Source organism: Miniopterus natalensis, chromosome 7 (genome assembly GCF_054644295.1).
Source record: "Miniopterus natalensis isolate mMinNat1 chromosome 7, mMinNat1.hap1, whole genome shotgun sequence".
NCBI lineage: Eukaryota > Metazoa > Chordata > Mammalia > Chiroptera > Miniopteridae > Miniopterus > Miniopterus natalensis.
In genome coordinates this window covers 19841171-19908174 of record NC_142087.1, presented here as the reverse complement: position 1 = coordinate 19908174, position 67004 = coordinate 19841171, and the positions used below count along the sequence as shown (strand labels likewise).

The 67004-nt window shown below is 43.3% G+C and overlaps 1 protein-coding gene across 1 annotated transcript; it reads left to right on the top strand.

Annotated features, from left to right (window-relative positions):
• Window positions 1-7251: 7251 nt before the first annotated feature.
• Window positions 7252-53708, top strand: HAO1 (hydroxyacid oxidase 1). Its single transcript, XM_016212034.2, has 8 exons — window positions 7252-7388; window positions 13359-13510; window positions 29610-29865; window positions 37230-37405; window positions 45277-45368; window positions 50735-50893; window positions 51009-51078; window positions 52976-53708. Exons 1-8 carry the CDS (start codon window positions 7252-7254, stop codon window positions 53044-53046), a joined length of 1113 nt encoding a protein of 370 aa, XP_016067520.2. The 3' UTR covers window positions 53047-53708.
• Window positions 53709-67004: the final 13296 nt, after the last annotated feature.

Here is a 67004-nt window from a genome sequence, read left to right as displayed (position 1 = left end):
GTGTATGCAGACCCTGGAGGGGAGTCACTCGTTCTGCTGTTGCGGCGTCAGAAGCTCCAGCCGCGCACTGTGGGTTTTCTCGTAGTGTCTGCCCTCACCCTTGACAGTGTTTGATCCTCTTGAAAAATTTCAGTCGATAAGAATCAAAACAGAATCTTCAAATCAAAATTTTTGTTTTAATGCCGAGTGTCAAAATCACAGAACACACACACGCACGCATGCGCACACAGACCCGTGCTCATCCCCATAAATTCGTAGAAAATAAAACAAAAACTAACACTTTAATGTTACGTGGTTATGTGTTTCCGACGATGCTATCTTTCCCGTCAAGCTTCAGATTATTCACCTGAAGAATTGCATCTCGTTTTAAATGTCAAGAGCTTTTCCTCCTGGCAGGAGACTAGAGTCTAAACAAAACTGCGCTGTTTGAGGTCATTTCGATTCTGATCCTTAATCTCTAAAATCAGAGAGCGTGACATCTCATTATAGGCCAATGTACTCTTGCCTGCGTGTTCCCAGGGCGGCTGTGTTTTAGTCCCCTGTGGAAGTTACTGGTATACCTGTGAGTACACTGCTTAGAGCGTAACTTCTGGCATTTAGTATCCATCTTTTTTCATCATTATTTTGGGAATATCTTTATGTCTACATGGGAAATACTGTGGCATAAAGTTCGTTTTTTGTTAATCAAAAGAACAAGTTTTAGGTTCTTTTAGTTATATGCACAGTATTGATAGAGCAGACAGGTGGACAGACATGAGCAGAGCAGGAATGACAGGCCAGGTTCAGCAGGTCACCAGGTTGGAAAGGCCCTGATGCCTAGCAACAGGCACGACTGGGAAAACAAGTATTGCAGGGTCGGACCTCTCCGGCCAGGGTGACCTTTCCTCCCCTAGCATATTGCTGGTCATGCAGTTTAGACCCCCGACCTTTCCTATCGCTGCTTCTGTGGTTCAGATCCTCCCCTGACCTTTCCTCTCTCGGCTTGTGGCTAGTCACGTGCTAGACCCCCTTAGAGGAGGAACTAGGTGGGCAGAGAATAGCCCCATAGGCTCCCATACAAGCCCCGGCATTACCACTTCCTTAAACATTAAGCCCTCCGGACACAGCCAGTGATCTTAGGAACAAAGCCTCAGGTCTGTTGATCACAGAGACAGAGTTTTGGTCAAACTAGAGATAACATCTCGGCCTCAGTTGTATTTCAGCTCCAGGCCCCGAAAAGCAGCAAAAAACAAAGTGATGTCATGGCTGACATCAGGACCAGCTGCAATGACAAATGGCCCCCTACCCTAGCACTGACCAATCAGTAGAGACCTCGATCCTGAAAGGACACACCTGGAATGCTGCTGAATATTCTATTGAGGTCCTCCCCTGATACCGCCCCTGAAGCTCCTGCATTTGAAAACCAGATAAAATACCTTAAGACGAAGGACCCAGCCTCTCCTCTCTCTTCTCGCCCTCCCCTCTCCCACGCCTGCACCTTTCCCCCTCCAGTGGGGAGGACTTAGTATCACATTCTTATTTGGGTTCTGCTTGGAAATGGCTCACTTTACGCAGCTGTGTTAACAAGGAGTGTGAGTGCTGTGCCCTAGTTTTGATCCTTGCATAGAACTGAGTTTGAAATGTCCTTTGTCATTTAAACACCTTTTAAAATTTACATTTTATTGATAGGGTTTGAGAACCGGTAGTCTGTAAACGTTTCAAGTCCTCAAATTTCCGGACTTTCTCTTTGGAGAATCTTTTTTTCCTGTCTACAAACCAGCCAAGTCTTTATAACCTTATATGTTTTTCTTGTAATAACTCACCCAATGCAGCTAATAGTAGCCAACTCTTGCTACATGCTTTGCTTTCAAGTTTCTTCTCTTAGGAGTACATGTTCATTAAGTACACGACCTGCCTTCCAAGTTACTGCAAGTGATGAGAATGGCAATGGTTTTGCTGCTACAAGGCATGAATTTGTGTTCTTCTTGCCTTTGACAAAAGTTTTCCTACCACTCACCCCCTAATAAAAACACCCAACATCTTTTCCTTCTGTAATACAATTTTTTATATGAGTCAGGGTGGGTTGGATTATTCTGCAGTAATACAATCTTCAAAATTTCAGTGTCTTAAAATGACAAAAGTTTATTCTTGCTTACACTACTGAGCCATTTTGAACTGGCTAGCGGCTCATGTTCCATGATGCCCAAGTTTGGGAACTCAGGCTGATGGAGGAGCCACTATTTGGAATATTGCTAGTTATTGTTGGAGAGGAAGAGACAGCCCCAGACAGTCTCCGTCTGCAATGAAGTTCTCTGTCCCAGAAGTGACACACTATACTTCCACCCATGATTCTTTGGCCAGAACAGGTCTCATGCCACAGTCTTACCACAAGCAAATCGGGGCACACAATCCTAAGGCGGGTCTGGAACACAAAGAGACCTCTTTGCTGAAGAGCTGTAATGACTACCACAGGGCCCAAAGATCAGTTCCAGATGGAGAATGCCTCTATGGCCTGTGGAGGATTTTTCTAAATAAGACTAAAGAGCTCAAGCCATCACTAAAACTACTGATAAATTTGACTACATTATAAAATTTAATTTCCGTGTGATAGAAGACCCATAATTAAAGAAAAACCATAGACTTCAGTTTTTGAAAATACTGTGGAGTAGGTTTACTAAAATATGTCACAAAACACCTACAGATGCGGAATAAAATTTGAAAAGCATATTTTATAATGTGTTGCTGAAATGGCAAGGAAGTAATAGATATTCTCAAGAAGCCAAACAGGTAAATAAACACACACACACACACACACACACACACACACACACACACACCACAAAAAACTTAAAAACCAGGCAAAAGCCCAACAGGCTAGTAAATGATCCTGAAGCCGAAACGTTGTTCAAATGACATCTACTAAGCCCTGTCCCCAAGAGTTTGGGTGTTTATAGCTACATGGGCTGAGGAGACAAAAGCCACGGAGACTCCTGCATAAAGATGGGAACCTGAAGGACCCCATGACAGTGAAAGGAGAGTGGGAGGAAATATTCCTTCCTGCAAGGAAAATGCCCTGTTGCCACATGCCGGCTTTGGGATAGTAGGATAAAGCAAATCTGAATCAGCAGTTCATGCCCCGTAGTTAGTGGTCCAAGGATTTGTCACCCATATTCATACTGAGTGATCTAAAATACATCAATTCAAATGACCCCAGTGAAGTAATTTATAGTTATTTTAAATATAACAAACACATTTCTAAAGGCATCAAGATGTTTGTAAAACAGCATGGAATAAACAGCCCAAATACGGGGGAGAGCAGGAGAGCGGAGAAGCAAGCAGAGTCCCGAAGCCCCTCTCCGCCCTGGGGGCAGGTGCCGCCCCGTCCTGGAGCTCTATTTTAGTAGCCTCGGGGGCCTTGGGGGACAGAAGACAGAGCAGATCCCTTTCACGGTGGATCCTCCAAAGGGGTTAACGCAGGGCGGTGGAGAAGTACAACTAAACTCCCTGCACCCCCAAGAGACTGCTCGCAAAATCCAGCCCTGTCCCGCAGCGTGACGGGGGGACTTTCCTGAAATGTGACCGTTGCCTGCCTTCCCTCCCAGCGTAAAGCCCAGAGCTCAGGCAGAAGCAAGCACGCTCAGTGGGTGAGCCCCAAAGATCCACTGGCTGCAGGCACTTGCCGGTCTAGGCCTTGGCTCTCCTTAGAACAAGGCGGGGGGGGGGGGGAAAGGAGGGGGAGAGGAGATGGTGAAGGCAGTTAAGTTAGAGATGAAAACAGAAAGGACGGGAGAGAGGGAAAGAAGAAAGAGAGGAAGGAAGGGGAGGAAAGTGGAGACTAACCACATGATTTAATCATGCAGCTTTGAGGCTGACTTTGGCATGATTTGTATGTGAAAAAAGTCAAGAAGTTAGTAAAAATGTACCTTACACATGTGTAATCAGAATATCTATGTCCAAAGTACAAAAAAAAAAATTCTAGCCCGGCCGACGTGGCTCAGCGGTTGAGCATCGACTTACGATCAGGGAGATCTTGGTTCAGTTCCCGGTCAGCGCACATGCCCGGGTCATGGGCTCGATCCCCAGCAGGGGGCGTGCAGGAGGCAGCCGATCAATGGCTCTCTCATCTTTGATGTTTCTCTCTCTCCCTCTCCATTCCTCTCTCTGAAATCAATAAAATATATTAAGTAAATTAAAAAAATTTCTACCAGTCAGTAACAATAAGCCTAATATAAAAACTGGCCAAGGACATGAGCAAGCATTTCACAAAGTGGAAAAACGAAAGGCCACTAAACATATTAAAAGGTGACCAAAGTCATTAGTAATCAGGAGAACTACAAGTAAAGCCACGTGAGAGAAGGCTCACCCTGTAAGAGGCACTCTCGGGCTGCCTGGGAGATGCTGGCCTTCCAGGTCCATGCCTTCGATGTCGCAAACAGCCCCTCTACTGCCTGGATGATGGAGGTGACCAAGATTCTACCAACCCTACGCCTCACGGAAAATGAAAAGCCTCTGAGGGGGCTAAAAACCAGAAAACAAGGCGTTCTCCAAGCGATACTCTGAATTACATCTTAAGACAAATGAGAGTGAAGACCTGTTGAGGACTCGGCGTTCTCCGTGCCTCATTCCAGCTCACACTTGGGCTTCCCCTGGGATGAAGGCAGGAGAAGAGTGACTTGCTTTGGAAAATATGGGAAGGCTGTGGAGATGGTGAGCCATTTTACTGGGACATTAGGGAGGGCTGGATGTGAATTAGGATTTTTTTAAGCCTAGTGTAAAAGAATCCCTATTTTGGCCACGGTGAGGGAGAGCGCTCATCTCTAGCAGATGCCATGGCACTGCATTTACCACCCTGCTGCCCAGCCGGGCGGATGGGGGGTGTGGGCTGGGGGGACTGGCAAGCGTGGACTTCAGCAGCTTGAATGAGGCCTGATCTTGTTTTCACTCTGTTACTGGACGGAACCGACCAGAATGAGGGTCTGCCCACCCAATGCACAGCAAAGCCAAATGCCGAACATCAGGTTTGCAGTGGAAACGAAAACTGTTTTATTTGCAGGGCACCAAGCGAGGAGAACTCCCCGATGTCTCTGCATCAAGGGTTCTTGAGGGTCTCTCCATCAGGAGATTGAGGGTTAGGGGCTGGGGCACAGGCTGGCAGGCAGAGGTGCTGGCGGTGTAGGTTTGATTGAAGGCTGGAACTTGGTAAGATATGGTGAGGGCTTCAGCCCCGGCCCTTCCTGCACAAGGGACCCTTTCCTTCTGAAAGGGCTCCAGAGTTCAAGTTCAGGTCGCGTCCTGCTCGTTTGGTTCCGGGGAGGGGGAGGCGCACTTTTGGCTCCAAGTGCAGCCGGAGGTCAAAGTTCCCTCCCCTGCGCTTGCTTTGGTTGCATGAGTGGCGGTTTTGGTCTGTGGTCTCTGAAAGGCAACTCAGCATCTCGCTAGAAACAGGATAGGACCATTTTGAGCTGGTTCTGCGGTTTCAACTTCACTGAGGCCTAGAGAGGAGTTTCGCAGAAGGTATTGTCTCCGAAATAGTGAGGGATTTCAATGATGTAATTAACAGAAACTGTTCTAAATTCCAACCACTTCTTTTAGTTCCCTGGGCCAAGAGATTAATTAAGCAATGTGGGGAGTGTGTGTCACGTATCCTCTAAGGTGGCACTCCAAATCGGCTGTTGGGCTGCAATAAACACAATGAGAGTGGAATTTATTTCTTTTTAAAATTCAGGCCTCTTTAAAAAGAAATAAAACAAACCTCCTCTTCTCTCCATCTTGCCAAAGTGTAACAGGACTAAAGGGGTGTGGATGTAAAGGGGCCACATACTAAACCCGACCAGCTCAGGGGAGGCGGGCATGGGGGGGCCCTACAAACTCGGAGACCCAAAGTAACCACGTAGGATGGTCTGAAATGAAAACCTCCTAACTAAAAGCCAGTCGTGGCGGGTGGTCCTGTCCTAGGCCGGTGTCTTCCCTGATAAAGGTCAGTCTTTACCTTCACTGAGTGTGTCTATTGTCTTTTTTCCATTGAAGGTAACACACCTTGGAATGTCTGAGTAACCCCCTTTTCCCAGACCCCTCAGGGCACAATCTCCCACCAGAGGGTAAGACCACAGAACCTTCCTTTGGGATCTTGTTACCCGCATACCATCTGTATGTGCTGTAAACGTTAACTGTCAACTACCCTGTGCCCACCAAGGTAAAAGAAATATGTGTCCACCCTTTTTACTTTTTACCCAGTCCCAGAGCTGTCCCTGCTTTGCTTTCTCCCTCCTTCCTACTCCATCACCAGTGAATTTCATGTCACCCCCTTATGCCTCCCCTTTGATTGTAATGTATAAAATAAGGTGCAAAACTACCATTTTCTGGAGCATTTTCTCAGTCCGTTGAGATTTTGCTTCTTGGCAACTGTCATCAGTTTGGCTCAGTTAAACGGAAAAAGTCTCTACAGGTTGGAACGTTTGTTACATTGACAGGGGCCAGTTTACCTACAAGATGGACTTCAGCTGCTGAACAGCTAGTTTAAGTGGAGGCTCCTGGATCGAAACCCAGGACTGACTGATGGCAAAGCCCTTGCTTTCTGAATCATGACTAATGCGAGGTGTTCCCCGACTAACGGAAATTCTAGACTGAAAGCCCAAGGCCCTTTGGAATGGCACCTCCTTACATCTTCTCCAGAGTGAGGTAAGACCATTTAAGAATTAGCTTCCCATTTGGCCTTAATGTTCCTTCTTAAAGCCAATGTTTATAATCAGCTAAATTTCGTATTGTGTAGATATCTGTGTTTACTGGATGCCCCACTCACTCCATAAACTCTTTTTCACATGATACGTGCATGATCCGAATGGGAAGGAAAATGGAGGGCCGCCTATTCTGGGTACCAAATAGGTAGCAAAGGCACACACTGGGTGGAGAAAGCGGCCTTTGGCAGAAAGGAGCCAAGAGTGGCTTCATGCAAGTACTTCTCTAAGTTGTTCATTTTTAACTCAATCCTCTCCCTTTTTAATGTGATGGTCATTGCTGCCCGAGGCCCACCCCCCCCCCCCCCCCCCCCCCCCGCCAAGCCCAGTCCGTATGGCTTAGGTGTTGCTGTTCTCTGGCCAAGAGCTGCAAATGAAATTTCAAAGCCTAAGCATGTTTGCTCACTTAATGTAACACCAGAGAACTAAATCTGAACTTCAGCAAAAGCCTATTAATAATTGACAACAGAATTGTCAAGATGTAGAAGGCAACACGGGAAAAAATAAAAACAGCCTGGGGTTGCAATAACCTGTGAAAATGTTCACCCGGCTAGTTTGTATCAGCGATTATGAACAACACGCTAAATCAATACTTCAGAAGTCTATATATGACTATTATAGGTCTGGGGCAAATGATCAGGAAACCTTGGCTGATAATATGGCAGCATTTTCCAGGTAAGAAAACTTAATTATTTTTAAATCATGTTTTAAAATTACAAAAAGACATTCTGCCAAAATAAGTTCCCCTAGTTTCAGTGTCGATGATGTGGAACTATTTGTCTAGATATATGCTTAGATGGAAAGGGAAAATTCTTGGGATTGTGAGAAAGCTTGGGCTTTTAAATTGTTTTTAAAATATTCCTAGCCTGGGAATATTGAACAATTTACTGAAAAAGCCAACCCTAAATTTCCTCACTTGGAATTATGTGGATAACTAGTTTAACCTTGTGTAAAAATAGTGGTAAATTCTGATAACCCCTTTGTCTTTTTCTCTGAGTGTGACAGTGAGAGTCTGTTCACAGTGTAGGAAAGAGCATTTAAATGCGAGATAATCATCTCTGGTTGAACCAGAACAGATTGTTGCCTCAAATGTTCCCATCCTTCTGGCTTTTCCCCTTATCATTCATTTTGATTACTGTTGTCTAAACTTTCACTTTAGATTTCAATTTGTCTAGAACATTAATCTTTCAACTTTGCTGTTTCATCTCTGCTCCAAAGAGCTTCATCTCTCTTCCCAAGTTCGTTTTCCTTTGACTTTCATATTTCAAAGCACAAGATGGTGGGTGTCATGGTTTATGTTTTCTGCTTGTAATAAAAACAAAAAAGCAAAATAACTTTAAAGGAGTATTTTATCTCTCATCAGTTACAACAATATTTGCTTAAGTTTATTTGCTCAAGTAGGGAAAAGAGTGCTCAATACGTGACACTCTTTCAGGCTCATCCGTTTTACATTGTGGCCTTAGTAAAGCCAACAAATGACATGGGTGCTCAATGATGGCAATAAGTTAAAGAGAAAAAGGCAGAAAATATCCAGGGGAAAGAATCTGCCTTCCCTCTTGTATTTTTTCTTTAGTCCAGAGCAAAATCACTCAAAATCACTTTTCCATGTGCAAATTAGGAGAAATGAAACCATCCTAACCAAGTGTTCTCTGACAAGCAGCACAGGTTCACCTGCAAATCCGTGCAGGGGCCTGAGAATGGGATGAAGTTTGGGGCCTCCCCCAAAACCCTGTCAGCCTCAACTTTGCCTCAGATCTTCCCTGGAAACCAAATGAGCTGAAAAAAATGCTGGAAGAGCTATGGGAAGGGAAAAGTTGCCAAAGAGTAGAGGAGGCCTTAAAATTCGGCATCTTTTCCAATCTTCAGTACTTTGGGCCCTTTCAGTTTTCTGCTCTTGGAAGATGCCCCTTCTTGGGCCCATCCAACTCTATTCACCAAGTAATGTGGTTTGCTTACTAGTTGTTTCCTTAAGACAACACCTTAACCCAAAGGGGTCATTTTAACCAAGGCAATTTCAGGTCCTTGATAGGAGTATGCAGTTGGTGTCTCTTAGCATTCTTGAAGGCATAATGTCAGGAGACCACCTATTCCATTTATGTACAGCCTTCCTCTCCCCTTAACTCCCCTCTACCCACACTGGTTAATTAATTTACCAACACTTATTAGGAATCTCTATGGGCTAGACTGCACTACATGCTGCGGACAGAGTGTGAGCCAGGCAGAGAAAGCTCCTGCCCACAGAGCTTACTTTCTAATGGACACTCCACTCATGGAACCGCCTCCATGATGCTGGTGGGCGCCCTGATGCAAAGGGGACTGGAAACAGCTGGCCCGGTGGAGGCCTCCCGGGGCAGCCAAGGTGTGTGGCAAAGCAGACGGACCACCTCTGAGCCCTAGAAATCCCAGAGACTCTGTGAAACATAAAAAGCTGTGTGTGGTGCTTCCGAGCTGTGAGCTGGACCTCACGGCCTGTGTGCCCCACACGGTGCTCCTTTCCCATGAGCCTTCCCAGCCCCTGCATGCGCCCCTGCGAGTGGCTCAGGGACAGGACACAGGTCCTGAGGATGAGTGTGCACTGCTACCTTTCAAACCTTGAGCACCCTCTTTTGCTCAGCTTTAAAGGGGAAAATGGATATATTAACCCACTTTCCCTGGAGGGTGGCTCATGCTATTTTATTATCAACCATTTGAGGAGTTTTTACTGCCACAAACGTCAGGGACCATTGCCTGTCCGTCGCAGCTCCTCTTTTGCTTGGTTACTGGCTGGGCGACCCTTCACCCCTCACCCTGTATCGAGCTGATCACGTGGAGCTAAGAATAGATTTTCTGTGGGGGTTGTGGTGGCTTTGGGTTAACGGGTTGGAGGGAATCAATTTGAAATCTCTCATTCCAACTTAAATGAAGACTGCAGATCAACCGGACCTCACCTAGCCTGTTGTGACACAATGACAGGGTATTTTAAAGACATTTATGAAATTTATAGACCTCCCTCTCCCACAAGGACAGCAAAAGGTCATTCTCAGTGACAGCTTTTGTGTCTCTGCACTTAGCTCTGACAACCACATTTTGGAGTCCTGGGGACACGGGCCACTTATGTGAGCCAGCAGTTGCGTGGAGACATTTCTGGGTAAGATTTGGGACCCTAATATTGTTGCTTCCTCCCCCCTCCCAGCAAAAGGGCAATGAAGTCAAATAGATGGAGCCACCCAGAAGAACAGAGGTTTCTATTGCAAACGGGACAAGAACAGAGCAAACGTCAGCTTGCTACATGTTCCATGGCCTGTCCCCTCTGGGGCTAATTCTAAAAAGAACAGTAATTGGATTCTCACACACATTAACTCACGGCATCCTTCTCGACTGTGGTCTGCTCGTATTTTGTGGCTTCTTGTGAAGACATCATTGGTGGAAAATAATTCTATAATTTGGGCATTTAGAAGTTTCACGATATTAGGAAAGGAAGCTATTCTCATTCCTGTTGCATCACTTATGGACACTTTCACATAACAGATGGTAAAAGGGATATCATTCTGTCTCCTTAACATTTGGGAAGCAACATAAACTTACCTGTGGCATTCTCAGTATTTTTCCCCATAAGGTAAATGTCACAGAACCATTTAGGTAGTTTGCAAAGTGGGTTTGTTGCGTTCTGCTCTTGCATTATGAAAAGCAGCCAATTGTCTCTCGTTTTTGAGGCTTCACATGGAAGGAGATTTCATATCCCAGCTCTCTCTTCTCTTTATCTGCCCTCCTTCCTCCCCCTTCCCTCCCTACTCTTCCTCTACCCCCCAAAAAGCTGTGGTTTCTTTATCCAGGCGACACACACACACACACACACACACACGATCATGCACCATTTCAGGAGGTTGAAGGGGCTTCAGAAACCATTAAACAATGAATGATAAATAATAAGATTGTAAAAATCGTGGTATGCTTTATATATATATTTTATGTGTTCAATGCTTAGGGTAAAAAATAATCAGGAGCAATTAGAGTGCAATAGGATCATCTTACAGGATTTATTAAACATTAATCCACTCTGTTCAGTTGGTGGGATTCGGTAACAGCACACAGCTGGCTGTCTTCCTTACTAGAGAAGCCCCTTTTGGGGGTGGTGGGGGTGGTATGTCACTTGATGTCTTTATAAATTAAATTTGAGGTCCTTGTTAGATGTGAAGTGTGGGTCAAAAGCCCTGTTAAAGGATCCCCCTTTACCCCACTTCCTTTATTCAGGCGTCTTATTTTCCACCCTTTAAAAAAGGTTTATTATTCTACTTGCTCAATTGTTTGATCAATCTTCCTACCCTTCTTTCCCAAAGTGAAGGTCTCAGATGAGCACAGTCAGGGTTATAGTCAGCTCCTGCTTCATGTAAGATTTGGCGGAAAAAAATCACTTCAGTTGGGGGTGGGTGTGGGTGTGGGTGGGGCTTGGAAACTTACTGAAACTACCTGACAAGGTTCGTTGTAATTGCTCTTTGGGAAATATCAAAATGCGGGGGACTTTTTTGAGAGCATACGTTTTTCACTCTATTGATTTTCATCTAACTTTGTCTAGGAATTGCATTTTGTGCATGGGTTGACAAGTCTCTCTAATGTCATCCTTAGAACGAAATATAATGTGTAGGGAAGCGGGAACACACGGTTAGTAAAGTGACTGCGCCACCATGTGGACCGGTGGAGAGCTTCTGCCTGAGAGAGAACTAAATCTTGCCTTACAAGTGGGAATTGGACATTTACGAATGCCCCTCGGCCTGTACACACACGCACGCGCACACACACACACACACACACACACACACACACACACACACACACGATGCCCTGCAGCTGTGTGCCCTTCATGAAAGCTCCCACTCTTTCCTGGGCTCCGAGTACATACTAATCCCTTGCAAGGCCTGTGCCCATGGCTGCTGTTAAACCCTCTGCTCTCGCTCTAACACTGCCGCAGAGATGACTGCTGATAGATGCTCTCTTCAAGGCTTCTGCCCCCCCAACAGGAGATCAGAGTCAGGGTGAGAGGTCCGTGGGGGAAAGGAGCCGGGGTGGGCGGGGAGCAATGCAGGGCGACGGGCAAAGGGGTGGCAGGGGACTCGCACAGTGCGCCCCGTCTATTCTGCGCTGCGGGGCTGGACCTGTCACCTGGCTGTGGGAGCCAGGGCTGCGCTGGGCCCTCAGCTATTTCTCAGCGCAGCGGGAAGGCAGGATTTCTCCTGCTGCGGGAAGCCGGCTCCACTTAAGACCGGGGAGGCTCCATTTATTTTGGTTCCTCCGTTAGTAACTCGCCCTGCACGGTACTGGCTCAAAGCCTCGCTCTCCTGGCAGCAGGGTTCGATCTGGGCAACGAAAAGCACGCGCCGGACAGGTAGGTGTGCAGCGTGTGCACCCGCAGGCTTACCGGCTGGGTGCTCCGTGGAACCAGGCTGTGTTTTCCTCCGTTTAGATCAGTTACTAATGGGGAGTGAAACAATTCGGAACAAATAGGAGATGTACATTTGGCCGAGAGGAGAGAGAAGTAGTTACCCTGTAAATTTTACTAGCGAAACTTTGGCTCTTGGTTTTTGGTATTTTTATTGCAACACAAAACAATCGTAGAAAAAGGCATTTAAGATAATGCTCAGCAGCCAAAAATTCTTTAAGTCCAGAACTCCAGTCTCTGCCACATAACACTTTTGAAGAAAATACTCAATTTTAAAATGAAAAAAAATTATCTTCCTTAATCATCATACTTCAGTGGATACAGAATTCAGCTTAAGGGTTTGGAAAGAAATAAAACATATTATAATTTTTAAAGTAACGGTCTAAAGCTGGACTATTATATATATAGTATAAACATATATATATATATATATATGGAGAGAGAGAGAGAGAGAGAGAGAGAGAGAGAGAGAGAAAAGTAGCCAGGACACACCCTCCTAAGCTGTCATCTGGCTTCCCTGCCTTTGCGTACCATCTTCAGAACACAGTGAAAGCTGTGTTCACACAGAAAACTTTAAGTGAATATTGAAAGTGCACCAACTGCACCAAATTGGAAACATCCTAAATGTCTCCTACCCGGGAAATGAATAAACAAACTGTGCTACCTTCTTAGCTCGGAAGGTTACTAACCGACCGAAAGGAACAATGCACTGCTCAGCAGCACTGCCGAATCTCAGATGCTTCATGCCAAGTCAAAGCAGCCGGCTCGCAAGCCTGCACGCTATGAGATTTCATTTGTATGATTTTCTTGCAAAGCAACACTCTAGGGACAAAAACCAAAGGAAAAAAAAACACCCCTGGTGGTGGTTAGGGGATGAGCACGGGGAGAGTTTCACTACAAAAGGAAATGGGGACATTTTCCAGGATGCCAAGCTGCTGTAGATCTTGATTGTTTTGGTAGTTACACGACTGTGCATTTGTCAAAGCTCACAAAGATTTACACTCAAACAGGCGAGTTCTCCTGTGTGTTACACACACCTCGCTGCAAACAGTGGCTTCGGAAATTCATTTAGTCTTATTGCTGACTTTCCATCTTAACAAGCGTTCAGATTGCCCCTTTCCCTTTACCTCTGCAATTTGCTTAAGTAGAAGAAAATGTTCTCTTTTTAACTATAACCTAAAGGCTCTAGTTGTGCTTTTGAAATTCTCAGCCTTTTTTCCTTTGAATCCTAGGTGGAAGCTGTACCCACGGATGCTCCGGAACGTGGCTGAGATAGACCTGTCCACGTCTGTCCTGGGGCAGAGGGTCAGCATGCCCATATGCGCCGGGGCTACGGCCATGCAGTGCATGGCTCACGCGGATGGGGAGCTCGCAACGGTGCGAGGTAGGGGGCTCCTCGCCCAGAGGGGCGGAAGGGGGCTCACGTTCAGTGACTCTTTTCTCTGGATGCAGCGAGCAAACACTTCCCTGATGTTTTTACAGTCACAAGAATGAAGCTCATCAAAAGGCCTGATCCTGCACCTGGTGCTCCTCTCCTCTCTAACTGCATGACTCTGGGCAAAATGCTCTCTGTGCCTTGGTTTTATCAGGTGTAAAATGGGGATAAAAATAGTACCTACCTCCTTGGGCTACACATATAAAGTGCTTAAAGCAGTGACAGGCACAGAACAGAGGCTCAATAACTCTTAGTTATATTATGAGTATTAGAGTCAACATCTCAGAAAATGGGGGTCTGAGAAGTTGACTCACCCTGGGTCATAAGGCAGGTGGTGGCAGAGACGGGATTCAACCTCCTGACTACTTTATTCCAAAGCCCGGCCTGCTTTCCCCAAACCCACGAGATTCTCACAATGAAAGAGCAAATGCAATGACCTGACTGGCTGTGTTTTCTGCCATGATTTTGGACCATTATTATTATTATTTTTTTACCAATGGATTATCTTCCCGATAGAGCATTTCCAACTGTCTTAGAAGGAGATTCAAATACGATATAAAGAAATTTCTTACTAGGGCTAATTTATTAACTCCAGCAACTCTGAGCATTTGAGAAGGTATGCACAATGACTACTCTCCCCACATTCTGCTTCAGAAACTCATAGAACGTTGGTAATGAGTTCTGTCTGACTTCTTTTGATGCTGAACAGGGCAGGTAATTCAGGTCCAAAGAGCAGGAACTAAATACTATTTTAAAGCATTTTAGTTCTAGAATTAAGGATCTTGTGGATCCATTTTTCCCTCCTTGAAATGTCTTCTATAGGGTTCTGCCAGGGACACCGGCACGACACAGTGAGGTTGTAGTGGACACACTTAGGTGGGAGCCTGGAGCTTTTTTTGATTCAAGGACCACACACAGATAAGTGGGCCCAGCCATTTGTCTATGGTAATCCTGAAATATGGGCAGGGAGAAGGGAAAAAGGGAGGGGGGATACTAAGTGGGTATATGTCTATTTAAAGTTGGGACAGTAGAGGCCTTCCCAAGCATGCCATAAAATCAAAGCAACAAACCCACATAAAAAACTGAACCTTCCATGCTCTAAAATTTCTATAAAAATGAAAACAAATGGCAAACAAAAAAAATTACAAAATATGACACTGCAAAGGATTACTGTCTTTTCTGTGAAAAGAGCCCTTATATTTGAAAAGTAAAGTAACAAATAGCACAAAAAGAAAAAAAAAGATGTAAGTAGAAAGAGACATAATAGGAAATTCACAAATGAAGACATAAAAATGGCCAATAAACATATGAAAATTATTTAATTTCACAAATAAATAAATGTAAGTTATAACCATATATTTTATTTTCTGAATATCAACTTACTAAAGATTATACATTTTTGATGAGGTTAGAAGGAAAATGTGTGTTTTCAAGTACTGTTGAAAAGAGAGTAAAGTGAAATAATTGTTCTAGAAGATAATTTGTCGCTGTGTACCAAAGTTGTAAAAATGTGAATTCTGTGAGATGTTGTAAATTCTCTTCTAAGAGCTCCAAGGAAATACTAATGACTTTGAGGAAAGACATTTCTCCAAGGATGTCCATGCCTCTGTAATTTTTAAAAGGAGGAAATTTAGGGAGAAACAGCCAAATGTCCCATAATTGGAAATAGGATGCAAAAAAAGAGGGTGCATTAAAAATGGGATACATTTAAAAAAAATCATATTATAAGAAGAATGTAGTGGCATTAAAAAGACGTGACAATATAAGACATTTTAAAAATCAGTTACAGACAATAGTAAGGGCCTAAAATACATTTATTTTAAAGACTGAGAAGGCAGATGACTCTTTACAAGTGTTTATGTATGACTGATAGGATTACTCCTGACTTATAGTCCTCTTATTTTTTCGCCCTTACTTATAATATTTACTTTGAATTATTTTGAAAGAGGGGAGCAATAAAAACTAAATTTAAAAGAGGAAAGAACATGGAGAAGGGACCCTGAAGAGAATGGAAAGGATGCATAGGTGCCTTGGAAGGAAAGGGTATATGCCAGGGGCAGATGCTCTTGGTGCCTGGGATACATTCCCTTGTTACTTACCATCTGTATCAGAACCTGTGACTTTTTGCCGGCCATCTTCTCTGGCAGCAGAATGACAAATGTCAGAATGGGTGGGTGGGGAGTGGGTGAGCGGAGGGAGTGGGAGTGGGTGAGCAATGCAGAGGAGTTGTAGAAACACCCCATCTTTCTCTGACCAGAGGAGCTGACACATGTTCTAATACTAGTGTCCAGGGCTCCCCAGTGGGGCTGAGCCCCAGTTGCCCTCGGAAGTTACTTGCTCGTTCCCCTTCACTCGCTTTCCAACTCCATCAACTCACTTGCGACCATTCCCAGATGAAAGACCTGCTCTCCCATATTTGTCTCATTGTTGGCTTCTGGAAGGATGCAGACCAAGGCAGGGGCTCACTGAAGATCATATGTAGCCACAAGCACATCTAAGTAAGAGCTTAAGAGCATTCATATTTGGTAGATATTAATTTCTTTTCTAAAAACTCAGAAAATCGACATGGAATTAAGCAGCTGCTATTTGATTTGCTTGATTGTTTCAAAATACAGAGATCCTCTCAAGCAAGCCTGCCCCTCAGGGAGACTGTGACATCTATGGGAGTTGTTTAGAGGGCTTCTTTTTCCCGCCACCCCGTTAACTACCTGGCCCCAAATCAAGGTTTCCTGTTTCCAGGGGCTTGGCCCTGAGCTAGAAGATGTTGGAGCCAAGTTTGAGGGACAGGGGCTAGTGAGCTGTTTTCTCTGGAGAAAGTCCCCTTTAGCATGGTCAGTAAGTGTAGGTGAGATTCATTCAAATCCCCAGAAAATGGTCTGGCCTGAATAATTAAAATGGGCTTTTAGAAAGTTCTGGAAGTTGCTGTGGGACCACAGACTCATCTTCCCAGTTGGTTCTCCAGTCTTCACAGGGCCCTGCTTCAAGGGCTTTTGCCCTTTCTTCTCACCACTGTGGGGCACATCTCAGTAGAGCTGGGCATAGGAACAGAGCTGCACTTTCTTACATGGCTGTGTGCTTGTAGACTGACCAATGAAGCTACTCTTTTTTATTTATTTTTTGTCATTTTCAAAATAGCAACACCCGTGAATTTCAGATAAACAATACACCATGTATGATTGGGTGACCTGTATGCTTATTTGCTGTATTTGGCCACCCAGGTTGAATAGCAGCTCTTACCTTTAGGGACTCTTGTGAAGACTGCATGAGATAAATGCCAGGGAAAGCTGCCCAAAATGCAGTGCACTTTTTATGTTATTTGCCCCTCAGAGTTCAGAGTCCCCCAAATCTTTCTCTTCTACACATGAAAAACACACTCAGAAAAAGTACACTCTGTTTCTGCCTTAGTGGGAATGAAAATGGCTCTTTTCATTTAGCTAAAGATATTTTTGTTTGTTAAGTTTCATGCAGGAACCTCAAAAAGTGGCTTCAAGGGCCACGCTGGTAGTGTAAATATTCAAAGAGGGGCCCCATTAAGAAAACGACCGTGCAAGCTCAGTGTGGAGACCAGCGAACCTGAGCTTGCAGGTTCCATCAAAAGGGGGCAGCCCTGGCTCAGTGCTGGCCAACTGTCGCCCCGAGGGAGTGAGGATGTGGGGCTGCCAATCTTCAAAAATTTTAAGAGAAGCCAGAAACCTTGATTTTTATGTGCAATCTCCTGGTTTTTAAATGTTGGCAGATAAATCAAAATTCTCTAAAACACTGTTTGGGGCAACAATGTGTGGGCCAAAGCAAATACTTTTGTGGGCTACAACTGTCCCTTGGGCTGTCCGGCCGGGGCATCTGATTTATGTGGAAATTCACCGCTAACTAGTTTCACTTCTTGTGGCAGGTCCTTTTCACTCTCTAGGATTACGTTTCCTCGGTGATAAAGTGAGCTGCTTAAGCAAGATCAGTGGTTGCTTATGTGTCTGCAGGAGGCTGGGGTTGTGCACAGGGACCAGAGGGAAGCTAGGTGTGTCCTGAGCCACTGATGTTGCATGTTGCAGTTGAAAAGAACAATTCTTTAAAGAAGTTCTGCTGCTAAGATAAAAACAAACGACAAAACCTCCACAATGAGAAAACTAAAAACAAACAAACAAAAAAATCCAGAAAATTCCCAACAGTAGGTGATCTTTATAATTTTTTTCTCTATATAGTAGTTTTGTGCCCATTTAAAATTTTATCAACTACAAAAAGAGAGACCATTCAAAGTAGAGAACTGACCTTCCTTATGTTTCTGAAACCCCACCTCTGCCCTCTGCCTTCCACGCCAGCCTGGAGGAAAGGGCCTGGGGGGAGAGAGCCCTTGCGCGCCTCTGATTTTCATTTCTCATAGCAGCATTCTTGGACTAGAAGGAAGCAAGCAGATAGGCATTTATCCCTAGATCTTCCTGAAGACACAAGTAGGTGTTTAATAAGTGCTACGTAAGTATAGAAAAGGGTACTTCAGAGGCTCGTGGGAAACGATGATAGCGATGAATGTGAGCCAGGCAATTTGAACTTATTAACTCATCTCTCCCTGACCACCATCTGAAAACCTGTGAGCCCAGCGCCGTAAGGATCTTTCTCCAGCGCCTGTGGATGTGGAAACTGAGGCTTTCAAAGTTTAAATACTCTGCTCAAGGTTATCGATCACATATGCAGTGCTGCCAATAATATCCTGGTCAGTTACTGATATTTTCAAATGTTGTTAACTGCAGCAAGAACCCTAAGGCAAGCTCTGTGCCATAGTCTATAGTCTTTATAGACTATAAAGACGGTCTGTTTTTACAGTTTGATCCCTTTGGTTTTGAAAGGATGGAATAAGCCAAAGAATATGAAACTCATGAGAAAATATGAGCCTTGTGCAAAATTCAGAGACATAAATAAAGGGGCTTGAATCTTAAACAAATACAAATTTAAACTCTTAAGGTAGAAGGAACAGAGCTGGGAAACACTGAGTGGAGAGGAGTTTGCCATGCATCGTGTTATGATGAGATTTATTGCAGTAGATGATTTAGTCAACATTTTGATAATTGACAATCGCTCTATTTAAGCAGTCATAGAAATGCTTCCACTCATAATGCCACATTCGTTTGAAACTCTATTAGGCTGGATTTTTATTTTTTAAGTTTTATTCATATAAACTCCAGGGATGATTATAAAACCATTACAAGTATTTAATATATTGAAGGAAAGAGCAGCAATAAGTGTAAATGCTAGTAGCATGTAAGAGAGGTGGCCTCATTAGGTTACATTTCCATCTGGCAAGATAACCGGAGCATCTCTGACTTCTCCAGGGGCCACTTAATATAATGCTTACTGGTCACTGAGGCTTTTAGGACATTGTCATGGAAATCTCTCTGGTGTTATGCATAGTGGCCGCCATAAATTTTATTTCACCCTTTATGGGGAGACATTTAAACAGGTAAAGTCAGAAAGAAAGAGAGAGAGGGGCTTAAACATTCCTGTATCTGTTTGCCTCTGACTTGTTATATGGATGAGGACCACATGAGGGAGCGCTGGGACCTCAAATAGAGAAAAATCAGACCCACCAAGGGTGTTCCAGGAATGCTCAGCATATTAGCAAATTCTTATTAAACTGTCAAAAGAAGAGAGAAAAAAAAGATTTTAAAAAAAATGTCTGCCCCTGGATGCAATTACAGGCTACCACACAGGATTCGATGGGCCATAAAACCATTAAACCTAAACACTTTCTTTTTGAGCCTAAAAGGCCAGAACATTCCAAAGTGAAGTTTCGAGACTCAGCTCTGACTTGACCACCTATTAAGGTGCAGGTGGAACAGATTGGGAGGAACACAAAGAGCCATAGAGACCCCAGCGCGCTGAATTAGGGTGTAGGTGAGAGCTTTAGCTGTTGAATTTTCTGGATTTTTCCGAGATTAAGTGATCAACCCTAACATTGAGTGAAAGACCATTCAGCAAGAAAAATTGTCATTTCCTTTGCTCCAGACCCAAACGATGTACTTTTGAAAGCTTTAGTGATTTATATATTTATGTGTTGTACTAGGTGACCGAGCAGATATACATTTCAGTGTAACTACGAGGAAAATGTCCTTGTTGTTCTCGATTTTTACCTAAACCCAGGAAAAGCACCAGGTCGGCTTTAAATGAAACTTTTACTCTTTCTGAAGTGAGTGTCTTTTATGCACCAGAAGCTTGGACTTTACGTTCCTATCATTAATCCTCAAAATAGACTGCGAGGCGATTATCATTTATCATCCTCACTGGGTGTGGAGGAAAAGCACGCCCTTGACCACGGCCTAGAGCTGGTCAGTGTTGAGACGGGTTTGATCTGTTTGACTCCAGAGTCTCACCCAGTTCTTTGTCTTTCTTCATTATTTTATCAGTTCTTACGAGGGAGGAACAAAAGTAGGAAGGACTCATGGAGAAAGGACAGTTCATTCGAACTTTGTCCAAATTACATCAGTTACACATTTGGAAGGGAATCTCTGCATCATTATAGTAAAAAAAAAACCCCAAGTCATGCCCTTTCTCACTTTTATTTTTAATCTAATTTAGCTGATTTATATTTTGAACCTTTTGTGCTAACAATCAAAAGTCACTGTACCTGCTCTTTCTACATACACACATTACATACACATATGTACGTACATATACATATACATGCATATATACTAAAAGATTATGGACCTATTTTCATATATACACATAGTTTATATATTATGTGTAAAGCATATAATATAATTCATACCTAAAATGTTTCAAAAGTGATAGATCCAGCTTTTAAATAGCTATTAGAAAATAGACTTTAGCTATGTTAAAGATCAATGTCAAATACTATGATTTCTAGGATTTTGCAGCATAATTTAAGCTATTGGGCAGCTTTCTTGAAAAGATAAAATTGCTTCTTCTTGAATTATTAGTGTGCCTGACGACAAAGTGTGGCAGTGAGAAGCCAGAGGCTCACCTGTGTACCCCGACCCTGAGGTTGTCAAACTAAGAGGGGCTGATGGAACTTGATATTCGTGCCCCAACTTGATGTTCCTTGAAACCGTTTTCAAAGGCATCTCACTGTGGAGTGGGCTCCACGCGATCTGCCGGGCAGGCCCAGACCGCACAGCTCAGTGCAATGCCCAGTACCTGGGAATCACTGCAGCACAGCTAATGCTTTAAGCCTGTTGCAGGCTTCTGCCCCAGGGGTACAGTGGAAGCAAGGAAGGGAGGGCTAAGATGTTGCTGGGACTATCTGTTCCTCAAAAACATTTCCAAACAGTAAAAAAGAGTTCTCGAGGTGTGGTGACAGGGCGATCCCTCATGATGTTCCTGCCCAGATTCAGACAATGGGCCATCATGAAATCACAGGAAAGATGAAGTCTGGTTTCCTGGCCTTTCTTAGCAGTGTTTAAATGGATTAAATTTCCTGAAGAGTAGATTAAGATTTGTTTGACCACTTCTGAGTATTTTAAGCGTAATTGTAGTGGAACTTTTATTCTCTTCTTAGATTTAGAATGTTCTTGACTTTAGAATGTTCTTTTCCTGAGTGATCGCAATGGCAATTTTAGACCTCCATAGAACATTGTTAATCGTCTCTTTAGCAAACCTGTGTAATGGTGCTTCCTGCGCAAAGAAAGGTTGACACACGCGGTGGGTGTGAGGGTGCACATGACTGCAAACCATGTATGCAAACACTTCAGTGTGTCAGACCCTGAGTTCAGAACCACACAACTGCTTGTTGCTCTGTCACTGCCTATTTTCCCCGTTACATAGTGGCTTCCTGTGCAGATGGCAAAATGTGTTCCCGTAACAAAATTTCAGCACAGCTGTTTTGATGACTAACTTTTGCAGGAGCTTTTTAATCAAAGGTACCTAAAAAAAAAAAAAAAAAAAGACTTTAGGCCTTTTGAACGTATTACCCCTTTTCCTTCAAACACATAATTTTGGAAACCAACTCATCTTTCCCATAAAGGAGAGCTATTTTCAAAGAAATCATTTGGGCCCAAAGTAGCACATTACTTCATTGTTGTGCTCCAACCTGGGCATGGGATTGTCCCACATGAATCAATGTTCCACATGACAGACATTCACTCCTGCTGATAACTAGCATTTTATATTTTCCTCTGTTGGTTGTCTTAGGGGCTCTGGATGCCCATCATTCCCCAATGTATTATAACCCCCTTCCTTCTCGGTCCTAGCACGATGAACTTTAGTTTTACTTGGTGATTCAGCATCTTACTTATATGTGTAAGACTTGGACCTGGCATTAAACATTTGGAAGCAATTTTACAATGGGTAAATTGTGCCTTCTCAGCTGTGAGTAACTTCTCTGTCGTCTTCATCTTCTGTCATTTTACTTTTATTTTGTCCTTTGTATTTTTTGCTTCTAATCTGAAAACTAGGAAACTGGGCAAATCCTAGATCAACCAGCTTATGAAATACATGCCTGATGATGGGTAAGTGTGCTGAAGGGCTGTTCCTGTAATGCAATTTAATCCCTTCACTTTAAAACTAGTACGAGGTGAATGCAGGAGAAAATGTGGCAACTGTGCCTGTGCCTCTCTCCAGCTGGACATCAGTGGGGAGGAAAGGCAGATTCATCGTCAGAACGTGGCTGGCCGTTGGGAAGCCGGGCACTGGCCACCACCCAGGCTACTGGCACCTGCACGTTTCTCCCTCCCATTTTCTATATGGTCCTCAGTTTACTTAGGCCATAAGGTATCTCCCATTAGCTTAGGTGAGTCCTTGTGAACGAAAACGTCTACCTTGTTCTCACGGACAAAAGCATTAGTGTCCCTGGCAAACTCGTTAGAAATGCAGAACCTCAAGTCCCATCCCAGACCCACTGGGTCAGAATCTGAATTTTGCCAACATCCCCACGTGATTCCTGTGCACATCAAAGCCTGAGAAATACCAGAAAGAGTCTGGAATGGGAGACCCTGGTGCTTGCCAACCAAAGGCATAGTTCAGATCCTCAACGATGAAACAGTGTTAGATGTAGCACGGTTGGCACTCCCATCTAAAGGCCCCCTCGGGTCTTCTGAGAGCCGCTGATTTGAGGAAAACTCCCTGAAATGCAGCCGGAAGTAAGAAAGTGACTCTAGGTAAATGAGAGGTGTGTACAAAGTAGTTTTCAATCGAAGAACCGGGACAGGTGGGCTTAGTGTCCAGTCTCCTAAAATTTAAGTCTGTGATTGGTTTCCTATCTTCTCGCCACCACATCCAGATGACCTGGATCGGAAATAAACATTTTTATTAAGGCCGAGGTAAAGCAAAACCCTGCAGAAATCTAGAAGCACATTGCATTTCTCAGCCACGGGGAGGATTCCGCCAGTTCATGCTGTTTTGCAGAGCTCTAGCCCATTTAAATCACTGTATGTTGGAGTTTGGGATTTGCATCAACCCTAGAGGTGGCTGCATTTATGTCTAATATGAGTCGATATAAACCTTTGTAGTGGATCACAGGTCCCATAGTGTAGGAAATTGAGTTACCTCTACTGAATGGTGGTTTGGGGATGCTGACCTACACTCAGTCTTATGCCAGCTCATTGCAGACCCCTGTGGCACCACCCCCCCCGGGCATGTGATGTAACTCTAATAAGAAACTTCATTGTGAGTGGGTCTGAGGATGACTTTTATTCTGTGAAACAGAATTCACCAATATTTTCCACTAGCTCACAGCCCATTTCAGGGTGGTGGGGGGTAGGGCTTATGGGTGATAGTTAAGGATGACATTAATCACATTTATTTCCATATAATTATACTTACAGTTGTACTACAAATGAAAGAGTGTGTGTTATGTGCTACTGAGTCGGCTCCGACTCCTGGAGACCCTGTGAATGAGTGATGTCCGCAGCGTCCTGTCCTCAGCAGCCCCGCTCGGCTCCTGTGGACTCCTGCCTATGGCTCATCTATTCTCTGCTCATCCCCAGGAACCGTTTAAATCCTTTCTGACCGGGGGTTCTCGCTTTTCAGCACTCTCTCTTGTTTCATCTTGGACTCTCTTCATAGAGTTTTCAAAAGAAAATGAAAGAAAAAAATAAAAGAAAGTGCAGCCGTGGGGTAGCCTTTGATTTTTGGGGCACTGCGCTTGGGCCTGTGGCGTCGCCAGCACCCAGCACCTGCAGAATGTAAGTGCCCCAGCAGGGAAGTGGACAAGTAGAGAAACAGAAGAATGTAGTGAAAATTAAAAAAAATAATTTCTTCCAGGTATTACTGTTCGATGGCTGGACTAAGCAAATACTGACAGGCCTTTAGCTCCCTGGGCCGTTCCCGCCACCGAAGTCTGCAGGCAGATAGGCGGCAGGGCTGGGCTGGGGAAAGGCCCGGTGCTGCCCCTCCTGGGTTGTCCGCTGTTGCTCTGTCCCTGGATTTTCAAGGTGATTTGTACCCTGGGAATGTCCGACTTGGCCCCTTTGATATTCTTTCCCTCCAGAGGACTGAGCAGGGAGCTCCCTGGCCTGGAGAAGACCCCTGTCCCTTAAGAGCTTTCTTCCCCAGGGTAGCGAGCGTTTGACACCATATGTGCGAGAGGAAAAGGGGGAGGCTGTCCTGAGCATCGAAACCGTCGCAGAGGAGAGCTGAGCGCCGAGATGGTGAACGGTGGTGTGGAGAAATCAGGCCCTTGGCGAAATGGAAGGCTTTCAAAAGCCATGTAGGACTCCTTGTCCCAAATAGTGTTGGACATTCTCTCGCTGACCCTTAACAGCTGCGCGGCTTCAGAGTGTACGCAGAAAACGTCCGCAGACATTGTCTCGGTGGACTGTCCGGCAATCCAAGGACAGGGCAGCAGCTGCCGCATAGCTATTGCAGATGCACGGTGCCTTGTGGTGTCGAGGCTGGGACTGTGCCCAGGCCTCTGACTCCCCACCCACTGTGTCCTGTTGCCTTTCTGGAATACAGGTGTTATTTCCTAGGTCATCTATCATCTATCTATATCTATCTATCATCTATCTATCTATCATCTATCTATCATCATCTATCTCTATCATCTATGTATCTATCTATCATCTATCTATCTGTCATCTATCTATCTATCATCTATCTATCTACCTATATCTATCTATCATCTATCTATCTATCTATCTATCTATCTATCTATCTATCTATCTATCTATCTATCTATCTATCTATCATCTATCTATCTATCATCTATCTATCTATCTATCATCTATCTATCTACCTATATCTACCTATATCTATCTATCATCTATCTATCATCTATCTATCTATCTATCTATCTATCATCTATCTATCTATCATCTATCTATCTATCTATCTATCTATCTATCTATCTATCTATCATCTATCTATCTATCTATCTATCTATCTATCTATCTATCTATCTATCTATCTATCATCTATCTATCATCTATCTATCATCATCTATCTCTATCATCTATCTATCTATCTATCTATCTATCTATCTATCTATCATCTATCTATCTGTCATCTATCTATCTGTCATCTATCTATCTATCATCTATCTATCTACCTATATCTATCTATCATCTATCTATCTATCTATCTATCTATCTATCTATCTATCTATCTATCTATCTATCTATCATCTATCTATCTATCTATCTATCTATCTATCTATCTATCTATCATCTATCTATCATCTATCTATCTATCTATCTATCATCTATCTATCTATCTATCTATCTATCATCTATCTATCTATATCTCTATCATCTATCTATCTCATCTATCATCTATCTATCATCTATCTATCTATCTATCTATCTATCTATCTATCTATCTATCTATCTATCATCTATCATCATCATCATCATCTATTTTTGTCTTTGATGCCTCAGTGCCTGAAAACTTACTAGTGTCTCTTTTAGTGAGTGTGTGTTAAAGCATTTTCCTATAGCAATGGCATAACGTATTACTGTTACCTCTAAATAAAGAAGAGAAAGAAATGCCAAGTATGAACCGTCTGAAAATATCCTCAAGAGCAGTGATTTTCAACCGTGTGCCGCAAAAAATTTTAAAACGTGCACTACCTATTTAGTCAGGGGCACTGATCTCTTTCCCCCTAGACTGTCAAATTAAAAAATGACAATAGGCACCAGAACAACAGCTGTCTGGTGTGACTGAATCAAAATTATACCTCTTTTTTTTTGGTCAGATTGGCAAAAATTTTTTTTTTGGTGTGCTGCAGAATTTTAGTAATTAGTTTATGTGTGCCATGAGATGAAAAAGGTTGAAAATCACTGATCTAAAGCATGAACATTTTAGGTGTCTATCCTTGAAGATATATCTGAGCAATGATGGGGGGGGGAGTGGAATTAAGGAAAGCAAGGAACTAGAGTCCTGTCACGTGGGCTCAATGTTTACTTAATGGGGTAGCCTCCCGGATATGTTAGGGATATGTTAGCCAAGATACTTAGACTTGGGTCAACACTAGAGATCCCCATCATGAGCAAGAGCCTGGCCTTGCCTTTAGAGTAGTATCACCTCGGAGGGGTCTCCATTTTGCCAGGAGTTGCAAAAATGCAACTCGTATTGGAGTCTTCTGATCCTGCCTCTCAAGTTGGGAACAGGACTCTATGCAAGCTGACCCCTGCCCTCTGTAAAATGAAATCTGACCATTGCTGCTTTTCAGAGCAGCAGGTCAAAGTTTCATTGTGGAAAATGAATTGGGAGAAAAAACAGACTTCAAAAACATTTGTGCTTCCAAGTACTGGGTTATTGTAGCTCTAATTAGAGTTTCTTAACAAAGCCTGACTATGCGAGGTCATTTATAAAATTGAAAAGCTTGTAATTTTTGTCCCCAGTAGAGCGATGTGAGCTAGAGGGGTATATTTGTATGTCTCAGACAAAGGTGACATTAGAAATTATTTAGCAACCAGTATAGCCAAGGACTTTGACCAGTAAGAAGAGAACCTCAGATGCTTCTCTAGTGCTCCAACAGGGCTTTGGATGACCCAGCTCTCCAGGCATTAACCTTTACATTGCTCAATTGGAGGAGGGGGCAGGGATTCCTTGGGCAGAGGCTGGAGTGATGGTACATTGAAGGGTCTCTGGAGGAAGGATTATTTACCTTAGAGCCATGGTTATTTACCAATTGGAATGGAAGTATTGCAATATTTTAACAAGCAGAATTGTTATTCCGGTATGTACCAACTTAATCTGAGATCTATCCTTAGTGGAACCAGGCAGATTTATAATAGTCTCTCTGAATGGTCCTTACAAAATCCTAGGCTCCCTTATCTCATTCTAACATACGACTATGTTGAAAACAATGGATGTAATTCATCAATAATTTTATTTTATCACAGCAAATAATCACAAAGTGAATGGAGATCATAGTAATTAGGAATACGTGTTCCAAGGAGCATGGACCCTTCTCAGTTTCACTGCTGTTCTCTTCTGGGAGTAATATCTTAGCCTCAGCTCATAATGTGTCAGCACAGACTCTGATATTCCCTCTGCATCCAGGAAGAGAGTCTCACTAAATTAATCAATTCACCAAATAGTTACTGACTGCCTACAACTGGAAACAATGGTAACTTAGAATTTCAGGGAGGCCCTGATTCCAACTTTCAGCTCCTATGATTTAACCAGTGGAAAATAAACACTTAGCACCAATAACATCAGGAGCCATTGGTACTGGAGCCGAGAGACTCAGGTGGCATGAACTGGCCTTGCTTTCCTCTGGACATATATACCAAGGGATTTTAGACAAAACGTTTGTGAGCGCTGACGTGCAAGTTTGATGGTGTAGGTGATGTAAATATTTTTGATGGATTGGTTTGTAGGATTTTAATGATCTGTATGGAATGTCTGTAGATATTTCTTATCTTTTTGAGGGTTTTTCATTCTTGTTGGCTTTGTGTAAACTGCAAGAAGGTGCCCTATCATTGGATGGTCCTTTTCGCTGGACCATCTTGTGTAGCCACACTCTGCTCTTACAGCGTGTGGCAGGCCTTACCCATTGTTTTCCGAGGCTCCAGGCCTTCCCAGAGCTGGCAGCATGTGGCAAACCTGCTTCCCTGGTTGCCCATGGCCCTGAAGGACCGGGGGAGTGCATTTATCTGTGCTTGATTCCAAGGGAGTCTTTTGGGCACCTGGGAATTCTAGAAAGATCTTTGCCTTGGGGGAGTGGTTAGACGTGCTGTGTTCTTCTCCCACTCTGCTGTCCCTCTCTGGGCGACCTTTGTTAGGTTACATTCTCTTCAGGACATAACTTCTTTATGGGAAACTGACGGTTAGGGGATTCTGGCCCAAGCAATCAATGTCCCCTGGGGTTCCTTCCAAACAACAGTGGATGGCCTGAGCTATTTCCATACTTACAAATCTTAATAAAGCTCAGACAGTGGTCCAGATGTTCATATGTGCTATTACTCAATAAAATGTGGTTTGTCAGACAACATTTTGTGCTCCATTAATCCCTATGGGAGAAATGATCAAAGGGCCACTTGTAAGGAACAGCTTAGTGGTATATGGACACTATAATCTGCAGCTCGGATCTTCTTTATCTGGCCTGTGGCCTGAAGAATGGGGATTAGAAACACCCTCAAAGGCATAGGAAAAATAAAATGTATCAAAAACAAAATCCATTTTATTATCATTTGAACTTAGCATTTTACTACCAAATGATAACTCTACTATTTAAATGTCAAAATGTGGTCCCGGACCAGCAGCACCAGCACCAGCACCAGCATCACCTGGAGCTGGTTACAAAGGCCAGTTCTCGGGCCCCATCTCAGACCAACCGAATCAGAAACTCTGGGGGTGGGTTTTACAATCTGTGGTTTTGCAAACACTCCGGGGGATTTGTCTGTCCGCTAAAGTTTTAGAAGCATGGAAGCTTTATATCCTCTTAAAGTTGCTTTCTAAGGAGCATGTCACTGGCTTCCCACCATCTCCCTGTGTGTCGCTTGGACAACTACTTTTACTCTCATTTGGTATATGGTGGGCACATGGATAAGCCGAATGTCCCAGGGTCATATTGTCAGTTTTATATGTTCATTTCTTGTCTCGTGGCATGTTTGGTATATGCTATATAAACATTAGATAAGTTTGTCCTCCACTAAAGATGACCCCAATTTTGCTGCCTATTTTTGGAGGAAAGATTATTACCTACATTCTTTCAAGTTCTCTAAGACAAGTGGTTAGAGTAGTCTATCTAATTTTTCATTTGTTTGTTCATTTATTTTTGATACTTTGCTCAAAAGGATACAAGGAAACTGCTTCTATTTAGGATGTCTAGTATATTATAAAGTTTTAAAATACAACATAAATGGTAGAATACACCTTAAACAATATTTTTAAAGATAAAATTTAAAAGTTTAGAAGTTAAAAATATTATATATAATATTTTCTATCTATCTATCTGGCTATCTATCTATATAGAGAGAAAGGAATATCTATCTATCTAATCTATCTATCTGGTTATTTAAGGAATTGGCTCATACAATTGTGGAGGCTGGTGAGTCCAAAATCTATAGGGTAAGCTGGCAGGATGGAGACCCAGAGACAAGGTGATGTTGCAATTTGAGTCTCAAGAAAGACAGCTGGTAGAATTCCCTCTTCCTTAGGGAAGGTCAGTCTTCTTTTATAAGCCTTTTGATGGACTGGATGAGGCCCATCCACCTATGGAGAGTAATCTGCTTACTCAAAGTCTACTGATTTCAATGTTAATCTCATCTAAAAAATACCTTCACAGCAACATCCAGACACTTTTGAGCCAATATCTGGCTACCATGGTGTAGCTAAGTTGACACAAATTAACCATCGCAGAAATATTACCTTTCATGGAGTGTACATCTCGTTTTATATATAAACTGTACTTTATCCAGTCCCCTAAGGTTGGATGTTCAGATTGTTCCCAGGATTTTTTGCCTTTGGCTAATTGACTCATTTTTGTCTTCCAGATCAATTCACAGAGTGTGGAAAAAATGCACATTTCTAACTTTTTAAAGATTTGACCTCTTTTTGCCAAATTGCCCTTGTAGATTCTTTAACCCTTAACCTAAGACCCTAGTGTTTGGAGTGGGAGAATGCCAGGCTTGCCTTGATCTCCTCTCTCTCTCAGCCTGCAGGTCCCTGGGGACTGGCATGATGCTGAGCTCCTGGGCCACCTCCTCAATCGAAGAGGTGGCGGAGGCCGGCCGAGAGGCGCTCCGCTGGCTGCAGCTGTACATCTACAAGGACCGTGAAGTCACCAAGCAGCTCGTGCGGCGGGCTGAGCGGATGGGCTACAAGGCCATATTTGTGACAGTGGACACGCCTTACCTGGGCAACCGCTTTGACGATGTGCGTAACAGGTTCAAGCTCCCACCCCAGCTCAGGTAACCACGGGTCTCTGATCTCCTGGGCCCCTCAGATGGTTTTCTAGCTCTCTTTGCTCTTGTCATGAGCCAGCTCCAAAGGTTTTCTCCAGTTTCTAAGCGAGTGGTCTGGGGAATTAGTTCTTCATAGAACATTGGTTCCAAAGTATGGTTGAAAGGGCTCTTGTCTGGGAATGGTAGGGTCTGGATTCTAGAGATAGTGTCATTGCAAATATCCCCATAATTTCCAGCAAATCACACTCCTTTTATGGGTGTCACATACTCGAGCTATAAAAGAGATATAAATTATACCTATAAAAGCCAAATAAATTTATGTACCAGAGTGTATAAAGGGCTTTGGGAAGCATAAATAGCCATATAAATAGAAGACACTTAATATAGTCCAGGCAACAGGTTTATTGTGATCCCAATACCCTAGTTCTTTGTCTGTTGAAGTCACAGAGCCACCTATTAACTTCTATTTTTCATTGTATTTGAGAAACTATGGCTAGGAAGCTTGAAAAAAGCTTAAAGAGTGGAGACAAATGAAGCCACGTGCCTGATTCCTCATCAATGACTTCTTTGAGCAATATCCCTCTTTTTTGATTTGAGAAAGAGAGAGATTGGGGGGAAGAGAGAGAGAGAGAGGGAGAGAGAGGGAAACATCAATTTGTTCTACCCATTTATGCATCATTGGTTGATTCCTGTATGGCCCTGACCAGGGATCAAACCTCCAACCTTGGCGCGTCGGGATGACGCTCTAAGTTACCCAGCCACACTATCCCTCTATAATTGTAGATGAAGATTAATTCATTTATTCACTGGCTCATTCACTCACTCATCTTAGCATAAACAATATGTCTAATAATCTATAATTGAGCAAGGATGGTTTCATTAGGTCAGTCAGCTTGTCCATTAGCAGGGGATGGTCCTTTTTCCTATAAGAATTGAGACTTAGAATCATCTTTAGTAAAGCTGAGAATTTAGTGGAGTGTATAAGAAAGACCCCAACGTCCCTAAGCGACAGGCCCCTTTCCCCTTTGTTTTTTCCTTCCCCCCAGTTCCCACCAAAATCTGCTCTAAGGATTTTTCATACAGTGTGTGACCGATAACCTTCAGGGCTCAATGCATTCCAGCAGGAATCAAAATCTTAGTGTTTACGGAGGACATTTGATGATGGGCTTTCAGAGCCTGCTTGGGAGTCTGGGAAACAGCGAGGCTGCCTTCCTTGGGCCCGGGGCCTCATTTCACATTGGCCACTGCTTACTCTGTCTACGTTTAAAGTTAACCCTTCTGAAAGATCCCAAATCTGGAAGATTCAACATCAAACCAGCATTCCACATGAGGACAAGAAGACTGCTGGGAGCCGGGAACTCTCCGTATGCTATAGAACAGGATGCACGGCAACCGGCGCCTGAGTCCATACACAGCCCTGTGCGCCACACACCTGCCACTGAGCGCTGCCGAGTACGCCCTATTTGGGTATAAACTGTTGTGTGTAAACTTGCTGCTGGGCCATTTGTAAATGAGCTGTGTGATGTGGCCTCCCTCCAGGCGGGTTGAGGGTGCTGTTCCCGAATGTGGCACCTTCTGTGGCCAAAGGCAGAAAGAAGTGCTCTGCCCAGGTCAGACCTGCCTCCCTGCCCTGTCCCAGGCGCTGGGGTACCCAAACAGCCCCGTCTTCCTAAGAAAGCAAAAGCAAAACGTCCCTGCCCTGTTCCCACCTTTAGCCAAATTCTAAGGGAAGAGGATGCCTTCAGCTTTCCCCGTGTGAGATCTGTCTTCACACCGCTTCTCTGCGTTGGTGGCTTGACTTTCTAGACTTTCTAAAAGCGGTGCCCCCCCCCCCCCCAGGCTTCTGGCAGGACACGTCCTCGTGATTTTCCTCCGGCCATTTCAACAGGAGCTCGCGATCCCGCCCCACGGGCACCGGCCACAGTGCTGGTCGCAGGGGCGGTTCCGCAGCCGAGCGGCCCCTCGCGCGGACCGAAGGCGCGCAGGGGAGGCGCTCAGATGGGGGGCGGGGGGCGCGGGGATGGCACGGCGCTCCTTCGGGCCCTGCGTCTCGCTCCTGCGCGGCTCCTGCGCCAGGGCCCCGGGGTCAGCACGGGCTTCGCGTCCCCCCCTCCCTGGGCTCCCGGGCCCCGCCCGGATGACCCGCAGGACCGGAGACAAAGGGCCCTTTGTCCCGCGGGAGCGCCGGGCTCCGCAGCCGCCCCAGCCCGTCCGAAGACGGTCGAGTGATGAGCCATCGCCGTCTACCCGGAACGCAGGAAGCACCGGGGCGGCCGCACCCGGGGCGCGCGGGCGGGGTCGGGGCCGCGGGGCAGAGCCCAGGGCGCGGGGGGCAGAGCCCAGGGCGCGGGGACAGCGCATCTGTTACAGCGGGGGGGGGGGGGCGGCCCCCGCTTTCCCCGCAGCCCCGCCCGGAGCGAGGTGAAGCGCGGTTCAGACGTGAGGTGTGGCCGGCGGGGCGCAGGAAGCGCAGGGGGAGCCCGCCCCCCGCCCCCGCCCCCTCCCCCTCCCCCTTCCCCCTCCCTCTCCCCCTCCCCCTCCCCCTCCCCGCGCCGCCGCTTCCTCTGCGCAGCCTGGGCACCGGGTCAGGGGCCGGGTCGCCGCCTCGGTTGATATGCGAAGCACCCGCTGTGGGCCCCTCGGAGCTGCAGGAGAGTCCCGGGGGTGGGGTAGGGTGGGGTGGGGGACCCTCCTCTGCTCCCCGCAGGAGCGCCCGAGGGGGGGCGGGGCCTCTGCGCCCCAGGGCCGGGCCTGCGCCCTGGGGAGGGCCCGGCTCCCGCTGTGCTGTGCTGCCAGGGCCCCGAAAGAGAAGGAGAGTCGTGTCCAGTCATCGCCTAAGGCCCAGGGAAATCATGACACCCCCCTTGCCGTGGTTTGCGGGGGCGGGGGGGACGTGCCCCCTTAGCCCTGAGATGACCTGTGAGGCCCAGCGGCCGGACAGAGCACACGCACGAAGGTCTTCGGGGCCCCTCAGGGTGAAAGGGGCGCCAGCCTACCATGGGCGGGCCCCCCAGTACTTCTCTGACTCCCCCTCCAGCCCCCCGGCTCCCCTGCCCCCCCTCCCCCCCGCCTGCCCCTTAGAGCCTCAGCAGGGCGCCGTCCCTCTGCCCGGAACAGCCGCCCCCAGCCAGGGCACCCCTAACGCCCCCAGTCTCTAGCGTTTTCCTGTGGGGACGCCCGCCTGTCTTTGTAGTGGGAAACCAAAATAAAAACAAACAGGAGAGATCGGGATAGAGACGCCGCGCGTGCGGGGGTCTTGGAGAGGCTTTGGGGAGGAACATTCCTGAAGGTGGACTTGATACGTGGCCCCGTAGCCCGTGAATTCCGTGGTTAGAAAAACATTCAGGGCAAAACCGTGTTGAACAGGGTAAGGGTGTTAAACCCCAAAGGCGCCCCTGTCCCACAGGCTCTGAGGCGGGAAGGTTATCCTGGAGCGTCGCACAGACTTCCCGAGCTGCGGGGCCTCGTCAGAGGGGCAGGAGGTGGCGCGGCGCAGAGGCCCGAGGGACACCCCGGGGGCCGCGCACATAGGTGGCCTCCAGAGGCCGGACGGGCAAGGGAACGACTGTCCCCTGGAGCCCCTGGAAGGAGGACAGCGCTGTCCACGGCTTGAGTGTAGCCCAGGGAGAATCATTCTGGGCTCCTCACCTCCAGACGGCAGGGTAATAAACCTGTGCCCCTCTCCAGCCCCCAGGTTTGCGGTCCTTCGTTACAGCAGCCACAAGCGGTGTGCACAGCAACAACCCGTCTGCTGATCGCAGCTACAAGGTAGCTGCTCAGGGAGGCTAAGCTTGATTATGTTTTAATTTTCAAGTTAAGCCTCTACGAGTTCATGTACCTCTTATTCGACTCTACTTTTAAAAATTAATTAATTAATTAATTAAAATCTTCACCTGAGGGGGGAGATTATATCTATCTCTATCTCTATCTCTATCTCTATCTCTATCTCTATCTCTATCTCTATCTCTATCTCTATCTCTATCTCTATCATCTATCTATATCTATATCTATATCTATATCATCTATATCTATATATTTATATCTATATCATCTATATATCTAACCTATCTATATCCTCTATATCTATATCTATATCCTCTATATCTATATCTATATCATCTATATATCTACATCTATCTATACCTATATATCATCTATATCTATCTATATCATCTATATATCATCTATATCTATATCTATATCATCTATATCTATATAAGTTGATTTTTAGAGAGAGACAAACATCGATGTGAGAGAGAAACATTGATCAGTTGCCTCCCGTAAGCGCACTGACATGGGATCAAAACCACAGCCCAGGCATGTGCCCTGACCAGGAATTGAGCCCACAACCTCTTGATTGTATGGGTTGATGCTCCAACTAACTGAGCAACCCGGCCAGGGCTTTTTCCTTTATTTTTTATGGCATGTATGACCCAACTTGCTCCATAAATTACTTATTGATTTTATTGTTTATTTCCTATCTCCTCGTGCTAGAATGTCAACCCTATGTGGCCAGAGATTTTTGACTGTTTCATTTACTGGTATACCCTAAACATCTAAAACACTGGCTCACAGTGGGTGCTCAGGATGTAATGTTGAATCAGTAAATGAAACTGTATTAGATCATATGAGATTTACCCAATAAAACATGACTAGTAAGAAGTTGAACAAAAGGTTTGAGCTCAAACTTAATATCCAGTCCTTCGACCTTTCTTCTAACTGCTCAGCCACATTGAGGAAGAGATTAGTAGGGCTATGTTCTCAATATAAGTGTTTTGCTAACCACAGAATTAAAGGCTAGTGGCCTGTGTACCAATTCCTGGATGTATTATGAATCTCTCTGTCTCTCTCATATTGTGTTGATATCATTGGCTCTCATGGTTGTTATTTTTTATTTTGTTTCCCACTATGGGGACATGTAGCTTTATCTTTAATGTCATATTATCAATACTTATAACAAAATAATATTATATATTTCTCCATAATATTTATTACTAGTGTTATTACTGGTGATTTAATAATGTTTAACTTTCTTTCAGTAGTTGTTACTGTTTTCATGGTGCTAACTTACTAAAAGCTAAAGTAATTTGTATATTAGATTAAAAAGTATATTTGAGGAACATTCAAGGCACAATGAGTTCCTTACAAAGAAGAAATTCTATCCCTTGCCTTTGGGTCATTAAATAGATTGGGATTCGGAGAATTAAGTCAGGAGTAATCACGTTATTATTTTGATGTTGCCCCTTCCTTCCTTACGAAATGGAATACTTTGGTTATCAGAAGCCGCTTTAAGTGTTTCTTGTGTATATGTCATAATTCAAATAAAAATAGCATTCATGGAGGTTTCCTTCGGAGCCATTGGTAAAACACTCCATCGCGGGTCTCTGTCAAGATATCTGAAAACTTTTTCTTGGCTTCTGGCTTTGAACAACGTTTTAGAGTAACAACAAGGCTTCATTGTGCACTGAGATTTCTGTAAGGCAACATTCATTCAAGTGTTGATCTGCATTGCACGGTCCAAGAATAACAACAGTTATTTATATAATTTTATCCATGTTTCTGTTTTTTCCTACCCATTTCACCCCCGCCCCTGCTGAAACACTGTAGCTTGTTTGGGAGCGGTGTGGGGTGCTGTGCAGAGTATATACACATACAAATGTTTTTCTTTTTTTCCCCCTCTGGTCTTGGTATGGGAGAGACAGACCAGACCTTTTTCTTATTAACAATATTCCTTAAAAGTTTGGAATTTAATATCACTTAATATTATTTCTAAGTAGTAGAATAAGCTCTCCATGATACGGGTCTGTTTATTGACCAGAAGGTTAGCTTAATTCAAGTTAGGATGACAATGGAAGACCAGAGTCTGTGATAAAATGTACAACCCTAAGTGATCTGATAAAAAAAGAGATGTTCAAGTATTGCAGCTAAAAGCCACACCGAAGCTCAACGAATAGATGGGTACTAGCATGGCTCTCATGGAGTTGGCATTTTCTATGATCTATAAGGGCGTCCTAAGTCCATGAAACTATAGGACTTACTGTTTAATTCTTATTGTGAAAACTTTGCCAGTGGCTTGAATAGAGTTATATTGGACATGAATGTTCCTATCCTTTGATAATATGTGCCACCCAAGCTACCCAACCAGTTATTTTAGCTGAAAGTGCACTAAAATGTAAAAAAGCACTAAGCTTAGTTTTATATTAAAGGAAATCTTATGATCCTTTAAGAAATAATTTTAAAATAGTGTGCCTATGTAATTCTAGGTTTATATAAAATGGTTATAGTTATGGCTCCAGGATCCTTTCTATATTCAATGGCAGAGCTAGTGGAAGGGAAGAAAGAGCCATGACTAAGTCAGAGGTCGAGGTGCAGCTGTATTTATACCCAGAGAGAAGATTGGCCAGCAGGGTAATTTAGAATGTGCGGAAGAGCAGGTGAATCCAGGCCATTGTCATCATTCAAAGACAGCCTTCCAGAGGAATCAGGTTCACAACTGGATTTGGGACTGAAGGCAGCTCAGTCACATGGATGGTGTCGCTGTGTATCCTGATGTCCATCCACCCAGCTAGCGGTCAGAGATGCAGACAGAAGGGGCTTTGTACCCAGTTTGGGGGACTGCCAAAACCCACTCAGGACATCAGGGCCTTAGACCAAGAGAAAGGACTTCAGGTACAGAGTGAGCCCGCAGCGCCTCACCGGTGAGTTAGAGAAATGCTGGCCTCCGCCGAGGCAACGAAGTTAGACGGAGGGGAAGGCGGCGACCCGGTGGAGCTGGCTCGCAGTTTGGGCTCCTCTAGGAGCAGGCCGGGAGCCAGCGGTTTAAGTGGCGGTGGTTCCTTTGGAAGACGACAGGAATATTGGTAGAGGAGTGGGGAGGTGGTACACGGAGGGAAGGCGGTGAGCAGTGGTCACGTTTTCAAGACACCTGCTACTGTGGGCCACTGAAGCTCAGTCCCGCTGGGGAATTGCGGGATATCATGTGGGAGATATCTTAGAGCTAGTTGGCCTCGGGGTGGGGAGCTGGGGGTTTATACATTAATGTACCTGACACTGCAAGTCTGCTGTGTGGGTGGGGACTCAGGCTCCAGGAGCAAGAGAAACGGCCTGTATTAGTCAGATTCTCCAGAGAAACAGAACCCACAGGATATACATATGAACACACCACACACACACACACACACACACACACACACTATTACTGGCACTGTATGGTATGTGAATTATACCTTCATAGAGCTACTTTTTAAAACAATCGCACACAGCAATAGTGGTTGCGGAAACGTGGGGGTAACTTTTTTTATTGACTGAGTCATTGTAAAGATCTCTCCAGCTTGGAGGAGCTTCTCATCTTATACATCTCTTTCTTTCAGAATGAAAAATTTTGAAACCAACGATTTAGCGTTTTCCCCTAAGGAGGATTTTGGCGACAACAGTGGACTTGCTTCGTACGTGGCTAAAGCGATAGACCCGTCCATCAGCTGGGAGGACATGAAATGGCTCAGGGGGCTCACGTCGCTGCCCATCGTCGCAAAAGGCATCTTGAGAGGTTTGTTTCTTTCTCTACCTGACTTTGGACTGATTTTGTGATCCTTTGTGGATACGATCATGATATTTTTAAGGGAAATGATCAGGAAAAATTAACATGGAACTTGAAAGAGACATTGCATCTCTCAGGTCTGTCTTTCGATGTTAGTGAGTAAATCCTTTCCTCGTTCGTAGGTGACACACTGAGGGCGAGCAGGGCTCCCACGCCGTAAGAAGTTACCCATTTTAAAGCCCTGGGATACTGTTGCCTTTAGTTTGGAGCTGTCACCAAATCACGGAGCTTGACAAGGCCTAGGTGGAAGGTCTTGCTCCTGCTGAAAGTTACAAGAGTTGCTCTTAGGCCAACAGAAGCCCACGGATGATATTCTGATAACCAGACCTGTTTTAAGAGCCTCCATATTTTTCTCCTGTTCCTTCTAAATACCAATGACTAGGACCGATTTCAGAAGGGGGTAAATCCCACACCACCCCGCTGTAAAGAGTGGTCGGCTAGGACATTAAAATCCTCAGGTGTCAAGCCCTGGGCACTAAGGAGCTTTACTTTCCCCTGGGTCCGCACGTATTCCGGCCCCACAGGGAGATACAGCGGCTGTAATAATTTGGAGGGTAAATGTGCTCACCCACAAAAATGTTTTCCCGCCTTTGAAAACATTTCTTGTAGTATGGTTAAATAGACACTGCCCCAAACATATTATTTTAAATGCAAATGTTTAAGTAAGTGGCTCTGGGATGAGAGATTCTGCTAACTTACCGCAGGCTTCCCAACGACTTAGAATCAAACCTTTCTATAGGTTTTATTTGAAAAGGGCACCTGTTTATCAAGCTCTAGGCACGCCACTGAATTTATCTTTTTAATCTTATGTGTGCAGGAATGAAGCTAATAGAAGTAAAAGGATGGGCCCAGGGAAGCTTCCAAGCAGAGGGGATGTGTTTAAATCCAGATCTATCCTAACCTGTGCTTTCATTCTTTCCTGTCGATCGTTGTTCTTGCTCAGTTTCTGAGAATTAAGCTGCAATGAGTTTATCCTGGTGTTGCAGACACTTTTCAACAAGTTTCACTTACCTTAGTCCCATCCATACTATCACCGTGATTGTTCGTGCCACTTCCGGCAGCCACATTCCACTGTAGGTCCTAAGGACATCGACCTGAAGGTTCTGCCCCATTGGTCCATCCATCCATCCATCCATCCATCCATCCATCCATCCATCCATCCATCCGTCCATCACATAAATATTTATCATGCTTACTGTGTGCTAAAATTAAAACACACACACACAAGCTGAGGTTCTTAGCCAAAAGGGGACCCCATTCTTGTAGGAGACAGACTTGTAAACAAGAATTTGGTGCAATGAGATGTTACCGGTGCTGAGGTAGAAATCTATGCGGTGTAAGGATGTTCTTAGAACACAGTGTAGGCAATTCTAAGGGTGGGTTAGAGAAGATTTCATCTCCAAATGAAAGATGATGCCTGAGTTTTGCTATGCTATCAGGTCAAATGCCTCTTAGACTGAACTAATGGCAAAATAAAAGAATATAAACCATGTAAGCCATTTAGAGAATGTAGACTTTGGATGTTTGAGAACCGCTAAGGATCTTGGTCAGGGAAGCAACCTCCTCAGATGACCGTTTTGGAAAAGTCACATTTTGTACGATGCATCTAGTGGATAGATGGGACAACACTGGGGGCAGGGGGCACCTTCAAGGACCTCTTGTTGCTCGGGCAAGAGATAACTGTGGCTGACCTGAGGGAGCCAGGGGGTGTAATCGAATTAGGAAATTAGTATAGTTTCCAGCATTTAATTCGTGCTCATCACAGAGGTGCCCTAGAGCAACTGGCTTGAAAACACCAAGAAAAGATAACATTTTAGTATAGTCCCATATTTGTCCATGTAAAACAGGGGACAAATATAAGAATGAGGTTATTTAATTCTTTAACTTTTCAATGTAAGATTCCCAATATATTACCATTTTCTACAACGATGTCCTCTAGGAGATGATGGAACTCTATTGAATTAGACTTTACTCTCACGTGTTATGTTAAAAATATTTTGACTTCTAGAACTTCATTCTGTGGTCATTTTACCTACGACCCCCAGCACCACTATTTACCTCTCTTTTTGTGCCACTTGTTTCTGCATGTTTTCATAATGTTTTGCACACAGCAAATAGCCCAAATGTTTACTGAGTAAAATCTTCAGTGAAAACGGTATGAGTCTATAAATTAGAGAGAGCTCAAAAGCGAGAGAAAGAGAGTTGGGACATTTGGCATTTGAAGGGAAATAACTTATTTATACGTGTACAGTTTACGTTGTCTGGTTTCTCTGTAATGATTTATTTCATTTATTTAACAAATAAGAATCATTTCTATGACCACAACTGCATCCAAGGCAGTGCCTGGGCTCGGTCTGGAAACGGGGGAAGGGTTTGGGGGAGGGGGCCCAGGGCGGTGCCCCTTCTGGGAAACCCAGTGCTTGCGTTTCGTCTCACAGATCTTCATCCAGAAGTCTTCATCTCAGGGATCCACTGCGAGCCACTCATACTCTTTCACTCCCCTTCTACTAGAAAGATGCGGCTTATGGTTGCAGGCACATAAAAGCACAGGCAACTGGAAAGATATCAGTGAAATAGTCCCCTCACCAGCAAATTGTAGACTAAGATGCAATCTCTCGCTGTGGTTAAGCTCTGCCCTTGGAAAACTTCAACACAAACTGCAACATGTATTGAGACAGGGTCTGGTCTTCACCACAACTCTTGCTAACGAATAAGTGGCTTTATGAGCAAAAATGTAATGTTTTTTAGAGGTTTTTGGGTTTTTTTTCCCCAATTAAAAATCTTTTTTAAACCTAGGTTGTCTCACTTCCAGAGTGGCTTTTTGTTTTGCAGAAACTATGCTCTAAGTGCCTTCTTTTCTATATGCAGTTTTTTTTTTCAAGACACTCTCAAAGCACATTCACTCAAATGCTCCCTGTCGCGTTTCAAAGGCTGCCATGTGCCTGGTATTTACTTACCAAAGTCTTATAAGGGAGCACAGAGGACCAGGACCGCTTCAAAAGCTCCAAGGGCCCCAGGGTAAATCTTGAGTATTTACATTTCACTTTGGTATTTTAGATTAAATATAGAAACAATGTATTAATAAAATCGCAAACACTGCCATTCTCTGTTGACTACTGTATTCGTCAGCCAGTGGAGGCAGTGCCTGGCACATGAACAGATGTGGAATGCCATGCTGGTAAGCCCTAAGGCTTAGCGAAAGCATCGAAGATTCATGAACGTTTTCCTAGATCAGAACATTTTAACCCTCTCATTAAGGCAACATTGTTTCCTCTCTAGGTTAATGTAAAATGTAAAACTGTGGGCAGTGTTTCATAAGTAGCTGACAAAAGGCGCTCATGTTTACTCGCAAATTGTTCTTTCTTTCTTTGCCTTGCTAGACACGCATGGTCCTATCTTCCGAGCAGACCGTTTCCTACATTCCCCAGCACTGCCTAGAAAAACATGGGAAATCACTTGAAATGATAGAAGATAACAAACCGTTACTTAAGTAGCACTTACTTCAGACCAGAGGTTGTTTATAATCTGAATCCTTACTGGGATGGCAATGTTGTTGCTATAAATAAAGCTCAGACTTGCCAAAGCATCCAGCAAATAAATCTTCCTCCACCAATTCATCTTTTTAATTTATGCTTCCCACACCAGAAGATGATAATAATAATAGTTAGTTTATCTGATGTTACTCTAAATACTTGTTCAATTAATTTAATCCACAAACCAATCTTATGTGGATTATCCCCATTTTATGGGTTAGGACACTGATGTGCAAAGAAGTTAAATAACTTGCCACTTACATAGCAAGCAGATACAGGATTCAAATCCATGTGGTCTCACTACTAAGCCTAAGCAGTTAATCACTTTTCTATACTGTATAGAATCTGTTTACTGAAATATTCAATTTCTCAAAACACAGGTGGCAACTGCATTGTGGCAGACATCTGAATATAAATCAAAGGGCTGCATACATCCTCAGTCATGGGGCTTATAAAATATTACAGTTCATACATTTTGACTTTAAAAAACTTTTGATTTGATATTTGATTCTCATACACACAACCAGATAACCAGAGCAAACCACAACAGTTCTAAATATATTTTACATTGTTTGTTAAGGTTACTTATGTATACACCCAGACTTTTAAAATTCTCTTTATTAGAATAGGTAAACTCAGGCAAACATTAAAGCTGATTTATCCAATACAGCAGTCACTTGCCAAGTGTGGCTAAGTTAATGAAAATGAAATAAAAGTAAAGTTCCAGTTCCTTAGTCACAGTGCCACACTTCAGTTGTGTGACAGCTACACGTGGCCAGTGGCTACTGTATAGAACATGGACATCGGAGAAAGTCCTGTTGGCTGGCACTGTATGAAGGCTGTCTCTTTAGATAACCATTTTTTGAAATCTTCATGGATTGAGATTCTGGGATAACCTGTGGGTGGGTAACATTTACAATATGACATGGTGTTATTCTCACCCTGACCCTTGAGGAATTCACAGTCCAAAAATAGCCCCTTGCCTTGTCCCACATGATGCTCCAAGAAAGAATTTCTACTCCCAGCAAAGACTTGGCAGGAATTAAAGTGATTTTCAAAACAGCCCAGGAGGCTATATAGCAGCTTCCTAATCTTTCTCCCTTAAATATAAAAAGAAAAATTTAGCATACAAGGCATATCAGAAAAATGAAAACCTAAAAGACCAAGATAAATCTACAGAAGACTTGATCCTAGAGGAAAGAGAGAACACAAGAAAAGCAAATTTAAAAATTTCAACTAATAGACGAAGAGAAGCTGAAAATATATCTAAATGAGAAAAGTATGTCATGAAAAGAAAATCAGAATATAAAAAGAAGCTACCAAATATTTTAAAAATGTGATTTCTGGAATTAAAAATGAAATTATTAATTGAACAAGAGGGTTAATGACATTTCCCAAAATGTCAAAGGGCAACAGGACAAATAGAAGGAAAATATGATTAAATGAGAAGAGGCTTGAAAACCTTTTAAAATGTCCAAAGCTCGGTTGAGAAAGGTCTTCATATAAAGAAGTGAAAGAGAGAGACAGGGAGGAAATCCATACAGAAAAACATGCCCGAATGCTGGAGACCTAAGTCACCCCGTTGAAAGAACACCACAGCTTATGAAATTTCAGGGGGAAATGTGTGTAAACAGAGAACAAACCGAAAACCGGTTACTTACCAAGGAGTGGGAGCCAAAGTGGCTTCCACCGGCTCGTCACCACCCGCGGGCCCTAGAAGACAAAGGAGTAATGTCTTTAAGACCCCAAGGAAAAGGAGCTTTCGGTGTAGAATATCGTGTCTCATCCAGTTATTCACACACAAGAGAAGTTATTTAAGTGACCTGCAAGCTTAGCTGCTGCTTTTAGGAAGTTCCACAGGAATGTAGTGCAAGTGAGCACATGAACCCAATGAGCGCATAGACTTGACTGCAGGCCGTCAGCGCTGCAGGTGCAGGGGGGCTGTGGGCTGAGCAGTCACAGCAGGAGAGAGCAGGAGGGCGGGGCTCGGGGGTGTCCGCAGAGGGGACACTAGGTGACTTCAGTAGGTTAGAGTCATGGGAAGGCGTGAAGGACTTTGATACTCTAAAGTCTCATGATAAATGGAGAGAAAGGAAAGGCAATTAGAAATCCAGGAAAAGAAAGATCTGTAATTAAACACATCTGGTCCAAATATAAAGCAACATTAAAGTGTAAAATATGAGTCAGTCACTAGAGGGGGAAAGAAGTCATCTTTCAGTCTTGAGGCTAGGGCCTTTCCCCATGAGCGCCTCAGAAACTGCCGGTAAGATCTCACGAGATGGAGCGCATGCTTGGATTAAAACAGCCCAAACGGTCCTGTAGGAACAGGAGGTTTTATATTTAATATGAAGTAAATGTAGACTATGGATCATTTATTGGGTATACAGTAAATGCATAGTAACTCAGGCTCACAGGGGAATGGACAGCATACGAAGTCGTTGGTAAACACCGATGTTTACGCATCAGGGCACCTTTCGCACTGTGTCGTTGCATTTTAGGGTTCGTCGTAGCATTACTTAAAGGCGGGTTCTGACAAGAGCAACAAGGACATGATGGCTTAGTCAGCTTGGCTGCCATAACAAATACTACAGACCGGGCGGCTTAAACAACAGAAATTAATTTTCTTACCATTTAGGAGGTTGCAGGTCTGAGATGAGGGGTCCATTATGCTCATTCTCTGGTGAAGGCTCTTTCCTTGGGCTGCGGAGGACACTGTCTCACTATGCACTCAGGTGACCTCTTCTTTGTGGGGATAAGGCGAGGGTGGGGAGCAAGCTCTCTGGTATCTTCTTATCAGGGTGCTAACACCATCACGAGAGCCCCACCTTCATGACTTCATCTAACCCTAAATATTTCGCAAAGACTATCACGTTGGAAGTTAGGGCTGCAACCTAAAGCTTTTGGGGGGACACAAGCATTCAGCCCATAAAACATAGGTTTAACATTTTCATTTACCTGTAATTTTAGAAGAAAAATAATACTAGCATTATTTTAAAATATGGAGATATTTAAAAGTCTAGTATTCCATGAAACAGTTTGGAAATGGTGTTTCAGCATAAAATTTGAAAACATTCAGAACTACAAGTTCTCCTATGAATTTTTTATTATTATTCTTAATCAGCTCTCTCCTTGATCTCCATGGTTGAGTTAATGAATACATACCATGTTCTGTATCTATCTGCTTAAGTTTCCAAAATATGATTTTCATTACAATCTTGGGCCAACTATTTTTGTTCAAATTGAGAACTAGTATTACTTTCATTATTCTGTTAGCAAATGGTTTGTTATTGGGAGCACGCTGAGAATAATAGTTTAAAATATAAAATATATTTGGTCAGATTATGAAAACTGAAGAGGTATGTGGTGTGTCCTCAAACTATAAGTAAATGTTATACTAGAAACAAAATATAGAGAAGCAAGATAAACAGCAAAACTTGGGTCATGATAGCTTATAGGCTAGAAGGGACCCAGAGTGTTTTTCTTCATGAAGGCCTGTAAGACCTGACTGCCTCCCACTTACCTGCTTTCTACTTTTGAGAAAAATTCAGCTTTGATTTCCATCCTAGGTTACGGTCTTGCCCCATCTGCAGTGGTCAATTGTTCAGCAAGACAAATGCTCATACTAAGACTTCCTAGGAATGAGCCTTCCTGGCACCGTTGGACCACAGTATCCAACCAAATGGTTGGTCATCAATGCATCCTTTGGATTGATTTGTGACCAAAAGATGGAAGTGTTGCCAAAAATGGGCCACATACTAAACCTGACAAACTCAGGGGAGATATGCATGGTGGCCCTTGTCCACTCAGAGACCTAAAGTAACCACATAGGATGGTCTGAAATGAAACTTCCTAACTAAAAGCAAACGATGGTGGATTGTCATGTCGCAGGCCCGTATCTTCCTTGACAAAGGTCAATCTTTTCCTTAACTGAGCCTGTGTATTGTCTTTTTGCATCTACAATAACATACCTTTGGAATTTCAGGATAATTTGCTTTCTCCAGACCCCTCAGGACACAATCACTGAACCAGAGCAGGAGACCACAGGACCACTTGTTATTGTTATCATGTTAATTGTTAAGTGTTAACTCTCCTGTACCCACCTATGTGAAAGAAGTTCATGTCTATCTGCTAAACTAGCTCTAACCCTTGGGTGTATTTCTGACTAAGGGTTCCTAGCGAGGTACATACCTGTGAGGTCAGGTTCCCTTCCACTGGGATACTTCGACCTCTGACCCCAAGCCTTCTATAAGTAGTCTTTTCTTATGATGGTTGTCTTGCTCTTTCTAGGAGATGATGCCAGGGAGGCAGTGAAACACGGTTTGGATGGGATTTTGGTGTCGAATCACGGGGCTCGACAACTCGATGGGGTGCCAGCCACAGTGAGTTGCAGCAAATGCTGAGATTTCTTTTTGGAGTTCTCATTTCCATCACAGTTTGACCATCTCTCTGTCTGCCTCTTCACTGTGTATGTTTTTGTGTGAATGCTCAAGGTAAAATATATGTGAATATAGGAGATCTCCAATTTTACGTTTAGTGGCACATAACCACCAAAATTAGATCATTAATTAGTCCAATACACTTATTTACGAACTAAAGAAAGTTAAATAATAAGTCATTTGTGGGCAGGGATTATTCTTGTATTCATAGGTACACCGATAGGTAAGAGGCACTGGGGCAGGTTTTGAGATCCAGGACTAGGGGCCCAGAAATAGATAGAAAATCATGGAGACAGACACATATCCTGGAGTGAATTTCATGGATCCATAATCCAGAATGGGGCCAGGAGCCGTATGGGTGGGGTATTAAAAAGCATCTCTCTTCCCTGCTGTCCACCTGTGGGGACTTGGCCACAGTTCTCTTCAATGAGGCAATGATTTTGCCGTTGCCTTTCACCTCTGCCCTGTCTTCATGTGGACCCCTGTTTTCAGAAGTGCGAGTGTATATGTGGAATGGAAAAACATGGGATGTGTTTGGGGAATTCCAAGTAATCCATTTTGTTTGTTGTGTCTGTTTGAGGTGGGGGAACCCTGGGAACTATGCCTTCCTAGGTAGGTAAAGGACTCATCTGGAATGATATGAGTCACTGGATGTACAATAGAAGTGCCTTGATTAGCAGCAATGACTCTTATAAATTGGGTTTTGGCATGACTGGAGGCAGGAAGATCAATGAGGTAGCCTGGATAGTTATGATAGCCAAGGAAAGAGAAGAGAAGAGGGCCTGACCTGCGGCAGGGTGTAGGGAATCGATTTCTACTCCAAACCTCAGTTTTCTCACCCGTTAAACATCCTTACATTATTTCTTTGGTGCATTTAAACTTCAACACCCTATAATCCGATTTATTGTAGACAAAGTAAGCTAGCCTCGTGTAACAAAACTAAAAAAATAGATTTACCAAACAATGCGGATGGGCTTTTCAGAACACCTTCTCTGAACTGGACCATCATATGGATCTTCCCCCTTTTATCAGAGTCATTCAGTCATAGTTGTTATAATGAATGGCTTTTATTGGGATAATCTGTTGAACTGATTCGAACACATGGAAGTAGAGCAGAAGAAATAATTTAGTCAAGAATCAGTGGATTATTTTTTTATTGAACTAGCAGGTTGATTTAGCCAAATCCATAGACAGTTGTGTAGGTCTTAGAGCAGACTAAACGCCTACAAGGGAATCTAGGGTACATATATCTGTACTCACAGTTTTTCCTAAAGCACTCATGGTAGGAACGAACCAAGCCTTTGCACACTGTAGGATTACACTGTCAAGATTTTGAGTAATAAAACTGGAAGTTTTCAACCCTTTCCAATTCTGCCTTACTTATAAAGACCCATATTTTTAGGTGATATTAAATGTTGTCTGCAGGTAAATAGAGGTGGAGAGTGAAGCACCTCCTCTGGGCAGGGAGGGAAAGTTGGTCACAGCTCCTGGCTTTTTTGCAGATTTATGCCTCTCTTATGTGTGAAGACATAGACTTAGTGTGCGGGCCAAATTAAGTTTGCTTTCTAAAAATAAAAATCTAAATCTACTGAAATCAAATCTAACTAGATTTTAAGGAAAAAATATCTAAATGGTGTGGTTTATTTCACTTTGGCTGAGGGGATATGGAAACTTATCTAAAAGGGCTTTTTGAGCTGTGGTCTCCGAGACTTTTAAGAAAAACAATGACCCTCCCCTTTGCATGCTGTGTGCAAGAGAGGAGATGCGTGCTTGAGTTTTGCCTCATATTTTAGAGCAAATTTAAGGCCCATCATGGTGAGAGAAATATGAGAAAGGGTTTGTTTTACATGAAGATGTTTTTTCCTTGGTGTGTGGGTTTTGAAGTAAGTGGCAAAAGGGTTGCAGGAGGCTGTGGTGTAAAACTTTTCAGTAGATACACAGAAGGACTGGCTCTCCTGCAGATTCTGTGACATCATAAGTGAGAGCCAAAGAAGCAGAGTGATGTCATGGGAGGAGCACTGAAGTGGGAGCCCAGAGTCGTAAGTTCAAGTTCTTGTCTTGCCTCTTCTCAGGGGTAAGATCCAGGTGAGCAAGTTGCTTTAACTTTTCAGCCTGCGCTTGCTTCTTTATAGTACTGTGTTGATTGCAAGAGCAAAGCGGCTGGACTAGATGATTTCTACATTTCTATAAATCGCAGAGTTCCCTTGGATGGGGAAATTCTTATCACTAGGAATCTTACTTCAGTTTGTCTTAATACCACACTACTGAGAACCCCTGCCAGACCTCTGCTCTACCCAAAAGAAGTTAAAAATTAAGCTCATGTGAAGGTCCTTACCCTCAAGGTAATAATGTAACCAAGATTGATTTTTAAGTAATTAGAGAACAATATGACAGAATCAAATAGATTTCCAAAATCCGTAGTACTGAGCATCTCGAATTGGGGTCTAAAGACAGGTTCTCTGGAGCTGTTGAACCATAGCAGAATATATATATATATTCATTTTTGTTGCTAACTGGACCCAAACTAATTTAAGTTTAAAAACATGCCATTCTTTTCCAGTGAAAATTCTTAACTGCAGAACAGTTTCATAAAATAAGTATTTGGGTTAGTAAGTGTTTCCAAAATTGGGTCCTTAGGCATCTTCTATGAGATCTAAAGATTTTATTTTTCCTTTTAAAGGAGATCCATGCAATCCTATCTTTGAGAAACAATGTATTAGTTAGCTTTTGCCGTGTAACAAACCACTCTGAAACTTACTGGCCAAAATTCAGTAGCCATTTACTTATGTCACAATTTTGTGAGTTGGCAGTTTGGGCTGAGATGGGCTGGGAGGCTTTTCTGGTCTTGGCTGGGCTCACTCATATGCATCTGTGGTCACATGCTGGGTCTTCTAGACGGGCTGGCGGAGGCTGCCCTCAGCAGGGACAGCTCTGCATTGTCTCCATCTAGCACATCAGCTGGGCTGCTTCTCATGAGGTGGCAGATTTCCTAGAGAGTAAGTGCAAGCACGCAAGGCCTCTTGGGATCTAGGCTTAGAACAGACACATTGTTGCTTCTCTCACACTCTGTTGGTCAGAGCAGCCGGTTCAGATTCAAGGAGGGAGGAAATAGGTCACATTTCCCCCCTGTGATGGGAGGAGCTGAAAGGCCACATTGCAAGGAAATGAAGACAGGGAAGGAAATACTCGCAGCCATTTTTGCGATCAAAAACAATCAGGGCCTGAGTATGTGGGCCAATGATTTTCTAAGTGGGCTTAGTAGAAACTCCCCAGGGGTGCCTGGTGAAGTGTGATGGGTAACGCAGAGAGTCCGGGAAGGATTTATGGGCAGCGGCCTGGGTGCTGTCTCCTTCACTTTTCACTAAAGCAACTCTGGTTTTATCTGCTTTTGTTCATGTTCAACTGCTTTGGGTTGAGACTTTCAAAAGTTTCCGTGCCTAAAGTGTGAGAAATTAGGACTATCACGATGGGTGCGATAGGAAGGTAGAGAGGTGAGAGCTCCCTCGGGGGCATCCTGGAAGAGTGTGGCTTGGGCAGGGACGGGAAAGAGGAGACTGTCAGTTGGATTCATGTGGGATTCTTCTTGCACCTCTGAGATTTTCTTTCTGGGTCCTTTAAACGACCTGGCATAGTGACTTGAATATACCAGGTCCTCCATAAAGAGTTTGATTCGTCGATGAATGGATGGATGAATGACCAATAGTCATTATTGGTGTCTTACCTTTCTGTATATGAACCCCACTGGAGTTAAGCCCACAGCTAGTTGTCTAAAGAACCACTAAGGCAAAAAAAGCTGAAATGAATCATCCCTTAAATGGGCAGCAAGCTGATAAGAAGGAAACATAACAGAGTCATAACATAGTGGATTTTTTTACTACATTTATTTATTTAATCTCCTCTGATCAGAATTACCCTCTGAAATACATACCCAGTAAAACTGCAGTAAAGGGAAAAAAAGGAGATGGGATAGAAATCCTCAGCCACGGATAGAACATCTCTGTCCACAGACACATGAAACACCAACCTGGGTTCCTCTTATAACCCAGGATTCACATTGAAAGTATCCTTAACAGTTTCCTTTCAGGCCAGGTTGGGCATTGGAAATAACCTAAAGGGACTTGGTTTGCGTGACTTTGAAAATGTGTATTGAACTCACGCTACCCGATATTTTTCTTTGGTTCTGGTTTCAGATGGGGAAATATGCTTAATTATAGCTTGCATCATCCCTTGGAAATTGTAGCATTTGTATGTTGATGTAACTTGCTGGGCTGTAAAAGGAGGCCTATGTATAGGTAAAGGGGTGCATGTAAATGGGCCCAAAGCATGCTTGGCAAGGCAGAAAAGCCCAAAGGGAAAGGGGAAAATCAGACCACTTGCCAACATTCAGGGGCCGCACGCCAAGTGTTGCCTTCACTTCCTCCAAATCTGTTGCTGGGTTTGGTCTTCAGCCTTTTACATAAAACTCTTTTTAAGTTTAGCCTCTAAAATTTTAGGGGCAAAGTGGGAAAAACCTTTGAGTGATTTCAGCACAATTATTTTGAGAAAAACTGCACTTGAATGTATGGTAGCTTTTTCAGCATGCGTTTTATATAGGGATTGGATTTAATTCTAGATTTAAATATATTGGTATGAATGTGAGTAATTTCTATAGATTTTAACCTATAGGTCACCTTGGGAATTGCTTCCATTCCCAAGTGCAAAGATTTACATCAAAGTAGCTGACCGTATCAGCTATTAGCTTTAACTATTTTGGCTATTAGCCAACTATAGTCACTATTGCCACATAATGCTGTAAAACAAGGTTCCAAACTCAGTGAATTAAATCAGCAGTAATTTATTCCCATGAAACTCTGTGTGAACTGGAGGTCTGCTGATATGGGCTTGGTACTGGTTAGATGGCTATGCGCCCAGTTTCAGGCCCGGCTGGGCTGGCTCTGCTTCCTGAATATTTATCCTGGGGCCTAGCTAAAGGGGAAGCATTGCCCAGGGGATGCTCCTGTCATGGCAGATGGCACAGGTGCAAGAGAAAATGGAGAAACATGAGGTTGTTTAAGGCCTAAGCCCAGGAGTGAAACTCTGCCACCTCTGCTCACATGTTATTGGCCAAAGTAGGCTGCAAGGCCAAGGCCAATGTCAAGGACTGGGCAAATGCACTGAGTGTGTGTGTTTTGTTTGTTTGTTGATTCCAAATCTACTTACCTTCTTTTACTCTGAGCCCTAGTCAGATGGTCAGTGGCCTCTGGAGGTTGAGTGGGGCAACAATTCATCACGCAAAATGTCATCATGTTATTGACCTCTTCTTTCCACAGATTGACGCTCTTCCAGAAATCGTGGAGGCCGTGGAAGGGAAGGTGGAAGTCTTCCTGGATGGGGGTGTTCGGAAAGGCACGGATGTTCTGAAAGCCTTGGCCCTGGGCGCCAGGGCTGTGTTTGTGGGGAGACCCATCATTTGGGGCTTGGCTTCCCAGGTAATTGGAGGGCAAGTAAATAAATATATAAAACAGGATAACTCAACAATGAAATAAATACATGGAACAGGATGGAATGACTTACCCAAAAGATCTGTATCTTTTACTTGCTTAGGGAGAGAAAGGTGTTCAAGATGTCCTTGAGATACTAAAGGAAGAATTCCGGTTGGCCATGGCCCTGAGTGGTAAGACTTGTCTTTGCAATTTACAGCTTTCTTTTCTTCCAGTGGTCATTAAGCCAGGCTGCTTGGTGGGGAGAAGTGAATTTGAGGAGGAAGAAGATGGAATGATTTGGGGATGTAATTAACTTTAAGTTGGCTCCACATTTACAGCTCCAGTGCAGGGCACCCTCTGAACTGAGGAACTCTACCCAGTGCATCGTCTGTAACACCCAGTCAGCCTCTATCTTTGAAAGCCTTGTGAGGATATTTCGGCAGTGCTGAGGACCTGAAGGGTGGATGCTGTATCACACTCTTCCTCACCTCATAACACATGAACAGTAAATCTATCTGGTTAGCCAACACCCCTGCTTGTCTAAGTGGCATCTCAGACTCTTCCTGTTCAAAACAAAGCTGCCAACTTTTCTTATTAAAACTTGCTTCCCCTGCAGACTCTCTATTCTCAGTTCAGGTCAGCACCATCGTTTCAGGCGCTCCGATCAAAAATCCTGAGCCATTCCTGACTTCTCTTTTTCCTCGCACCCTTACATCCGCGGAAGCTCCGTCTGCAGATGGAATCAGAACCTGACCTCAGCGGCCACCTCCACTGCCATCGCTCTGGCCCAGTGCCATCGTCATCTCTCTTCGCCTTGGATATTGCGATAATCTCTCTGTACCCTTCCCTTCCCCTCCCTTCCTGTAGGAATTATAGGTCTGTCTGTCTGTCCTTGCCTACCTCCTCCCCCTAGCCCATCCTGATCGCCGTAGTCAGCGTGATCTTTTACACATTATTTCAGATCATGTCACTCTCTTCCGATCAGGATGCTCAACCGGCTCTGGGTTTATTCAGAGTAAATGCCAGAGCTGACATAGAACACAAGGCCCTGTGTGGTTTGACCTCTGTCACCTCTCTGACCTCAGCTCCTGCTCCTGTCACCGTTGCTTGTTCTGCCCAGGGTACATTTATCTCCCGGCTGTTCCTTGGCAATGCCAGGCATGTTTCAGCCTTAGGGCCCTTCCCCCAGGTATCTATATAACTAACCCCCTCACATTCTCCAAGTCACACTTATACTTTCTCAAAGGGTTTCCTCCTGACCACCCCGTTTAGATGGCAACTTATTCTCTACTCACCTACTCAACTTCCAGTTTTCTTTCCCTATTGTTATTTCATGTTTTTATTTTCATAGCACTTATCACCTTCTATAGATCACCTATCATGTGATTTATTTTTTAAATTATAGGCAGTATGTATGATCTCTTTCCTCTCTAGAACGTAAGAAGCACAAGGCAGTGATCTTGTCCGTTGTCTTCACTGCACTGTTCCTAGTGTCTAGAGCAGTGCCTGGCACACAAGCCATATTTGCAGAATGAATGAACCAATAAATAAGCACCTTATTACTAGTAACTTTTGAATTTGACTCAGATGGACCTCTCGATACAAAGAATGACCTTGAGTTAACTATCCACTCCCTCACTTGTGAAGGTAATGAAGGTTTCCTTTTCTGTGACCCATATCACTCAGGTTGGCCCCATGCATAGACTCCCCCAGATCAGCTGTCGACTCACAACTGTGCTGGGCCTGTGTGGACACAGCGCCTCTGAGAAGAATGCCGTTCTGCGAATCCTCACCATGCGTTTTAATTTGCTACAGACATATCCTAAAAGAGAGCTTTCAGCCACCGACTCCTTATTAAATGTGGCAGAAAGAATATACTCTTTGTGTTAATAAAAATATGTGCCAGTCATTTTGTGTTAAGGACTGTTTAGGTAATAAAAATGGTCTCATGCCACATAAGATTTGGCAAGGCTACCTCGAATCATAAACCTTACATTTGTCAAGTTTTACATTCCTTGGGAAAACGATTACCTGCCTGATTATTACTGCATTCATTTCATATTAAATGTATGCATTATTTTTTTTCAGGGTGCCAGAATGTGAAAGTCATCGACAAGACATTGGTGAGGAAAAATCCTTTGGCCCTTTCCAAGATCTGACAGTGCACAATATTTTCCCATCTGTATTATTTTTTTTCAGCGCTTATTACTTGACAAAGAGACACTGTGCAGAGGGTGACCACAGCCTGTAATCCCCCCCTTCCATACAAAGGGTGTCGTTATCCAACAAAATAGCGATTCCTTTTAGTTCATTGCTTCTGACTTTTCAATGGGTGCCTAGGAACCTTTTAGAAAGAAATGGACTTGCATCCTGGAAATATATTAACTGTTAAAAAGAAAACATTGAAAATGTGTTTAGACAACGTCATCCCTTGGCAGGCTCAAGTGCTGAAAAACAAAAGGTATCCTTTGGTAAAATCGAAGGTGGCTAATGCTGAGGTGCGAAGATAAGGATCCCACTGTTTGTTAACCTGCCTTGCGTTTAGATATCCTCAAAGCTGTGTTCATAAATCGTAAGCTCAGGCTCAAAAGGTTCCACGTGCCTGGCAAAATGGGAGACTTGGGTTCACAGCACCCAGAAGGTAGTGCTTGATAGAATTGGGATGAGTCGGGGGTAATTTGTGATTTTTAATACCCTGAGCTTTGTTACTTCTCTGAATGTAGATTCCCATTCACATCTTTAGTGTCTGGATATGTTTGAATACTTTGTGATATATATTGCTTTTTAATCAGAAAGAAATAAAGCATTATTTTGAAAAGAATATATCTGGTCCATTTGTAACAATGTGGAGTTCAACCATGTTGATTCCTGAACGCTAGTTAGCGCCCCGGTCCCCTCCCCATGCCCCATTACTTCTCACACCATCTAGTTCCTCTTCTGAATTCTTTTGCTATTTTCCATTCGCAGCCGTGTGCAGAGCCAGCTACGTTATCTGTGAGGATCATGCCCAGTGAAAATGTCAGCCCCTTGTTCAAAAAGTAGGAGTAAAACTTTTTTCTTTCTTCCACAGTTTTTCTCTCAACCCACATGGTGTCTTTTATTTGCTACTTAATGTCACGTTTCCTTGGGCACGGGGATACTCACAGGGTAAGCGCAGACCCTCACAGGTGCTGGGACACCGTCCTGTGACCAGCCCCAACTCTTCTGTGTCAAGGTCCAGGACCCTTGGGGTGGAGGGTGGCCTTGTCACTGGGTGGGTGAGTGAGCCATTAGCCAAGGACTCTTCAGGGGAGGTAGGGAGATGGTGAGACAATGTGTGAGTCCAAACTCCAAGCGCCCAGCTCATCCCTTTGGCCTTTCCTTACAAAACATGAACTCAAAGATGAAATTATTAAGCCTTCCAAGCCAACAACCAGAGAACATTAACCCCAAGCACAGGGCCCCCTTCTGAGGGTGGAGTCCTGTGCAACTTCACTGGTTGTGTGCCCATGGAGCTCTGCTCACGTGACTTTCAGATTTATTCCCAAACCGGTCAAATGATGGATTGTAGGTGAACTTGGTAGCCAGTGTAATTCTGAAACTGATTTTTTACCATCTCCCTGGTTTACCCGCCGTGAAGTATTGGGTGAAACAAATGAGAAAAGCACTGCTTAAAATAAGATTGTTATATTTATGTTATTGTTTTATTATTAAGGATCTCTCTCTCTCCCCCCATCCTCTCTCTCTCTCTCTTTAAATGCTAGGGATTCCGTAAATACTATGATGGACACAAACATTGATCTTTTGTTCTGAAATTATATTTCAATCTGATAAAGGAGAAATTGTTTAATCTTCTAAAGAGAAATAGGTTACCTCTTCACGTTTTGTACAAATACAAAGAAGGAATATTACTGTCATATCATGTAACTGTTTTATGCTTTTTGAATTAATATTAATCAGTTTATAGGCATGTAATAAGCATCTCTGATTTCCCCCGACTCATTCAGAAATGACATTTCTGTTGGCAAAGAACGCCCACTCTGGTTACACTGTAGCATGTGGTTGGATGGTGACGACTTCCAACCCCAAATGGAGATCCATGTACGGTGTTTTAAGTAAATTTTATGCAAGTTACATGACAATGGGGGTTACTGGTCTTAATTTGTGAATTTCTAGATGCTTCTATGACCCTCAGAGCCATGCTCCCTCCTTGAGTGTAGATTTCCATTTTTCCTTCAGAGTTGCGGTAGAACCGAATGCTTTATGATCTGCATTGTTTCCACAGTAAAAAGTATGTGAGACTGCTTTCATTTTCTTTGGAGAGTGTTTCCCACCCAGTTGTAACCCTAGTAAATTCAAAGCTACCTGATAGCTAAGACAGGAATGGGTGTGTTAGTTGCCCATCATTTCTGGGGATTTTGTTACCTGAAGTTGATAGTGCTTTGAGGGAGCCAATCGACTTTTCTGCTTTTGAGGTCCCTGAAATATGTTGGGGGCAGGGTAGTAGGGCCTGGAGAATGTGGGACAGGCCAAGTGTGCTTTTCTTGTATGTTGTTCAACAAGTGTGTTGCTCTAGAGCAGTGTTTCTCAGTCTGTAGATGCATCGTAGTCACCGGGGGGCTTGTTAAAGCAGATTGTTGGGCCCCTTCCCATAGATTATGACTGAGCAGGTGTGGAGTGGGGCCTGGGTGTCTGCATTTCTAGCGTGGTCCCAGGTGAGGCTGATACCGCTTGTCTGGGCATCACACTTGGAGAACCACTGGTCTAGTCTAGAGCAAGGAGCATCGGGCCAGACTGGCTAGTACTGAACTCTAGAGAAGGTCCCTGAAAGTGTCAAAAGCTGTGGTCCATTAACACAGTGGAATACAACTCGATTGTAAAAATGAAGGAAATCTTTTGCGACAGCGTGGATGGACCTGGAAAGTATTACGCTAAGTGAAGTAGGCCAATCAGAAAAGACAAGTACCATATGATTTCACTCATATGTGGAATCTAAGGAACAAAATGAACTAACAAAATCGAAACAGACCCATAGACACAGAGAACAGATTCACAGTTGACAGAGGGTAGGGGTGTTGGGGGACTGGGTGAAAAAGGTGAGGGGATTAATAAAAAAACAGACAAACCCTTATAGACACAGACAACAATATGGTGACTACCAGAGGGAAAGGGGGGTGGGGGCAGGTAGAAGAGGGTAAGGGGGGAATAAATAGTGTTGGAAGGGGTCTTGACTTTGGGTACTGAACACATTACATTATAAAGATGAGGTATTGTAGAAATGTATGCATGTAACATATAATTTTATTAACCAATGTCACTGCAACAAATTCAATAAAATTTTTTTAAAAAGGTAAATTTGCTAAGCAGATCGCATAATGAGCTGGCTAGGTGTGAGACATGCCCGACCTACAGAGGCCAACCTCTCTTTAGCTAAATCGTGCTTTTTGTTGAATTTTATTTCTTACTGAGGTATACACTGCTTACAGCGAGGTGTGCAAAGCGCTCAACCCTAAGCGCCTAGGTGGACACACTTTACATATGCACCCACGTAACCACCGCCACCCAGATCAAGACCTAGAGCATTCCCATCATCCCCAGAAGTCACCCCTCTACCGGCAGTAAACTCAGGCTAACTTCCGTGGCCACTTATTAGGGGAGGCTATATAGGGTAGCCTATAGTATATATTTTTGGTTTTGGCTTCTTTTGCACAATGTATGTGAGCTCCGTTCATGTTTTTGAGTATATCAGTAGTTGGTTCTGTTTGTCGATCTCTAGTAATTCTCTCTGTGAATATACCACAGTTTGTCCACTCTCCTCTTGTTATATATTTGGATTGTTTTCAGGTTTTCTACTAGAAGCCAGTTCCAACTAATTTTTGTGAAAATGCAATTCACGTTATGTTAATTTCAAAAAACCTAATAGACGTCTATGTTGTTAAGTAAAGATTTTAAATGTTGGAGAACAGCATTTTGAACACTGAGCAGGTCACGTTAAACATGGCTGTTGCCCATGTCCGGCCCATGAGCCCCAAGTTCCCTGTGCCTGTAACATCTTGTGCTCACAGATGTTTCTCTCAAGGCTAAACTCCCTCTTCTGCGCTTACGTAGAAGCAGGCCCGAGCCATGTAGCAGGGATGGGTGCCTGCCAACAGAATTTCCCGGAATGTCTTTTGTTTAAGTTTGCTTATATCCTGCTACCTGGAAGAATGTGGGGGTGAAATAAACTTCCTCCAGGTTTGGGGAGCCCAGGTTCCTGGGCCTGTAGGAATGACTTGAACGGCAGTGCTGCTGCTTAGCGTGGCGTTTGCAGGCCGCGTCTCTCATTCTGTGTCCTTCATGCATCTGTTTATCTTGCCAAAACATTGGTGTTTGTCAAATAGCCTTAGAGGGCTGTGGTGGTTAGTATGACATGAAAGGAAGTCGTGGCTTGTTCTCAAATAAGGAGAAGAGACTTTTCACTGTCAAATTTGCAATTTATCTACGGTCTGATTGGCTGTATTGCATGTCAGTCGCATAGCAACAAACCCAAGTTTGTCTGTTTAGGAAAGTCTGAAGGTTTCTTGTAACGTAAAGATAGAAGATGCTTTCTGACCTTCCATTTGCTTCCATGTGTACTCTGTCCCATGCCAATTATAGAGCAACACCGGGGCGAGAGTTTATTTTAGGTAATATAAATGTTAACCCAAATGATAAAGGCTATTATGATACCCTTATGGGTGGAAACTCTTATCTGTTTTAAAAGATGCAATTTCCTGTTCTTACCCAAATCTAACTTGAGCAACAGTTATCTTCTTTCCTCCCTGATGTGGTTGCCCCGAGCTGGATGGAGAAATGAAGAATGCTTCCTTTTATTCTGTTTTCCGTTTCTCTACTGAAATTTTTCTGAATATGATTTTAGATAATGAACATAGGTTCAGAGCTGAACGTTTTCCAGCATCTTCTGAAAACGAAGAGTTGTGTTACCCTGAATGGTGCCAAAACAAAGGCTGGACTTCAAGCGAGCAATAAATTTGGCTTTGTGCGTTCCTCTGATTCAGCATCACTGGGGGAGAGAGTCTGGCTTGATTTCCTGCCTGTGTTTTCTGCTTAGATCATCCACCTTTAAAGCTGATCCCCTCACCCCCCTTTTATGGTCAAACTCCTCAGGGTGTTTCTAACGGTGGGATCTTCGTATTGATCGAGTCATCTATCATCTGTCCTTCATCACTAACCTCACCAAATGGAGGTGAAGGCCAGCCCCCCTGAAAGCACTGGGTTAGGCTCCTGAAGATCCGAGTGACTAGCTGGGTGGACCATTATTTCCCCTTCTGACCCTCAGATTCTCAGCTGTGAAATGAGGGCACAGCACAGGGAAAGATGTGAGAGTGTATTGTGAATTATAATTAAACATTTAAAGACTTATTAGTAAGAATTATTACCAGGAGAGAGAGTGCAACAACTTCCCCTATGTATTCTGATTTTACAGTACTTATTTAGAAAAGAATAACTTTTTAATAAAACTGGTTAAAAATTTCAAGCAGGTCACAGAATAAAATCAAAAACAACCACAGATTTTACTACATAGAGATCATTGTTATTTGTATTAGGCAAATACCACTTCAGATATTGCTATATAAGTGTAATAAAAAGCAGCTGTATAGATTGAAATGGCTTTACTGAAGTAAATGTCACATTTAAGTAAAATATGCGTTTTAGTTTTACTTTAACTTAGTAGAAGAGAAAGTAAAATTGAAGAAATTCTTAAAATTAAGGTAAATGCTTCTTTCAAAAAGAAATAGTATAGCTTAGAAGTACCTGCACATTGTTTTTTAAAAAAATTAATTGAAACTTAAGAAGTTAGAGTAATTTTTTGTTTCTGGCATATTATGTTTCAATTTTACACAGTATCAGTTCACGCATTGTTATAAAAAATAAAGAAATAAGCCTCTTAAACCTACTCTTCCTTCCTCTTTCCTCCCCTTCTGTCCCAGTTTTGTTTATATTATAATTTTTATACAATCAAAGTATAAAACATCCTCTTCTGGAACAATAATTTCTAAAATTATTTAATATTAGTTTCCATTGAAATGGGCTCAGAACTTACTATAACCTTCATAGCTTCTCCATCCCCTGGAAAACTTTAATTTCCTCCTGGTTCCCTGGATTTCATTGATAAATTGTTTTTTCACAAATAACTGTATTTCTTGAGTTTGTGCATGTTGAAAAATCTGCCTGATGCTTTTGTATTTGAATGATAGTTTTGATGAGTATGATATTTTTGGGGTCATGATTTTGCAGACTTTTTGGATTGCCATCTGGCATTGAATTTGATGTGGAGAAATTGACACCTGCCTGCTTTCCTCTCCTGCTGTTAGCTGAACCCCACTCCACAGTGATATCTAAAAATTATTTCTTTATCTTTGAATTTCAATACCCTCAGCTGAAGAAATGCTAAATATCATGTGATTCACAATTTTAAAACAAAACTATACCTACCATGTTGTGTTTTATTTTTAATTTAAATATGAACCCCCCTCCAACTTTCATATCAATCATTAACATTTATTTTTTACAACATTGCCCTCAATTTTCTTTGTTAACCTTACTAGCACTGTTATAACAATAGTAATATCAGTGGTTATTATAAAATTTTGGACATTTTTTCTATTAAAACAAACATTTAAAGATTTCTATTCTTAGACCAATGCTGCCCCATGAATCTTTTGTGGCAATGACAATGTGTTATATCTTTGGTGTCCAATATCGTAGCCAATAGCTCTGTGTGGCTATTGGGCACTTGAAATGTGCCTAATGTGAGTGCTTCATTTTATTTAACTAGTTAATTTTAATTTAAGTAGTCTCATGTGTGTGTGTGTGTGTGTGCGCCCGCTAAATTTGTGGGCCTCTTTACAAATTAATGTTTTTTGGTCATATATTTATATAAAAAGGAACATAGGAAACATATGAGTCCTTTGAGTTTTAAAAAAAATATGTCTTTATTGGTTTCAGAAAGAGGAAGGGAGAGGGAGAGAGAGAGATAGAAACACCAATGATGAGAGAGTCATTGATCGGCTGCCTCCTGCACGCCCCCAACTGGGGATGGAGCCTGCAACCCGGGCATGTGCCCTGACCAGGAATTGAACCTAGATCTCCCGCATCCTAGGCCAATGCTCAACAGTTGAGCCACGACCGGCTGGACGAGTTCTTAGATCTTAATCTTGTAATACCTGAAGGGCACAGCATCACTTGGCAACTGGGAAATTCAATGCTGGCCTGGGAATTGCCTGGGATCCCACTGTGGGTAGTGTCTTACTTTGTTTGCTTGACTACACATCAGTGACCCAAAACCAAACTGTCAGTTTAAGACCACAGAACGTTTGATGTTAAGTTTAACATATTATTTCAAAGCTAGTGTGTTCATTCTTGCAAATTTAACTTCTTGATTGCTTTGTTGTTGAGGTGCATAAATTAATCATATACATTTAAAATCAAGTCTTGTGGTTTGAAATGACACATCTGCTTATTAACTGATGTCAAGTCTTTTATTAAAGAAATCTAACTCCTTTTGTTAAACCAGGTATTTTCCATATATACTTTGTGTATGTGTACAATTAATATAATAAAAAATGAAAATTCTGTGGAATGCAGTGTGAGAAATGCTAAAACCCAGCCCTTTCATCTTTAGTTTAGGAAACTGACACAGAAGGGTTATAGTTCACCCAAGGTCAGTCAACTAATGGTAGCAGAGCTGGAGATAATTGATAAAGTTTAAATAACAAAATAAACGAAAGTTTAATGGCAAAAAAACCTAAAAAAACTTGTTAGTTCAAATCCCTGTCAGACTGCTCCTCAGGGAGGAGCAGTATCTATAAACTTCAGGTGATTTGTACTTCAAGAAATTATGAACTTTGAAGTGGTACAGCTTTATCTTCCACACGACAATATTGAAGGGACTGGACAAAACCAGGGAGGTACAATGGCTCCTCGAGATCACCAAACAGTAAAGGAAATTTACCACAGAAGACATCAGCTGGCACCACGGAGGCCTTGAGCCAAAACCAATGTGTTGAAGCTGCTATTCTCTCAGGGTGCTCTTCTCTCACATCCGTGGACACTGACCCCATAGAAGTCGTCTGAGGTCCTTTTGTACCTTGTTAATTATCTTGGTCCTGCTATCGGGAGCTGAGCATACTTCAGTACAGAGGTCCAACAGCTGGATATCCAGTATCCACCGAGTTGTCTCTCAGACCACCCAGCAAGGGAATTAAGCAATCTTTAATCTTCTGTTTTTCTTGAGATAGTACTGGCCCTACACACAGGCAGTGCACACAGTTGTTTACATGCTCCGCTTTAGAGATCATTAAAATCACCAAGGAGGAGACAAAAGGTAGAGGACATCTTCCCAAGTAACCTCAGGAGGGTGCAGGATGAATGAGGTATATTGGTGATAATTTGGTCCAGCAGTCAGATAAAGTGGCGTTAAATCCCCTAAGAGGCAAGCAACTCACCATCCAGAGAACAAAAGTGAAGTTTTATCTTTTACTGAAGAGAGAATCAGTTAGAAGACTCCATGTGTAAGGTGATCATAGGCTCCAGTTTGCCCACAACAGTCCCCGTTTAATACTTGTTTTCCCAGTGTTAATGCCCCATTTACTTCCAATGTTTCTCAATTTGAATTATAAGTTACATGGGCCACTGTGATGGAACAATATGTACTATACTTGTGATACACCTCAATTGGTCAGAAGTTCTCTTGCACCGTTAAAAATTTGAGCTGTATACTGAAAGTATGAAGTATTGGTGGGGAAAATACAGTGTTTCTGGAGAAGCGGAGGGATGAAAAAAGGCTAAAACCCAGGAAGTGGTCTTTAATATGTAAATAGTCCTGTAAGAACAAAGAAAATAAACAAATTAAACAAAATCTTTCCTTGCTTGTGCCTAACTCCAAAATGTGCAATCAACCTGTAACCAAGATTCTACAAGCCACTGTTGAATCAGGTTAATTTCTTCCTTGATAAAGGAGGGATAATGAATATCTAATTGGAAGTCTTTTTGACATTGTAATCTGATGTGTTTTGAAAAAGAGAATTTCACAGAGAAGGGTCAACATGGAGTTCTCCTCTCTGCTACTTGCAGATGAGACTGAATGCTCAGGATGGAGAAAGGAGGAGAGGCAGAGGAGACGCTTTCCTGCCTGCTCTAACTCATCTGGCCTCCCAAGTGTCTCCAGGGTGTGTGTGACAATCCATCATTCCTGTTAACGTCTGGTTTTTTCCTACTGAAGGTCATTGCCTTTGACTCCCTCCAGCAGCAGTTCACCAGGTCTTATTCTGGAGAGGGCTGGAGCCAGGGAGAAGACAGTTGAACACTTGCCTCTGGCTTTGCTTCCAGCCCTGGCGGAGCTAGACTCCAGGATGGAGACGGAGACAGGAGTCCAGCCATAAGTATCTGTTCCAGGCTGGGATCTGGTCTTTATTTGAACACCTGAGACCCTGCTCTTCTTTATGGTTTAGTGGTTTAAACAATTGTTTCCACTGTCAGGTATGAGTAAGTTGACTGAATCTCCCCAAAATAGAGAACAGTGATTATAGGATATATTGATTTGCAATTATTTAAAATTCAGAAACACAGAACATTCCCAAGAAGATTCTTCCAAGTATGGCATTTGAAGTAACACATCTGAAAAGTGGTCCTTGTGTCCTAGAATTACCCAGCTAACTACTAACATTTCTCCAGAGACAAGGACAGATCCAGTGTTGGGCCTTGCATACAATACACTAATTAGCAAACTCAAAAAGAGAATATTACCCATTGATACTATTTATCTTGTATCTATAAAAATGTCTTTTATTTGTGCTTATTAACTACTGGGGATTGATTCACTGATTGACCCTTTGCTACCACACAGCCTCTTGCTTCCATTTGCAACTCACCTTGAACCTAGTTTTTATTTGAACCAGAGGCCCTGGAAAATTTAAAAACCTCCAAACTCTGAAGTGCTGATTTGTTGGAAACCTGGATTACAGGAAGAGCAGCTCCCTTCCAGCCCCTATGACAGGCACAATTTTCATGTTTTTATGTCTCAACATCGAGCACCTATTTGAAATTGTCCGATTTAAAAGCGTTTTCCAACATCTCTCTCCAACACCTGCCCAGGTGACTGACCAAACAGCAGAAACACATCCAAGCTGTGGTTATTTTCCCTGTTCTCCATGCAATGAATGCCTCGGGTATCTGTCTGGTATTTGATATAAAAAGGAAATCTGCAACTATCATAACCATTGATATATGCTACCAATATGCCGAGCTACTAACACACTTGCCTGCGATGTCAAGGCATCTGAAGGTTTAAAGCTTGGCAAGGTAATGTTTTTCTTTCTCTTCTTCTGTAATCCCAGGGTAAACATTAAGCAGACAGCATTTCTGCTTTGAGCATTAAAGAAAAAAAAAAAGACTGAATTTGAAAAGCCTACTAGTCCACTTTGGGGATTTCGGAAAGTGTCGTTTGGCCAGGAGCTGAGTGGAGAAGCTGCCGTTCGGTAGATGGGACAGGAGGGGAGCCGCATGCCTCATTCATAACTTCACAGCTACTGCAAATATCAGCTGATGAATATTTATGTTATCCCTGGCTTAGACCCGAAAGACAAACAGGGAAAAAAAAACGAAAGTTAGGAAAAGGTCGTCTGAACTCTGTGGGATTTCTTACCAACACTTTCCATGCGCGAGCAGTAGCCCTGAATGAAGTCATTCTGTTCAGGGGCCCCGCACAGGAAAACAGAGTCTGTTCATTAGCGCCCGCACTTTGTGTGAACCTCGGACGTTCCTGGGGCCCTGAAAGGGAAACCCTTTCCCTTAAATCAAACACACAGGATATAGAGCTACCTTATTATTATTATTTGGTAAATTATTGCAAATTGCTCCTCACTGTATAGTAACTTCAGTGGTTCAAAGAGAGAGCAAGTCAGTGAAGGAGAGCTTTCAATATATAAAAAAAGAACAGAACCAGGCCAGGTTACTATTTTATTAAGTTTCAGTTTCAGAAAAGTATCTGGAACTATATGTAAAAAATATAATTATAGGACCCTGCTAATATCATAGTAGAGAAACTATTTTCTTAAAATGTGCTAGAGATTTCAGTTTTATTTCAGGACAAACACCCCTTGAGCTATGGAAGAACTAATGGAATCTTAACAGCTTGGGCCCTGGCTGGTGTGGCTCAGTGGTGAGAGCATTGGCCTGTGCACCGAAGGGTCGCAGGTTCCATTCACAGTCAAGGGCAAGGGCCTGGGTTGCAGGTTCCTGGGCCTGTGCACATGGATGTTTCTGTCTCTCACCCCCGCCTCCCTCTCTCCCACTCTCTCTAAAAATCAATGGAAAAAATATCCTCGGGTAGGGATTACCAAAAGACAACCAGGAAATCCTAACGACTTGGGGTTCATTATTTACGTTCCACCTCTCTTTTTCTTACACTTTCTTTGCCCATCAGAGCTGCCTTTACCCTCTGCTGCTATTTCTGCCATCTTTAGCCCGTCCAAGCTGACCCAAGGCTATGGAAACAAGAAAAGGGAGCAGGCCAAGAGGAGGGGATTTCTCCAGCTGCTAGTATCTCTATCACAAGTTTTAGTTGAGAGGAAGCACAAACATTTGGCTGCAATGAAATCTGTGACCGCCTTGTGGATTTCGATGACAGACACAGCCCGTGATTTCCTGACACGGGAAGGCAGGTGTCTTCAGTGGCGAGATCAGACTGTGACACGGAGGTGAGGAAGCATGGGAAATGATTATGAAGGAAGGGCTTCCAGGAACCAAGATGCAGGAGGGGAGATGCAGGTAAAGGAGGTTCCCGCCTCAGCTGGATCCTGAAAGGAGGTGTGGAGCATAATTGTACCTGAACATTTGTCCCAACTTGAGGCAAAGAACTGGGCTTTCAGGCTCCAGCACCAGCCTGATGTTGGCTAAGGACTGCCCACTAGTGGTATTGGGGGTGCACTGGATGACCGACCATCTCAGTTTGCCTGGGACTGTCCTGCTTTTAGCCCTGAAAATCCCACGTCATGAGAAACTCTCCAGTTTCATGCAAACTGGGCTGGTTGGTCGTACTTGAAGGATGTAAATTCACAGGCACTCTGGCTTCTCTGAGCAGCAAATTGGCTTTCACAGTCCAAGATCAGCTTTCTGATGGGAGTCCCAGTGCAGGCCACGTGACACAAACCCCACCAAAGAGCACACAGGCCCGGCATAGCGCATTTAAGGGCCTTTGGGTGGAGCTTAGCTGTGTCCCCTAACGCAGTTCACCACCTATAACCAGTTCTCTAAGCAACAACTAGGTACTGGTAGAGATTATTTTAGATGTGGGACTGAGGGCAGGAATTTCAGGTAAGGTATTTATCTTCCCCACACATACAGTTCTTAGTGGTGGTGGGTCTTGAGGGTCATGGCATATAGGTTCAGCATTAGCCAATACTTACAAACAGGCTTAGGAAGACACTTAAAGGAAATAGGGTACCAACCCATAAATTAAAAATTAACAGAGTGGACTTGAACAAAATATCTACAGATACCATATGGGCAGGTTGCAATAAGTGAGCCTCTTCCAACATGCTCTCCGTGATGCTGTGATGCCCAATTTTGAAGAGTCGCGTATTTGCTGTGAAGACAGGGGGCACATTGTCTCTGCCAGGGCCCAAGATTGGTGGTGTCCCATCATGTTTTTGATTTAACTTTTAAGAGTTAACAATAACTGCCCAAAGTAAACAGTGAATAATTTTCAAAACAAGCCTTTCTCTTGCATTCCCTTCTGGGGTTATAAACATGAAAGTGAGATTTTTCCTCTTATGTTCCTCTCTTGGTTTATAAAAATAACAGAGTGAATGAGAAATTGGTCCTTTTACTAGCACGGGCAGGTAGGTGGTGTGAGTGATTTTAACTTTGTATGTTGGCAGTGACAGTTGCCTCACATTTTACACTTGGTTCTTTTATTGTTTTTCTCAGCTTCTGAGACCCTTATGGAGCAAGCCTGCCCGGAGGACTTATTATAGGAGCTTCCTTCTGCCTGAAGCAATGAATCGTCCACTGAAAGGATGTCTCAGACAGCCTACCTTGTATCACTGCTTCTTCGGGGAAACAGGGACTCGAAGAAATGGCTTCCAAGTAAATATCGTACAGTATCTGGCAGAATATTATAGGCGCACAAAGAGAAATCTTTTTTTCTACCATTGCTTAGTTAGTTGAAAAACCAGTCAAGGTGCTGGCTTCTAGGTGATTCTTAAACTCTTTCTAAATGTCAGCCAGGTTGCTGTTGGGTCATGAGTTTAAGCTTTCAAAAATGTTACCTCAGCTTTTTGCTAAGGTGCCACCACCATTAAACAGCAGAATGCTCTTTGGATAACAGGGGGAAATGAGGCCTGACATGAGGAGGAAGGAAAAAATAGTAAATAAAATATTACCTGGGAAAAATAAAGAGGATGCTATTTCGGAATTATTTATTGTGAATATTTTGGAAGGGCAAAGACTGATGGTGGAGTATGGACAAATTCACTAAAATTGAGAACCATAAAACTATGACCAAGCTTTTGAAGCTATAGAGAAGTGAATTTATGGCATGTTAAAGGAATAATATTTATTGAAACTCTATCTTAAAAAATGGTTCAGATCAAAAATATGGCTAGGTTTGTGACATTTGAGCTCTCATTTTATTATTGGTTTTGAGGTTTGAGGGAGAGCTTACCTAAGCATTTAAGCTACTGGTTAAGTAATTTTGCATGTATCTTCAGACCTTTATATGACTGATGAGAGCAATTACTCAAGTGCATAACACAAATGAGGGTTTTGGGGTCCTGGCACGTTTTAGGCACTAGATAAAAATTTGTTGAATGAATGGTTTTCTATGAACACTAAGCTTCTATGCAAAGAAATAGCAAGACTAAATGTTCAAGATATTTCTGTTGCAGGGAATGCATAAGTAAGAGATTACTATCTATTTCTAAAATGACATCTATCACAAAACAGTCTGGCCAGAATCTACTCCAAGTGCACAGTTTCAGGACATGAAAGGGTTGTAGTGACTATTTAATGAACTTTGTTCCTTCCTCAATTGACAGTGTTCTGTGAGAATTTAGTTGTCTAGCATAAGCTGCTCCAAGGCCAAAATATTTTCCCC

What these genes read in the sequence shown, in the direction of transcription:
- HAO1 (XM_016212034.2), top strand. Translation starts at nt 7,252, where the DNA reads ATGTTCACCCGGCTAGTTTGTATCAGCGATTATGAACAACACGCTAAA. An exon ending in GGAGCTCGCAACGGTGCGAG is followed by an intron (nt 13,511 to 29,609) that starts GTAGGGGGCTCC and finishes TCTCTCTCTCAG; the next exon opens with CCTGCAGGTCCCTGGGGACT. An exon ending in TCGATGGGGTGCCAGCCACA is followed by an intron (nt 45,369 to 50,734) that starts GTGAGTTGCAGC and finishes TTCTTTCCACAG; the next exon opens with ATTGACGCTCTTCCAGAAAT.